Here is a 69127-nt window from a genome sequence, read left to right on the forward strand (position 1 = left end):
AATTGTAAGATACATACCGTGGTTTGCAGACCCCTTGGTTTTGCAATATATACAAACGAAGTTTTTATTATACTTATATTCAGTTTTTTTATTACAGCCAACACATGACATGTAATAAAATATTTGGTCCAAGTTAATCATATAGGAATAGTAATTAATTTTTTTTTAAAAAAACTTAATCATTAAGTAAAAAAAAAAATTTAAAAATATAATTCAATACAAATTTTTGATAAGAAATTCATGTAAGAATAGTAATTAAAATTAATCATTAAGTAAACATTTACTTAAATTATTAAGTAAAAGAAAAATTAAAAAAAATATAATTTTGGAGAAATTTTTGATAAGAAAATTATTTTTTAATATTGTTAAAAAATTATTTTTTAATATTATTAATATTTTAAAATTTAAAAATATTTCATTTGTTTATTATATTTTGTTTTAAAATTTAAAAAAATTATAATGATGAGTTATAATGATGCATTTATTATCACAATTCGCGTCACCCTCTACAATCTCATCCTGGCCGTCCACTTCAACCAAGAAAACACCAACTTAGAAGTGCATCCACCGTTCGCTTTCACACAGAAAAGCACAACACACGGATACTGCATCCACTTTATCAACCCTCTCTCTCTCTCTTTCTATCTTACGGAAGAAGCTCCATTGTTTTCGGCTCAACAGAGCCTCTGTCTCTCTGTCTCCCTCTCTAGATTTCTCATCCCTCCCGATCACACCGTCGGCATCTACTCTCTCTCTCTCTGTCTGTCTGTCTCTCTCTCTCTCTCTCTAGATTTCTATTTTCGTTTGCTGTGTTAATTTGTAGTACGTAAAATCCATGCACCATGAAGATCGTGTACTTGTGGCTTCTGGGAATGATTTTCTACAATGGGCGTTTTATTAGCACCGGTACGGCTGCTTCTCCAAGACCGGATGTCGTTAACATTGGGGCCATTTTGTCCTTCAATACTTCCGTTGGGAAAGTTGCAAAACTAGCAATAGAACTTGCAGTCGATGAAGTGAATTCCAGAACAGATGTTCTCAATGGAACTAAGCTAAAACTTGCGATGCAGGATACAAAATTATCTAGCGGATTTCTGGGAATTGTTGAGGGTACGTCCTCTGCAACAATATCCTACGTCTTCTATTCTTAAGTTCACAGTTTTTCATTACTAGTACTTCCTTAATAATTTATTTCCGGTTATTTCTTTTCCAGCTCTGCGGTTTATGGAGGACGATACAGTGGCCATAATTGGTCCCCAGCAATCAGTTATGGCTCATATAATTTCACATATTGCGAATGAGCTCCAAGTCCCTCTATTATCCTTTGCCGCAACAGACCCTACCTTGAATTCACTTCAGTTCCCTTACTTTGTTCGAACAACGCAAAGTGATGACTTCCAGATGGCAGCCGTGGCAGATATTGTTGGCTACTACGAATGGCGAGATGTAATAGCAATCTATATTGATGATGATCATGGCAGAAATGGGGTTTCTGCATTAGGGGACAAGCTAGCCGAGAAGCGTTGTAAAATCTCTTACAGAGCACCTATGAGCCCCAAATTAAGTAGTGTTGAAATCAAAAATGCACTTTTTAAGGTTGCTTTAATGGAGTCTCGGGTCATTATCCTCCACATTTATGCTACCTGGGGTCTAGATGTACTTAATGTGGCCCGGGAACTGGGAATGATGCGAAGTGGATATGTGTGGATAGCCACCGATTGGCTCTCCACAGTACTTGACACGGAATCTTCCCTGACTTCAGCGGCAGTGGACAGTATTCAAGGGGTTCTTACGTTGCGCATGCATATGCCGGATTCAGAACCCAAAAGAGAACTTTTTAAAAGGTGGAACAATTTGACTGCATCAAATACAGAAAACAGTCGTTTTGGACTAAATACTTATGGTATGTACGCCTATGACACTGTTTGGCTTCTTGCTCATTCACTTGATAAATTTCTAAATCAGGGGGGGAACATATCCTTTTCAAATGATACAAGTTTGACCGAGTTTCACGGAGGAAGATTGCAGTTTGATGCTATGAGTATCTTTGATGGAGGGAACCTGTTGCTTAGTAGCATTTTAAAGGTTAATATAACAGGTGTAACTGGCAAACTAGAGTTCACTTCAGAGGGGGACCTCTTTCACCCTGCATACGAAGTCATCAATGTCATTGGCACAGGAATTAGGACAATTGGTTATTGGTCCAATTCTTCAGGCTTATCAGTTTCGTCTCCAGACAAATACAATGCACATGAGCCCAATACTTCCAGCTCAAAACAGAAACTATATGGCGTAATCTGGCCTGGCCAAACCACTCAAAAGCCTCGTGGGTGGGTTTTCTCAAGCAGCGGAAGGCAACTTCGCGTTGGAGTGCCAAACCGTGTTAGTTATCATGAGTTTGTCTCGCGGATAGAGAACTCTGATTCGTATGGTGGCTTTTGCATTGATGTATTTAATGCTGCAAAGGACGAATTGCCATATGCAGTCCCATATAAGTTCGTTCCATTTGGGGATGGACATAAGAATCCGGTAACCTCAGATCTTTTGCACCTGATCACAACTGGTGTAAGTAGAAATTAATTAATATATTAAAAGAAGTTTCTTTAGCTTAATTTGTTATATAGCTAGGTATAGATATATATAGATATAGATGTGTACGTATGAAGCTCTAGCTGTGTTGCTATTTCACTGGTTTAATTTCCTGATCTTTTTAATGAACTCCATATATTTAGGCCTTGGATGCTGTGGTTGGCGACATTACAATTACCACAAACCGGACAAGGATGGTGGATTTTACGCAGCCATATATTGAGTCTGGGCTAGTAGTAGTGGCCCCAGTTTCGAAGTTGAACTCTAGCGCTTGGGCTTTTCTGAGACCATTTACTCCAATGATGTGGTGTGCCACAGGTGTATTTTTCCTTGTTGTGGGAGCAGTTGTATGGATCTTGGAGCGCAGGACGAATGATGAGTTTAGGGGTCCTCCCAGAAGACAATTTGTCACCATCATATGGTGAGTCCATATGTGTATATATATATATATATATATTTCCACTTATATATCATGCATGATCTTGATCACCATGGATAGATATTGTGAAGCTGTATATATAAAATGAAAGCTTGGTCAAGAAATTAAAAGTCCTTCATTAATTGGTGATGCTAGTGTGGAAACAAATTAGAGTACTCAAATATATAGTCTTCATGAATCTTGATCTAATATATATATATATATATATATATATATGATCCCCCGGCCAAATGCTAATCTGGTGCATGGTGTAACTTAATTTGCAGGTTTAGCTTTTCAACATTGTTTTTCTCTCACAGTAAGTAGTGATTATTAATTAAAATGCTCTAGCTAGCTGATCATCTAGCTATTATATATAATTAATTAATATATTATATATACATGTACGTTCATAGGAGAGAGGATCGCAAGCACTCTGGGTCGGTTTGTGCTGATAATATGGCTGTTTGTAGTTCTAATACTGAACTCGAGTTACACAGCAAGCATGACATCAATCCTGACAGTGGAACAGCTATCATCCCCAGTGAAAGGGATCGGAAGTTTAGTAACAAGCAGTGACCCAATCGGCTTCCAGAGAGGTTCATTTGCTGAAAATTATTTAACAGACGAGCTCAACATACACAGGTCCAGACTAGTTCCTCTGAATTCGATTGGAGAATTTGAGAAAGCATTGAGGGACGGTCCCAGTAAGGGTGGAGTTGCTGCAGTGGTTGACGAGCGTGCATATATGGAGCTCTTCCTTTCCACCAGATGTGAATTTGGTATAGTTGGTCAAGAATTCACCAAAATGGGCTGGGGTTTTGTAAGTATATATTATATCTATATATATATATATATATATTAATCTAGCTAGTAATTAAATACCTATATATATATATATATATATATATAGCTTTGTGCTGCGCGCATGCATGCACTACTCTTGATCTGCATCATTAATTCGTTGTTACTAACAAGCGCGGCAGAAAACATTGATCATGAAGTGCAGGAATTAATTAATCATGCGCATGCATTTTTAAACCTGCACACAAGTGCATGGAAGGGTTAATTAATAATTTGCAACATGTTCAGCACAATACATGAATTTCGATCCACATATTAATTATTTTTTTCTCTCTGCATTATATATATATATATATATATATATATATATATATATAAGGCCATGCATGCATGCATGCATTCTTATAATTAAGAATATAATATGCCATGCATTAATTCTAAGTTATTTATAGAATTTATTGGCATGATCAGTAATAAATTCTGGTAGATTAATTACTGTATTGCTTTAGTTTAAATTGATTGGGCATATTATATAAAATATTGTACTGTACTACTTATATATTGAGTAGTACTCGTGTCATTTACTGATAATTATACAATTTTAGGGCTAAAAAACATAAATCGTCTTCAAACTACCCTGTAATTTGTAATAATCACCCCCAAGCAGCCATATATGATCAGTTTTGACATTAATTACCCTTTCAAACTATATATATATCAAGAAATTGCAATATATGCACCCTAGCTACTAATTAATTTCCTCTCCGGGAGATAAGACTAATTAATTATATATACGTGCGTACCCGTTACAAATGAGAAAACAATAAATATTAAAAAAATATTTATATCAAATTATTTAAAAAAAATTTAAATACATACTCTAAAACATAAAACATATATATATTCATAATTAAATAGTTTTAATATTTTCAAATATTATTCAAATATTGTTTAATATTATTCCCTTTTTTATTTTTAAAACTTTTTTTCCTAAAAAAAATAACTTTCAGTTTTTATTTTTTAGTTTTTAGTTTTTAATCTTTTTATAAATATACTTAATTTTTTAAATGTTTTTATAATTTTTTAAATATTATCAGGGTTATTATGTTAATTAAAATAGAGTGGGTACGTACATTGTTGCAATAATTTAGTAGTAGTACTAGTACTTTGAGGGCCGGGGTGATTATATTTTATCAAGGGTTATATATTTAATTCCCCCTACAATTATTTAAAGAAGTAATTAGAGAGCTAGCAAGGCCGGCTGGGCGTTAAAGAAGTCGAGCTAGCTTGGAACGTCTCAAAATGGATCATGATCAATTTCATTAGGTACGTACTAGTAATTATAATTAATAACATTAGGTACGTACTAATTAATTATAATAATAAAATTAATTATGTTAATATAATATATATATATATATAATATTAAATAATTCGATGATCTGATCATCATCATCATGATGTGGTTAATTAATAGGCATTTCCACGAGACTCGCCACTAGCAATTGACATGTCAACAGCGATCCTAACACTGTCAGAGAACGGGGGTCTACAAAGGCTTCACGACAAATGGCTCACAAGAAGTGCATGCAGCTCTGAAGGTACAAAGCAGGACGTCGTTCGCCTACAAGTCCGAAGCTTCTGGGGACTCTTCTTACTCTGTGGCTCCGTTTGTCTTCTTGCTCTCCTTTTTTATCTCATCAAGATGATACGTCAGTACAGGAGGCATTATTCCGGGCAGATCATCAGCCCCCAATCTGGACTTCTCCGATCCTTCCTTTCATTTGTTAAAGAAAAGGAAGATCATCATCATCATCATGAGGAAGCTGCAGCATGAAAAAGCGAGTCCAAAAGTTCAAGGCCGGCCAATTAGGGATCGATCAGAGGGTCTCGGCCAGTACTAATGGAAGAGTGCATGGAGATGACTCTGTAGTAAACGGTTCGCATGCATGTTAGTTTTTATATATATATAAGCTGGATGTAACATAATTTACTTCCAGCAATATCCTTTTACTACTTCTGGATCAAGCTCTAGCTAGTTAATAAACTTTTTAACTTTCCCTTATATATCTGCGTGATGTGATAAGGACGTTGGGCCTCCACAAAGCTCTAGCTACAAACCATGACAATCGCCATTTCCATATTTAGAGATTGCCTCACAAACAACTCATAATTACATGGTTTGTAGAAGAAGCTTGCCAACCAAGTCTCCTTCCAGATCCGGCTAGTCACATAGTTGCAATAACGGAAATTGAAGCATAAATAATTAGACTCGATCGTATTAGTGAAATTTCACAAAGTAAAAATAAACTAACAGTCTCCACTAATAAATATTGGTTGACAACATCACTGACCTACATTCTATAGAAAGTTTGTATTTGGCACAAGAATGCAAAAAGAACACCAAATTACAAACACATCATGAAAATATTGCAATACTTCCCTAAATTCTTCTCCCTTATTGGGAACCCATAGCTGCACTCTTCTTCTTATTTTGGTTGTTCTTGTTTTTGATCTTCTATTACAAATCGTGGCTATTGTTGAGTTACTCTCAATGTAATTTTTGTATCTGTTAACGACATGTTTTGCATACCGGTTATTGGGCTCAATATTCCTACAACACAAGAGATGTGAGGGCTCGAGGGTGGTAATATACTTCCGATACCTAAGTCAGTCATTTGATCCTTAGAGATAATTTTTGTATGTGAGAGTACGTGAGAGGGAATTGTAACATGGGATTTGGCTTTTATACCTCATGTTGAGATGGTCCTCCATATCCTGTGTTGAGGGCGCCTGTCCTCCGTACCGGATAGCAAGTCAACATCTTTAATGCGACGTGACTCTCTCGAGTCATGATCCTCCATATCCTGTGTTAGTAGGATCTCAACTTTTTGTTGGAATACAATTCTTCCATCCCATAGCTGCACAACTTCTTGTTCTAGTTGTAATTGTTGCACGTGCAAAGGAGGAGAAAAAGAAATACGAGAGATATGGACACGAGGGTCGGATTCTGTTATGATATAAGGAATATGAGAAATAAATTATTTTACTATTGTTAATATTACGGTTAAAATTACATATAACACTGGCAGTTGAAGTTTAATAGGAGACATCCTGGTAAAAAGGTAAAAGGAGGAAAGCCAAGTCTTTTTGTTGAAGTGTCACCTATTTTTTTTTTTTAAAAAAAGAAAATTATGCTCATCATCCTATGTATAATACATTAACATGTAATTTATTATTTTTATTTAAATACATACATATTAATATATATACATGCATATGTTTAAATAGAAAAATAAAAATGACAAATCATATATTAATATGTGATGCGAGAATGATAAGTAATATTTCTTGTAAAAATTAAACATTTTAAAACCGTACAAATCTTTTTTCTTTATACCATAAAAGTTGATAGAAGCCCATGGCCAATTGGCCCATAGAATGTACTCGGGAGGGGGAATAATAACTAATAAGAACATGAAGAAACAAGGATTTCACTGGCTAATAGCCATGCCCATGTACATGGTCCAGGCGCTCCCCAATTTTAATCGGGTATTTAACTTTCGGATAAAAAAGTATTGAGCGCTCGAAGGAGTCGGACTGCCAAAACCGAACCATACTGTGTATTTGGGCGATTCCGTTTACTCCGTAGTAAGTCAGCTAGTATTGCTCTGTAGTCCCACGGTTCTGTCCAAGATGGACGGAACGAGGAAATTGGATTCTGGGTTTCTGATTTGGCTGCTCTTTGTCAATATTTTCCTGCCCTTTTCCTTTGGTAATCTTCTCTTTCTTTTGTTAGGGTTCTTTCTTTTTACATATTTTCAGCTTAGTGGCTCTTACTGAATCCCTTTTCTTGATATCCATTTGGGTATCAAAAAGTACAGTTCTGGGTATACCAATCTATCTTTGTCTTTGTTTTCTCTATGAGCATTTTTTCCCTTTGTTTGTTTCACGTATCTTGAATTTGGGTAAGTTATAAGTAATTTATTCTTTATTGTGAAATTAGCAACGAGCTTGTTGTCTGTGGTATTAGTTTTATGAAGGCTGTCTTTATTAGCGATGGATTTTCATTCTTGAAGTTCGAAGCATTGGTTTGTTGATCTTTTTCATTGGACTAATGCTCTGGTGAAATGGGGTCCTCGCTAAATTCTTTTAGAGAATGGGGGGTTGTAATTGATTTTGAGTCTGTGCTTCAAACGTCTTACTAACTTTTGCAATTCTGAAGTTTAAAGATTTATAATAGTATCCATGCAAAAGAGAATAAATAACAAGAAGTAAAAGAAAAGAAGTAGAAGTTTTCTGATATTAAAAGTTCCTCTATGGAATTAAAGGATGAGAATTCATGGAATCTATTCCAATGTAGGTAAACCTGATGGAGTGTGTGTCTCCCAAGGTGGCCGCTTTCCACCTTTCTCATCCGAGGGAAAACCTCCAAGAAAGGTAAGCAAGGGTGCCAAAGATTTGACACTTTGTAGGGTTTTCCGCAGAAAGACTTGCTGTGATGTAGCCCAGACGTATCCTGCATTGCTATCTGTCAGGAGGTTGGCTTCAACAGGAGAAGGCAGCCCAGAGTGCATGCACTTATGGGAACTGTTGGAGTGTTCCATATGTCATCCACGTGTTGGTGTTCAGGCAGGACCTCCTCTGATATGCAGCTCTTTTTGTGCGAGAGTCTATGAGGCTTGCTCCAATGCTTACTTCTCTATGGATGCAAAGGCACAGGTGTGTGGATAACTCTTAAACTTCTCCACTGAAAAGCTCATCAAAAGATCAGGATAGTAGATTCAGTTGGTGAATATGCATGCAGAAAAAGGTTTATGTTGGATAAGGTGTATAAATGCGTTTTTTTAAAGAAAAAAGACAAGTCTTTCATCCATATGCAAAAGTCACGACTATATAAAAAAGTCACATATTTATGAACTCATCCCAGTTTCTCTTCTCTCAATATGGAAGTTTTCTAATTTTGAATTACTTTTTTCCTTTCGAATACAGATTTTTCTAAGTTTTCCATATCAAGTTGTTCGGCTTGTTTCATGAAGTATTGCAGATGTGTTAGAACTTCGAATAGATCTATTACTAACAAACCCTAATTATAAAGCAAGAGAAGAGAATGTTAGTAGGATAGAAGGGAGTTGTATAGTGTTTTTTTGTAGTATTGGTTTCATTAACACCCCGGATTGTGTATGGGAAGATAGTGAATGAGATCCCACATTACTTATGGGGGAAAAGTTCAAGCCTTTTATAATGATTCCAAGGCTCCAATTATAACATTGACTAGTCATTTTAGAGTATGGGCTCAAATGTGGCTTGAGCCTTCCTTGCGTAGTTACAAGTGTATTGTAATACCCCATATTGTGTGATTGTGCATAGAAAGGCCTTGGTCTTGGTGGTATGATTCCTCCAAGATCCAAGGTTTGAATCCCAGTGGGTGCAAACAATTTCTAGGGGTCATCGGACTGGGGATTTTTCCCTTGAATTACCCGAGGTGCATTTGCGGGAAACTCCTTACCGAGGGCCTGTGCACTATTGGGATTAGTCGGGAGGCGGTTCTCGAACACCCAGTGCCAATAAAAAAAAGTTAAAAAAAGCCCTTTATAATGATTTCTAGAGGTTCTAGTTGTAACTTTGACTAGTCCTACTGGAGTATGAGCTCAGATGTGATTTGGGCCTTTATTGGGCAGTTACAGTTTTGCACAGATGTACACACTTGGGCCTTTATATGAGAGAACTTTGGGGAGCCCATATTGTTTTTTTGATAGCACGAAGTCCAATTAAGAAGCCTAATCGCATACAACTCAAAACTTAATTTTGTTTTTTTTTTTTTTATCCGATTCAATGGGTCAAAACTCAAAAGCAATTATCTTGGAGATGCAAAAACTAATTTCAGGGGCACTTGTACATAATACTGATATAGGAATTTGAAAAAACTTAGGTGGGCATGCCCCCAAAGGTCCTATGTGGGTCTGCCTCTGCACTATATAGCGATCTGAGAACTTATGGCGCACCGTTATTTTTAGGTTATTTGCTTGAAATGATACTGTTTGATGGTGTGAAGAATGCTTACTGTAATAATGCTCAAAATAGGAGTTGAGAGCTGTTGGCTTGTATTTATGATTTATTGTGCCAAAGCCATCGCATATATTGTTTGTGAGGAGTGGCTGATTTGTTAGGGGAGCATTTGTAACAATAAAAAGTGCCATTTAAAATTTCTTTTGGTGTTAATTTTTGCCATTTGAAATCTTCTTCTTATGAATGCCAAAAAAAATACCAGTTCTGATTAAAATTTACCTGCCAGGTTCTAGCACCATGTGGACTTAAAGACTTCATCTGTGGCAGGGCTTCTAAATGGGTATCAAATGGCACTGAGCTTTGCCTTGCTGCAGGTTTTTCTGTTAACCCAACCGATGAAATGTACATGAGCACGGAGGACACATCTTGCTATGGAGGAAAAGCAAGTCTAGATTCCATTGCTGATTCATGGAGTGCTTCGCATTCTAAGGTGCCCAAGGGAACTGCTAATTCTGGGGTGTTCGAAGATTTCCAGCAATGGGTGAGAGAGATGCCATTTAGGGAAAGGGTTTCTTGGGCAGTAGGAGGGATGGCTCTGACTGCAGGATTGCTATTTATAAGGTCAGACCACTCTTTCTGCTGTATATCTGAGATCAATTTTCCATTATAATTTCTTTACAGAGTGCTGAGCTTTTTGAGGTTACTGGTTGCTTCCCCCTTTTTTTGTTCGTCAGATTAACTCCTGTTCTTGTCCTATTTATTTTTCTTTTTATTATGCTCTTCTTGATTATAAAAGTAGCACGTAGATGAGATTGACAGTTCTTTTCCTTCAGTTTATTAGCTATGAGATGACACTGAATTGTAGCATATATGCCATTTAAAATGGTTATTTCTTTTGTATAGAAAACAGTAGGGCTGTACAAAAACCGACAGCACCGGCCGCCACCGACGCGAACCGACCGGCCGCGTCAGGAACCGGCCGGAAAAGGTGGAGAACCGGTCGGCGTGCGGTGGAAATTTCAAGAAACCGATGTTCAGCGGTTCGGTCTCGGTTTGAAGCTGGACCGGACCGCTGAACCGACCGATATAATAAAATCTTTTTTTTTTTTAATATACCCTTATCAAAACGGCGTCGTTCCACTTAAGTTTAAGTTGAACGGCGCCGTTTTAGTTAAGAAGTACTGCAACTGATACGGGAAACGACGCCGTTTGGCATTAAACCAAACGTCGTCGTTTTATTAAGGACGTAAGCAAAAAATAATAAGTCTGAAACGACGCCGTTCCACTTAAACTTAAGTGAAACGGCGTCGTTTCGTTAAGAGTATTCTTCTTCTTCCTGATCTTCTTCTTCCCGAACTCGCCTCTGTAACCCTCTCTCTCTCTCTCTTCTGTAAGTCTCTCTCTCTCCTATGCATCTCTCCCTCTCTCATTCTCTCTCATAATTATCTCACTAGAACCGCCAAAGAACCGACGCCGACCGAGAACCGGCAGAGAACTGCCTCGATCGGTGTCCTCCTCGCCATCGACCGGTTACGGTCGGCACCTCATCCATTTTTCTAGACGTCGGTCGGCGTCGGTTTTGCCCAAAAACCGCGCCGACGACGTCGGTTTTCACCCCTAGAAAACAGTAATCCTTCCCAATTATGAAATTCTGGAAAGGACTTATCATTAGTCTTTCTTTTTTCTTATGATTGTTTTGATCATGCAGCAAAAGGAAGAGTCATAGCCATCGCCAAAAGCTTGCAGTTATTCAACGCAACGCAAGGAAACTGGAAGCCAAGAGGGATGTCAGCAATCAAGGAAGCAGAAGGGGAATTGGAAGATGACTCTCGTTGTAGGTGAACATAAATAGTTGCTTGTCAAATCATGTCTCAACTTTTGTTATAATACCATAAATGAATGCCTCTTGATATTTTTGTTCTGTTATTCAGAAAAGTAAATTTTGGTTCATGAAGATTGTTTAACCTAGATCTGAAAAATCCTCAACAACTCTTTTTGTGAAAAATGATTTGTATTTTTTCAAGTTTGCTTCTTGTTGTCTAGATGTCACATATCCTCAACTCTTGTTTTCATTTTTTTTCGGTTCTCCCTTCCTTTTCTGTCTCAGAAATGATAGTTGCAATCGTGAGACTGCAAGCGCGTGTAATCATGTTGAAAAAAATGAATAAATACAGGATTCACATAAAAAAAAATTAATTTTTTAATAGTAGATCTCACTCTTTCAAAACGATTGCACGGCACTTGCGCACTCTACGACTGTTTGTAGTATTACTCTAACCCATACCTCCTTTTTGCAAGCTAATGTTATATCAATCATCCAGACATCTCAATGGCATTGATTGCTCAACGAGGCCTATGATAAGGGTGCTCTACATTTCAAATGAATAGATGGTTCCATTTGGTATAAAACGTAAGGTATTTCGATAATTTCATTTGTCAATATAATGTAAAAAATGATCAGAACATCTTTTGTCAACGCAATTTCTAATATGTTGTTATGTAATCTGTTTGTTATTATACAAACTGTTCATCTAACTGCTTTCCGTCGTCGCCGATATGTTCAATGACAGAATCCAAAGGAAAAGTTCGATTAGAATTCATTCATGTAATCGGCCATTTTAATTTTTAAGAGGTGGTGATCAAAACAAATTACATCTACTACATATACAAAGATGCTCAACGAAAATCCAGGCATGCCGTTTGATACTTGAGTGCAAATACTCTTAGTTATAACGTACAATGAGTGTTCAAAGCAAAAATCTCTGCATCTGCACGGAAGAGAGTTATCAATTTACACTTCTTAAAATAATTTCCATCATATCATGAAGGTTAAGGCTTCTCTTTTGCAAAGCCTGTCGATTAACCAATAATTCAAACCCTAACATGAACTGAGCTTGCTGTATCTTTTAGTTGTATCTCCTATTTGAACAGAAGGAATCTCTGAACAATCAAATGATTCCAGCCTACTGGGGCTGTCAAACAAAGATGAGAAAAAGAAGCTAGCCAAAAGTACTTCAGGTAGATAACAAAGTTAAGTCGTGGTAAACATGAAAAAGAGCAAAAAATAAATAAAATAATAAAGAGAAATTATAGTTACAGTTGTGAGTGTGCAAGCGTCGGTCAATCATTTTGAAAAATGTGAATAAACACGGGACTCACATGAAAAGAAAATTAATTTTTTAATAGTAGAACCTATTTTTTTTTTCAAAGTGACTGCACGGTACTTGCGCACTCCACGACTGTATGTAGCATTACTAAAAAAGAATTAATGTGGTTGAGCACATACCTTTCCAAGTTTCATCCGGGATGTATTAGACCCGCTTGCTGATGCTAATTTACTCTCGAGTGGTTTTAATATTTCAAAAGAACACACTAAAGATTCATCAACACTTAATAGAGCACCGACATTGTCAAACTCTCCACCATAGTTTGGAGCTGAAAATATTGTGACTAATCTTCTTTTAGCGAAAAATTCATATCCATCCTCCACAACCTGCAATGAGTTCAAAAAAGTCTTAACATAGACAGGTTGAAAGAAGATCTAGCTCCTACCTAGCAGTTATTTCGCTGGAATGACCAGGATGCATGCTGCAAAAGGATGCTAGGAAGGCTTTTATTGCCTGTACATCAGGGCTTGCTCAAAATAAGATTGCTTTACCTGATGACCTCGGCAAATGAGATCAAGGTCATTCTCATCCAAAAATGCAGCAACCCTATCAGGTCCAAAAGTACATGAGACACCTCGATCACTCTCTGCCCAGCCCTCAACATTAGGATCGGGATCAGCCCAAAGCAGATCGCAGAGGAGACCACTATCCGGTACATCAGTAGGCCTGGGAAGTTCCTTTATTTGATCCAAATTTTGCAACTCCTGAGAGAGTCCTCCATGCATACAAAGTATCTTTCCATCAATGAGTGCAGCCACAGGCAAACAATTAAAGCAGTCGGTAAATAGTTTCCATAACCTAACATTGAACCTCCTTTTACACTCGTCATAAAATCCATAAATCCGATTGATCTTTGCATCTTCATGGTTTCCTCTCAACAGGAAGAAATTTTCAGGATATCTAATTTTGTAGGCTAGAAGCAGACATATCGTCTCCAAACTTTGCTTGCCTCGATCTACATAATCACCGAGAAAGAGGTAGTTTGCAGTAGGAGGGTAGCCACCGTATTCAAAAACCCGCAGTAGATCTCGGAATTGTCCATGTATGTCACCTGTAAGAGGCCTGCAATATTAGAACCAAGGATAACAAGGAAGATACCCCGTGCTTAATACGTAGAATGGGTTCTCCTTTGGGTTCAAGATCATAATCTACAGCAAGTGGCAATTTGTATAGAATTCAAATAGCATAAAACCAATGTCAAGCATGATTAAATTGGACACAAATAGCGTACCGATATGCTAATCAACATAGTAGAAACAAACGCAATACAATTTCTCTACCCTCAGAAAGCTTAACATTCATTTTAAGCTACCAACCTTTCAAGTCATTTCATCCACAATGCCTTAAGATAGTAAATTTATATAGCCACACATCCTTTAGTTCAACAGAAAGACCGAAAATTGCCGCACCTTGACATTAACAAAGTGTATGAATAAAAGCCCATATAATTAGATTCTTCAAGACAATTTATATAACCAACTTAATTACCAGAAACCTATAATTTATAACCGAAACTTTCATCGATAATCTCCTTTCAAGTATGTCCAAGATAATTTGTATTCATCCACGAACAGGCACAGTATGCATAACTTCTTGTAATTACATAATTCAAAATCATCATCACCATCTTCTGAGAGAGAGAGAGAGAGAGAGAGAGAGATGACCGCATATGCGAACGGGAGCACGAATCTCAAGGAGATTGGGCTGAGAGAGGAAGATTTGTCTGGCGTTGATGCAGAGTTGACGGAGCTCCCCTTCAGATAGCTGCACCTGCTTCCCTCCTTTCCCTTCCAGAAGCCTCCTTATTATATCATCCAGTCCCCCCTTACCCATCATCCCCTCCATTGTCATCATCATCATCCTCTCCTCCAAATCACACCCAAAAAGAGGCTAGAGAGAAAAATGTAAGTAGCTATCAAATTGGAGATAATATATCAAAAGCTTAAATTTTCTGGAGACAGCTGGGAGAAGAATGTAAACTCGATAATTGCCACGTACGAGGGATAGAAAGCAGAAGGAGGGCAGAGAGGAAACGGGTATATGACAAACTGAAAAAAATAAAACAAAATATCAACTTTCTTGATAGAGCAAGAAGAAAGAGAACGAAAAACTTACAAGTTGGAATGAGAGGAAGTTATCAAATGGAAAACTTGGAAAGAGAGAGAGAGAAAAAGGGGATAAATGAGAAGGGCATGTGCTAGATTTAACCGAAATGAATCCAAAAGCTATATTTTCAGCTAACAATTTAGACAGGCCGAAGAAGAAAGAGAGAGGGCTCAACGCTCTCAAATGCAAGACAGGAAAGGCTTTATGTTTGGATAAGGATAAATGATAAACTAGGCTACATTGGTACGTACGTACCAATCAAGAACAAAACAAAAGCCAACTCCAAGGAAGATACGTGTGGGTTTAACGTATCAAGAGGATTTTAAGAAGATTAGTAATTTAGTATTGGATTCTTTATTTTTATTTTTAAAATTTGATAAAAAGTATATATTTTTTATAAATTTAAAATCTCTTTATCTATAACTATATATTAGATTAATTATTAAATTTATCAAAATAATAATATAATATTATTTTATTAATAATAATATTTTTAATTTATTTTTTTCATATTTTATAATTACATTAATTATATATTAATTAATAATTTAATTTAATATTTAAATTATTATTATTCTAATTTAAATATATTATAGTTTAAAATTAAAAAATAATAACTTAAATAAATAAAATAATAATTATAAAATGTGAATAATGAATTTTCACGTACCATTTGTTTTATAGTTGACGTGCGAACGTTGTTATATATGCCTAACTCGTCGACGTGCCATGAAACATTTAAGACACTGTCTTGCAATATTCATGAAACTTCAATGCCTGATGGACACGAAAGCAACATAATATTTATATATATATATAATTGTAGAATTGACTTGATAGTTCAAAATTAATGTCATTTGACGATATTAAATTATTTTATCTAATCTTATCATTATAATTTTTTTAAATTCTTACATAAAATATAATAAATAATTTATTTTTTTTAAATCTCAAATTTCTATTCATATATATCGTTATTGAGTAATGTACATACAATTATGAAATATATAAGTTATTGTACAGTCATTTTAAAAAAGAATAAAGTCTATTATTAAAAAATTAATTTTTTTTATATAAATTTTAAATTATTTTTTTTTTCAAAATAATTATATGATGTTTACGTATTCACGATATCATTTCTCATCTATATTAGATGATTTTTTTTATCATTCATGCATCTTATGTATCTGAATAAGATGTGACCGTTAGATCACTGTTTCAACTGACCAAAAAATAAGTTTGTTTCCACAATTCTCGATTTCAAGCGTTGCCTCTACTTTTTATGTTACCTGTAATTCTAAAGTTGTCGCTGTGTTATGTTGCCTTGGTTACATAGTAAGATTGTCGGTATTTTTTTGGAACCCAGACATATGAGATAAAGCAAGTGCAAACAAAGGGAAATCGAGAGAGAGAAAATGTGCCTTATGTGACTATCGATCTACATAATTTTCGGTTCTCACAGTGTTACGTTGCCTTTATCCTTATATAATAATGCTAGACTTTCCTAAACTTTTAAACAAAAAATAAATCAATGCAAGTATGCAACTATTGGAGCCAGCTGAACCTGACCCTAGACAGTCACAGCATACGCACTCTATACAAGTCATAGATCAATGTTCTGTACTAAGAACCTAGCCGGGACAGTGGACCTTGTGAACCATACAGACGATGAAGATAATGGCTAAAACCTATGTATAAAACCCTTTGAATGCATGTTAACAAGACCTTTATATGTGTAACCAAGCTGATAAACACATGTAAGATCCATTCAGTGAATTTATGGTAAAAATAATGAATAAAAATTTCAAAAACCAAAAAGAAAAGTTTAAGCTGTTTCTGTCTTGTTTACGCAATTGATGACAGGTTTTGTAGCACCTGGACAACGATATGAAGATGTTTTCCTGTTTATGCTCAGAAGCCACTTTGTAAAGAAGTAAGCTAGTTTTCTGTGCATTTCGCATAACAGACTCAGTGCTTCAAATGTAGTATACCAGTGAACCTTTTATCTGCAAATTAAATTCTACCAACCAGAATCCTAACAGAGCTCCTAGATGATAGAAGCCGACGTAAATTGGGATCAATGGAAGCGATCATATTCAAGAATTTGACCGAACCGGAAAATTTTATACCTATCACCATCCTCTTTTATTCCCAATTTTCGCATACAAATTCAGGGAAAAAGAGGTGAAAGGAAAGAAAGATTTCCTTCTGAAGCTTTTATGTAGTCTATGCAATTTGTTTGTGATCAGAAGAAAATGATTTTCAATGGCTATAGTACGCAACACAAAACTACTGAAGCCAACCAACAGGTCATCAACAATAATCAGAAAATTGAACCGGTAAAATTTAGAATAAGCACAAATAATATTGAGTTGACAATATCACAGATTCCAAAATATTCAAGCACACCATCTGAAATGAATGCATTTGTTCTAAAGTTCTTTACTTGCCCATTTTCACAATTCAATCTCACCTCCTAATCAAAGTCGAATGGTTGGATTGAGGAAAACGGAGCGTAGGTTTTTGTTTTAATGGGTCCTAACTATCAAAGAAACATCAATCCAATCATTTTATGTATTTGCTCAACCATTAGAAGCAAGCCCAGTAGATTTTCATTCACATATCTAAAAGCATAGAAAGAAAAAAACTGCACGACTATGCAGTTGGAGATCCAATCAAGCTGCATTTTAAATGTCATGGCTCTTTTCCTCTCTCGGCTGACCGCAAGCAATTATTTCATTTGGCATAAGAAGAAACAATCGGGATTGATCTGACCTCCTCTAGTTGCCCATCATTGCAATTCAATCCGCAACCACACTGAGGGCACTCCTCAAAGTTATCAATAGGAAAATCAGCACCAGCTATCCCGACCGAGAATCCGAGACTATCCCCTTTCCTCTGTACCTCAACAATGTCAACCCAGAAGAAGAAGAGCTTCACACTAACGCCCTCCAAGCTCGAGAGCTTGCCTTGCGAAATATAACCTCTGATAGTTGATTTGTACTTCAACTGGTACGACCCTTCGAGCGAGAAGCTGCAGCTACCGCCCAAGTAGGCAGAAAATTCTCCCGTGGAGGGATCAAGATTATAGCCTCGCACACCTTTGGGGAGGATGCCAATAGGGAAGTTGTAGTCCTCAAGAACTTCATAGGCTGAGCTCTTGGTGGTTGTAGGGTTGGTTTCTGACGCTAAAGATGGTGAAATGAACAGAAGGAGGCATAGGATCGTTGGTGAAAGTATGTAACTTTCGGCGAAGAAGAAGAAGAAGCCCATCTTCTCTCTCTTTCCTTCTTTCTTGCTCTTTCGTGCTGTCTCTTCTCGATCTGTCTGTACTTCTATCAAAGAGGAAATGGAATTGAATGGTAGCTGGGCCATACATGGATACGGCCTCCATCAATAGCTACTTCTGTCCCCAAGGACGGCACCACCAACTAGCAAACTGTCCCTCCATTTCCTCATTTCAATTCAAACCAACCATTTCAGCTGAAAATATTTCAATTTAATCATCCTTCAAAACATTATATTATTTTTTCCCTAATCCACACACACATATATGTAACAAGCAAGTGGTGCGGAAGCTTAACAAACAAACACCCAACATATTTAATGCAGCATATAAAGAAAAATAAATAAAAAATGGGATATGAGAGAAGTTTGTATTTAAAATCCACTTCAACTCATATCATCTCATCATTATAATTTTATTAAATTCCTGTACAAAATATAATAAATAATTCAACTTTTTCAAATCTCAAAACAATTTTTTTAAATTCTCACATCAAATATAATAAATAATTCAACTTTTATTTAATTATTCACAAACTATTTCAACTCAACTCTAAATCTAAACCTCTTCATGCCTATTCTCACCAAGGGGAGGCCGTCATTTGCGATTTTTGAGCAATCCAACTTGTGGATTGTGTTAACATGGCCAAAAGTCATGACGGGAAGGAGTTTGCTACATATTGTTCTTTTGAATTTTGGTTAATTGAGAAATTCACTTCCTTAGATTGATAACTTTTTGTTAGGGGAAGTGAAAATAATAATGGATAGGATGCTATGAACGGTCCGAGTGAACAAAAACACTTGTGAGAAACTATGCCATTGCCTGGTCTCCACTTGTTGGTAGGATGAGCTTAATAGGAGTCAAATCTAGAAAATCTAACGTTGTTGAGCCTTGAGGAGGGTGTTAGAGTTCTGCTATATATAATTATTTTTGCATACTCATTTTGTACTTTACTGATATAACGGCTAGTGAGTGCAATGGGACGGTGAGTGTAGAGTTCTAAACACCGAAAGGTAGAAATTCAGCCATTTTCGAGCATTCGAATAAAAATCAAGAAAATTAAAAAAAAAATCCACTATCTTTCTAGAACAATTACCTTGATAGATCGGACCAAACCGGACCATTAGTTGTAAAATAGATCAAACATATAAAAAATCCAATAACTTTTAATGTGTATTTTAACTATTTTCGGTCCATCAATAAAAGCTCACAATATTTATACTTTTGAATATCAATTATTTATCTTTATTTAAACATTTGTACTTGAAAATAACTTAAAATTTTTTGAAAAAATTATCAAAACTATCCATATCCATCCATGAGAATTAGCAATCATGGTAACAAAGTTAAAAAAAAATAGAGAAAATGAAATTAAACAAACACAATATCACCCAAACTCCAAATACATATGATCAATAGTGATAGGTTAGATGAAAAATATATAATTTATATAACTACTATATAAAATAATATATATTAAAGATATTTTAAAAAACTATATATATACTTTGGTCGGTCGGGTCCAAAAACACTATACCCATGGATCGGACCGAAAGCCAAAATTCTAAGGTAATATGATCCGGACCGGTGGAATTTTCCAATCTAAACCGAATAACTTAAATTGTGTTTGGATGTTAAAGTGAGTTGAGTTGAGTTGAATTAAGATAATAAAATATTATTAGAATATTATTTTTTAATATTATTATTATTTTGAGATTTGAAAAAATTAAATTGTTTATTATATTTTGTGTTGGGATTTGAAAAAATTGTAATGATGAGTTGAGATGAGTTGAGGAACCAAACAACACCTAATATAGAGCTTCTCTCTAGCCAGTGGTCGCCGATGGTGGGAAACTTGGTGGGTTGATGCGTTGGGAGCTTTCGGTTGCGAGAACGTTTTCTTTTAAAACATTATATTCAAGTTAAAATTTCTTAGATTTTTTTATTAAATAATTACTGTCCCTTTTTTGGTAAATTAAACCCATGAATTAAAAAGTAAAATAATAAGGATTGTGACACTTTTCATTTAAACATTATTACCTAATTATTATAATTTTTTTAAATCTTAAAATAAAATATAAAAAATAATTTAATTTTTTTAAATCTTAAAATAAAAAATAATATTAAAAAATAATAATATAACAATATTTTAAAATTATGATATTTTTATTTAACTTTTTTTTATTTTTTAAAATTATATATATTTAATATATTTTATTGTTATTCACAAATCGTTTCATTTTAACTTGGGTGCTGTAGTTTCAGAGCAATTAGGCGACAACCTTCAGCCGAACCTCATTATTTGCAAAACCCAAAAGCTATAATCCACAGTATCACAGCCCAAATATTTGGGTAATTAGAAAAGTCTAATCTTCTGATCCAGCAATTGTACGAAATTTATTTATGTAAAGACTGAAGGCCTTTGTGAAATACCTTGTTATGGTTTATGAGAATTTAAGCACAAAAATTGAAACCTAAATGTTTCTTTTTCTTTCATATGGTAATATTTTCCTGCACACAAGTACTGCTAGAGGGAAGAAGGTGTTCGTGCTGGGACTCATGATCCTCCGAATCCTCAGGCATTTTCTTGGATGATGACTTGGGGTTCCTCATGTATATTGCATATAAAACCAGTTGGGCTGTTCCCAGAATAAATCCAGCCCCATTTGATACCTGCAACAACTCCCTCCATGATCAACTTGTTTCAACCACACTTTTTTCATCACAGTTTTACATTTTTTTTTTATCACAAAATGAATAACAAAAATATACTGCATGCAAACATGTTCCTGTCTCTTCAGATACACAGTTCACAAATCTAAGGATGTCACGCATATATACAGTAGTTATCCTGAATGGAGCAGCAATCATATGCAATTTGATCTAAGCCAGTGTCACCTCTACATTGTGTAGAAAAATTTTTAGACCCGTCTTTAGCTCTTGAGTCGATCCGACTCCATCGCTAATTAGGATTTATTATATAAATATATATATATATATTGTATAATTTTCGTACTGCTACCATATTGTCACACTGTATATTAAACTATCACATAAAATAAAATATTTTGTAACTCCGTGAATTATGCACGTTGTCGAACTAAGTAAATCATCATGTGTATCGTGTATGACTGATTTCATTTTTATTCAACTTTTTCTCCTATCATTCTTAACACATTGTGTCGAATTTTAAAAGTCAAAATGCATACTCTTTTAAAGCATCTATTCAATGTATAATGGCTTAAGATATGCTAACTTAGTTAAGTAGATCTGTAATATTATATTTAATAAATTTTGCTATAGATGCTTGCGTAGCATGCGGGTTTACTAGCTAGGATCTATTAGAAGAATCCGCTCTAGTGATGGAGCTAGCTAGCAATATATAATTAGGAGATGCATGGCGGTGGCATGGATTAAGCCTAAAGACTATGAGTCGATTCATTATCAAATTCATGCTTAATTGGTTTGAAATAATTTTCTAATTAATTATGTATAGATCTATAATAAATCCTAATCAAAAGATTTTACAACCCAATATATATATATATATATTTATATAGTATAATTTGATTTAAAAGATATTATATAATACGTATTTAAATCATGATCAACATCATGGTTTGAATAATTGAGCATGAGCTAGCGAGGAGAACTTACTCCGAGAAAGACATCCTTCACAAGGACGGCATAGAAGGTCCAAATCCCTCCATTCAAGAAAACGAAAAAGGAGAGAAGGAAAGGCATGTACTCCACGCTTTTCGTTGACACCACCCTTTTCTACACATTTCAATGCATGTAAAAAAATAAATAAATAATTACTGGAAATTAAAGCATTTATATATTTTGGTTATGGAGGGCTAATCCTTCCATCATTTTAGGGTTGCCCACATGATATATAATTAAATGAAAATAAATCCAACTCCACGAAATCCCTTTGACAAATTAATTAAGCAGAAAAAGACAATTAAATTAGAAGAAGATCAAGAAGACTAGAAGCTGCTAGCTAGCTAGATCACCATTAATGGCTTCTACGTACGCAGTACTTGATAGATATTGCTCGCTCGAGCTAAGCCCTTACCATGGCTGCCAGAGGTGAAGCGTACATAACTATATTCAAGCCTGCTGCCAAGAATCCTATGACATCGATCTTTGTATCTCCGTGCAACAAAAAACCAGTAATCAACATCACTCCTGCGAGGAATCCCACATTCAAAACCGCAACTAATGTTGCAGTCTTCGCCTGATTAAAAGAACATTAATAATTATAGCTAAGGAGGTTGATGATGATGATATTTCTGATCATGATGATAACAGACGTTAGGACGATGATGATTATGGTGGCCGGGAGCAACGACTTACCCTAATCCTTGGAGGTGCAAATACAAGGAACAAGGAAATGAAAACAATCTCCACAACAACACCAAAACTGTTGACAGTAGCCACAAGCAGGCTTCCAGGCTTTGTAACTCCATAGTAAGTCCATAATGATGAATTCAGTAATGTGCAAATGTAAGGAAAGCTCTCAAACTCCTCTGTTGTTCGATGCTTAACAATTCGACAAAATGTTCCTCTGCAAAAAATGACAATATTATTAAGTAATAATTGATCTCTGATCATCATTTGATGTGGAAATTAAAAAAGATGGATGTAATTTGGAGGAGCTTATATATAATAACTTACAAGGGAGAAAGAAAGAGTAGCACTGAGATGATGTTGCCTGTGAAAACCAAGTGATCAAAGAGATTATTGTTAGCTAGTTGCCTGCATGTTTGCAACCTGAATCGAGAATTACCTTGAATTAAACATGCCGGCCAGTACCGCTAAAAACACATGCATGTATGTGGAGAATGAAAGTGTTTATTACCTATAACTCCAACAAAGAAACTTAGAGTAGCCATGTTTACAGAAAAAGAAACGAAAAGAAAAGAAGAATTCTGAAAGAAAAAATGGGAAGTAATGGGAAGTACTGGCTGGCTAGCTAGAGGGACGTTTGCGTATGGTTTGAACAAAGAAGCTGCTTTTCTAAATTTGGGATTTCAATTTGAAGTACCTTCCTGATCAATGGTTTGAGTCATTCAACATCAAGCTGGTTATCGTTGTTTTTGTACGTACTAATTTAAGACACCTCTTACTTAATAATTATTACGCTCGCTAGCCCTTGTTAACTAATCATATATAAATATATATATATATATATATATATATATTTATATTGTGAGGGAGGTCGTTCCTAGTGTCAGATTGAACCACACGGGCCTAGCCCACGAGGCAACAATGGATTTTTGAGATAGCCTAGTAGTAGAGAATTGGTATGAAATGATAGGACGAGCCGGGCCCGAGGGGCGAGGTCAACCCAGAAATAAGTGATAATGTATCACACACGAAATGTGAACCGTTCAGTCAGAAGGCTCGACATCTCTACTGGCCAACAAGCCATATATGCAGGGACATGAATGGTCACTGCCCCAAGTTACCGACGATTGGGCTGGCATGAGGAGTGGGCGCACCAGATCAAGACCACCCGCATTTAATAAAGGACAAGGTGAACACACCACGACTTGGGGACAAATCCGTCGGAGTGCCATGATCAGGCATTGCAAGCCTATTGCATGGCAGGAAGCTAGTAGACAACACGACTTGAGTACAGTGTGACAGAGCCATGATCGATCCCGCAAGGGCCACCACCACTAGGTATATATATCCTTCAGGGATTTGGGGCTCTCAGATTTTTTTCCTTCTAAATTTTCTAAAAAAGGGTATTGACTTAAGCGTTGAAGGTGTTTCTTATCATCAGCCCTCACTTCTTGCGTTCTTGTAGGTCCCGAATGGAAGGAAACTATGGAGTTGCTCGAGTTGCGAAACACGACATTACCATATATGATTATGATCAGCATATTATCATATTTAATTTATGAATTGCTAGTTGCGAAGATGGGCAAGAGGGTGATGCTAGCTTGCTTGCCGGCTGTTCATCTTATCAATCTGAAATAAAAATGCCCATAGCTACCCAAACATTACCTTATAATATATATTATATAAGACATTAAAACTCAGTAAGAAAGATTTGGAGACCTTCCAAACACACACACACATTATATATATATATATATTTATTTAAAAGAAAAACAAACTATTATATATGGTTCAACTACAAAGTTTGGGCTTTGGATTGCCAATGGTTGGGTCTGTACTTCAAACTTTGACACCTATTATAAGAAATATAATTATTAATTTTTTAAGTTTTGACATTCACAATTTCATGAATTGCTATTAAGACAACTGTAAATATATACTACTCAGCATGAGCAGATGCAGGTGCATGCAGCCCGAGCACGTCTACAAATAACAGAATGGCTGAGTGGTCCCGTGTGGTCCCCAAAATCTGTTTCTGTAAATTCAAATGAAATTCCTTTAAATGTAATTTACATTTCATTGAAGCTCCTGTGTATAAATATGGCCCACGGGTCAATGTAAATAGGCAAGGAAGATATACAAAACTTTCATAGAATTCAGAATCCCACTGAGGAATTTTCTCAAGCAACTGTTGTCCTTTGATCCTTTCTTCTTTAATTGCTAATTCTGAATATTTCAAGCATAAAAAAGTTATTTATTTAAGTGATATATATATAATTCAATTTTTAATTAAAATTCGTGGATCATCTGGGAATTAATTTATAATTAATTAAGCAATTCTAGGCGCTATATATATATATATATGTGACTTCTGCTAGCTTGAAATTAAGCAATCTTTTTTGTTGAATGGCGCACTGATCATAAATTAGAATCATCATCATGCATGCGTAGTACTCGATCATATAAGCTAGATCGACCACACGTTTAGCTAACCAGTTTTTTTATTTTAAATTTTCTTTCTAATTAGTACGTAGTAGTAGTTAATTCAGGATAATAATATATTCAATATTATTGCAATGATATATTTCATATTTGTAACTTTATTTATTTTTATAACATGCATGCCCAACACATTTTATAAACATAACTAGTATTAATATAGTAAGCAGAGATGATCAATAATACACGTCAGACTTATAAATATAGCATAACTAATTTATTATATATATATATGACAAGAACCATATATACTATTAAAGTATTAATTAAACATGTGAATGAAATACAAAATGGTTGAAATATCACATCAAGACTAGCGTATAATATTAATAATTGTTCAGTATTTGAAGAAAAAATATTGAATAATGATCACGCGCGTATGTACGTGCTTCACTTGCTTAATTATTTTGCTAATGATCTAATTATATATTAATTCCTATATTTTACATTAATATAAAACAAACCAAAGTCTATTTAGCTTGATATGGTGCCCCATGCATATCTTTTGAGCAGAAAAATAAATTGATGACAGCCACTTTCATATAAAAAAAATATTTGATGTCACTTGAGATATATGATAGATACTACGAGAATGATTATCGAAAATTAGTCGAAAAAAAAAAAAAAAACATGGATATTAATTGAAGATTATCCGGCAAACTAACCCTCATTTTTAGGAGTCCTGACTCCTGTGCTCAGATTGCAATGGCCTATAATTATTAAAAATAAAAGAGAGAGAAGAGTAAACATGGAGTGTGTAACGATTGTAGCATTATCACTCGAGTTACTGCACGACATGTGGTAGCCCAGAACATTTATGCTTTGATGGGCCTGCAGGCCTATAATTATTGAACAAGCCTGCACAACCCAAAGATTTTAGGGCCCATTTTGATAGAGGTAAGACCTCATTTCTTTTCATTTTAATTAATAATTTTATTATGTGAAATATTCTAGTCATAAAATAATTATATAAAAATAATCTCATAAATTGACATGTCTTGATGTGATTTATCAGATTATACAGTTACTTTTATTGTATTACAAATCTGACGGTTCACATGAAACCACATCAATTTGTGAAATTATTTTTGTGTAATCTCTTTGTGAATGTAACACTCATTTTTTATTATTATTTACAAATTATCCTAACTCATATCACTATTCAAACGAATCTTTAATCTTTTTATTTTTTCTCTTCCACGCCAAATGTTGAACTTATTATTATTATTATTAATTTTTCTTTTTATGGGAAAATGAATACAACAAACATGCCAAAGAATTGTAGCTGAAGATCAGCGAAGTTAGGTGATTTTGGGACTGCTCTTCCAAAAATGTTGTTGCATGTGACCTTCAGTCGTGAAATGCGTAAATATCGTGTAGTTATTTTAAAAAAAAGTGGAGTACACTATTAAAAAATTAATTTATTTTTATATAAATCTTATATACATTTATTTTTTTTAAAATGACAACACGGCACAGCATTTTCCAATTTCCCAAAGGTCGAGTTTTTTTGCTTCATATGCTGATCTTAGAACATCATTTTTTTTTGTCATTATTACTTTAATTATTGCTATCATCATCGAGCTTATCTTCAAGTTGCTTTTTTATGATGTACTTATCTTTATTGTCTCTGATCCTTTCGAGCTCATCTTTATTCAAGAAAAATATTATTAAGGTTTATATTTTTCTTAAAGTTGTTTTTCGAATTTTAAAAGTTAAAGTAAAGAGGGAGTACTGATGGCTAATCGAAATTTATAATATTTAATATTGAGTATTTAATATTATTAAAAAAATTTATTAAGCTAATTATAAATATTTTAATTATCATTTTATGTGTATATATATCTCACTTTATACCCTAAATTTTAGATAAAAGTTTTAGATAATCTTATTTTGTGTCTTCAAAAAGTGGATAATTGGTTCTTATATTCATTTAAGCCATGTGTTTAATAGTATTTATATGGAGTTAAAAGGTAAAGGAAGGAAAAATACTGGGAATAATGATTTATATAAACTTTAGTACTATAAGAAGATTACTTATTTATAGTCGGTTAATTTCAGTAAAATAATTAATTATAATTAAAATAAATATATTTTGATCACAAATAATCTTTTCATCGTAAATAAATAACCACAAATATATATTTTTTTTATATCAGCTCCTTCCAATATAATTCCTTAATTTTCTGCTGACTCTCCAAAACTGAGATTTTCTGCAGGCAGCATGAGTTTTTGTTTTTGTTTTTTAACTAAACAAAACATTTCCTTTTATATATATATATATATATATATATATAGAGAAATATAATTAATGTTGATAACTTGGTATTCGTATTGAGTGGCACACAAATCGAAGGTTGTCTCTATGATGATCTGTCTACCAGTCGTAGGCTGCTCGTAGGTCAACAACAACCACTGAAAGTAAATAATTTCCCATGTCTTCTAAACTAAAATAAATATAATTAATTGATAGCAAAGAGTACGTACGTAGCCTCTCTTCTCCATAACTTACCATTATCAGCCTCTAATTATGATCTATATATATAAGAGAAATGTTAGAATGACGTGTGAGTTTGTCTCTTCCTTTTAACTGCTCATGCTCTTATTTAATTTATCGAATTTTAACTACTAAAGGACGTACAAATCTCACAAAATTACATGATGATGATGAGGAGTACTCCTAATTAGCAACCTCTAAATAAACTCAAATCTCTACTGAAATTGCTAGCTCCTCCGGCTGGCCTTCGATCGATCTGATTCTTGGCAGCTAGCAGTAACAAAATCCTTCTCTCGGCCAAGTTTTCTTCATCAGCTAGTCCTCATGATCGTCATGCACCAGTGGGATTTATCAACTTGGGTAACTTAATTCTATCAGGTCACGTTTCGGCCTCTGCATTAACGGATTGGGAGCCGGCCGCCGGGATGATGAGCGGCTCACGTTGCCTAGTGTCATTATCCTGATCTAAATCCTCGTTAATGTTCAAGACTTGCTGCTTGGATGGCTTAGGTTTCCAATAAATTGCATAGAGAATCAGCTGAGCTGTTCCAAGAAGAAATCCAGTCCCATTTGGCGTCTACAAGATTAAACCATCCCTTTCAATTATGAGAACCGATCTAGCAAGTACTTGCGTGGCATAATTATTTATTAGCTGATCATTTTGTGTTTCCTGCAAGGATTACTTACTCCTACAAACCAGTCTTTCGTGAGAAAAGCATAGAAAGTCCAAACTCCTCCGTTCAAGAAAAGGATGAATGAGAGAAGAAAAGGCATGTACTCCACACTCTTCGTTGTCACCACTGTTTTCTACAAAAAGTTTTTAACAGCTTTGACATAAGATTACATGCAGATAAGTATGAATTATAATCGGCTTTTGTTTTTCATTGACAGATCTATATAATGAACCTGATCATCATGATCTTACCATAGCCGAGAGAGGTGAAGCATATGCAATCATGCTGAAGCCTACACACAGTAAACCTGCAACATCAATCCGCACATCCCCATGTAGCAAGAATTGTGTCAACAAAACTGCTGCTGCTGGAAACCCCACATCCAGAATTGCAACAAGTATGGCGGTTCTAGCCTGAATTAAAATACATATACAGCAACACTCATGATCATCATGTGATGATATATATAATTCAATGGAAACTAATTAAACTCATTTTGCAGAAAGCTGAGATCGAGAAACAAAAATCATATATATATATATATATATACCTTCATTCCAGGAGGGGCGTAAAGCAGAAATATGAAAAGAAAAATGATCTCTACAACAGCACCGAACATATTAACTGTGGCAACGAGCAAGCTATCAGGCTTAATAAGTCCATAGTAAACCCAAAAATATGCATTCAACAACTTGCAAATGTATGGAAGGCTCTCAAACTCCTCGGTTGATCTACGCTTCACAATTCTCCAAAATGTTGGTCTACGTACAATTAATTTGTAAGTGCCATTAGAAAGAAAAAGAAAAAAACAAAATATTAACAAGAAAATAAATAAAAACTAGATCTAGATGATCAGCATACTTACGTGGGTGAGAGGTAGACAAGCCCCGACATAATATTGCCTGAAACATATACAAGCAGGAAAATCAATCGAAACAAACTGAAAAATAACCAAAGTAATTTAATTATAAAGGCTGTATAAATTAAGAAAAGAGATGGGACGTTGTTACCAAGCACTCCAGTAAAGTAAACTGAGCTTATCATGCTGAGAAATATTAGTTTCAGTACTCCAACAAAGAAAAGCAAAGATCGGATCTGATCTTCATGTAGAGTGGATCGAGACTTACAGACTAGTACTTAATTCAAGTATATATGTTTGGATCTGTAACAGAAGTACTGCCACTACGCTTTAAGTCTAAGCCGTCAAAAACCAAGGTTTTCGCTAGTTTGTCCTTATTCTCACTATGTTTTAGTTTTGAGTAATGCTATAAAGGGTGTAATGCGTAGTTGTCATCTAATCATTTAAAAAAAAAAAAAAATTATTATTAAAATATAATTTTTTTTATATAAATTTTATATTTATTATTTTTTTAAATAATTACATATCATTTACGTATTCACGACTGTATTTATCATTTTATTTTACTTTTTTATCTTTATTTTTTTTTTCTTTTAAAACAAGCAAATGATTTTACAGAACAGCGGGGAACCATTCAATCATGTATGAAATGAAACAAGCCCCCCACCTGATCTCCTCCAGAAATTAAAAAATTAAACCGAAAAGGAAAGATGGTATAGCATCAAAACCTGTGGATCACATTCGACGTCGACGACGTTAGTTTTGGTCCTTGACTTTGCATCATTGAGTTTGTGTTTTCATGATTAGAAGCATTCTCATACTTCTATATTCTAAATTGATATTAATATACCGATCGAACTATATATCATTTGGAATTTTCATGATTTGGATGATTATATCATGTGTTAAAAAACGTCTAATTCTATAAAGCAGAATTGTGTGTATTAATTCCAGCATTAATCATGCATAATGATTGTAATACTGAGTTAATTCGATGGTGGCCGTGACATTTACAATGATGTGTGACAGTACTGATATATATAGTAATTAGAGAAATGATATTTACAGTCACTTCAAGAAATCAGACATTTTCCAGCGATTTTTAGATTGTTGCAAAAAAAATCGCCGCAAATAGTCATTTTTTGCAACGATTATTAATTCGCCGCTGAATTCCAACTTAACTCATAAGACATTTTGAAGTGGAATTCATGGTTCATTTATTGCGGCGACTTTTTTCGTTGCAAATTTTTTTTACTGTAGCTGCGAATTAAACATCGCCGTAAAATTTGTAATTCTTGTACCAATTTTACGAGGATATTTGCGGCGAAGTTTAGTCGCCGCAAATTAGAATTTTGCATCCGTTTTTCTTAATCGCCGCATGAGCTTTGTATCTTAGCGGTGAAAGTGAATTTTATGCGGCGATAATAACTCGCCACAATACTCTTCTAAAATTTAAGTCGCCCGCCTTTTGCCATTGTTCATTTCCCTCCATCCGCTCCTCCCTCTCTCCCCAATCCGTATTCGTCTCTCGCACGGTGCGCAAAAAATCTACAGGTATTTCTCTCCATCTCTCTCTCTCTCTCTCTCTCTCTCTCTCTTCATAGTAGACCCTCTCTCTCTCTCTCTTCTCTGCAAATTTTTCGTGGGTTTGCTGCTGTGCATTTGTGTTCATTGTTGGAGTTCTGAGTTGTCAATCGGTGGTAAGGCCCTTCTCCTTCACTGCTTCTCACGAATATACCCACATTCACTTCAAGTTAATTTCCACTCCCATGAAATTTCTGTGAAATGAATTTTAAACCGTGCGTGTCCGTGGGTTTTAGGGATTTTTCCTACATTTTGTACAGGGTATCCTTTATCTTGATATTTCCCATGTTAAATGGCTAGGTACATACGGAAGGGAAAACCAGAATTTGGTTTTGTTCTGTTTGAGTCCGAGTCTCTGAAATGGCTCGAGTTTGATGATGTTAATGGAAATGTGCTAACCTACTCTGCACAAGACAGGTACTTTGTCGTTGTTTATACAGTTTATTTACGGTGCCAAATGCACAATTATTTTGTGGATTCTAACAAGCCCTTAAAATGAATATTGTCAGAATATACAAGCTAAGAATTTGGGTTTTGAGAACTTTTGGTTGAAATTGATTTGAACTTAATAATTCTTTTTGTTATTTGTTTTGCTTGTTGTTTTTATGTTATGTCTACCCATAAATTATGCTTATTTTCAATTTTTAGTTTGAAATGTTTAAGTTTTTCATTTGTATTTATTTGTTTGCTTTTTTGGGTTGATGAGTTTGTGCTTTTTTATTTTTATTTTTTGTAAGTTTGTCATTTATATTTATTTGTTTGTTGTTTCATGTTTCAAGTTTGATGTGAGAAACAGAGTAAATTTGTGAGTCTGTGTTGAACTTGATGTGATGATTGGGAGCACCAAATGTTATGTTGTCATGTGTTGGTATAGCTAAACTCGATAGGATTTTTGTGAGCCTTGCTTTAGCTCTTATATCGTTTCTTAGGTGGCTAGAATGCTAGTAGGTGGAATGAAGGTGGTTGGCATCTATATATGGGTCACCAACGATGTTTTTAAAAATTCAACCATAATGCTTTCTCAGGTAATTTCTTTTATTTTTCTTTTCTTCTTCTCATTCATCAAGATTTAGTTATAACGTGTGGATTTGTCGATCCACTTTATTAGTACTGTAGCTGTGGCCCTGTTATACTGATGATCGTGGCATAGCATGCCTGCAAAGGTGTACAATCAAAATCGGGTTATCATATAAACTGGATAATTATCATGTTGTTGCCTTAATATTTGGAATTCTTTGTTTGTTTCTTAGCTCTAGATACTTATTGAACTTCCATTTAATTCTTGCTACTGGTCTTCTAAGTAGAAGATTTATAATAGGTGTGTACATATAATGTATATAACATTATAACATTATAATTCTTGCTACAAGGTGATTTCCCTTGTAGTGAGTTATGAGCGTGCGAGCATCGTGTACTCGTTTTGAAAAAATTAAATAAATATGGGACCTACATGAAAATAAATTAATTTTTTATGAATGAATCTCACTCTTTTTCAAAACGACTGTACGGTATTTGTGCATTCTACGATTATATGTAATATTACTCTAATAATTATGATGGTGATCCATGTACGTTAACGACGAGTACTGGCTAATGGTCGTAGATAATGTGTTGCAGTACTAGCAATTGATTAATGGACAAGAGCAATATTATTAATGGTTCTTGTAAAAAAAAAAAACAAAAACAAAAAACAAAAAGCTTTAATATTTATTCAAAAGACACATTCATGCATACCTATTTGTACTCATAAAGAATAATAGGGCAAAGAGATTCCAAGCGCATCGTGACCATGGATCACATATAAGGCCAAAAATAAAAGGATAGCCACCGGCCTTATCTGTATTAGATATCGACATGAACCAATTATAACTTGCTAGATTGATACGTTTCAGTCATTTAAAATCATGATTGCCTAGCATATAACATTATTTAACATATACATGCACGACAGGCCAGATTCGAGTTGATCATCTGGCCATGTCTTACTCAGCATTTTCAGCAATGAATCCTTTGATAATTTGTATGACTCTCTCAACCACTTGTGATGATGGATGTTCCGAGAAGAAACCATGTTGCTTTCCTTCAAACTCTACGTACAAAATCTTCTTTCCTAGCTCTTTCAACCTTTTTGCATAGTTCTCCACCCTATCCTTCAAAATTTCGTCGCCGCCTAGCTACAACCACAAAAATCGGATCGAGGGCCACTTCTACTAGGTTGGGACTAGAGAGTCCAAAGGGGTTCGCCAAGGGGTGGTCTATAGTTTCTCCGAGTGGAAGAGACAAAGGCCAAATTCAAAAATAATATATGAAAATAGTTATTCTATTATCAAATCAGTATATCTTTATCTTTATATATAATAAATGGCTATGAGACGGAGTAAACGAAAATTCTTGTTTTCCGTTTACTTTCTGTTAAATGAACGTTAGGTTATTGAAATTCTTTTATCATTCATATTATAATTTTTTTCACTTCACAGATTGTCAGGTTGCTTTTCGAATACTTTTTCTCTTGTCAGATTATGATAATTTTGGGATTTCTGGGGCGCTGACCGACCTCAAACACCAAAAGGCAATTTAGCTCAAAACCCAAATTGTTAGATTATGATACTTTTTGGGATTTCTGGGGGCGCTGACCGACACCAAAGACAAAAGCAAATTTAGCTCGAAACCCAAATTGAAACCTATATATATAAATAAAAATATATATTTATAATCATTTGATCTCGATCCTTTCTTGATTAGGCTGGGTGCTCTCTGATCATGTAAAATATAGTGTTATCCGAAACTCAAATTAATGGGCTCTGACTCGATGCCTATCCTCAGTTGCTTATGTATTGCTCTTCACCATTTTTACGCTCTGTCGGTTTCGATGAGTACGTACTCAGCTGCTTATGTATTGTTCTAAACCATTTTTATGCTCTGTCGGTTTTTTTTGCTTCTGCAGGTTGTCAGCTTGTGATATTATTGGGATTTCTGATACACTGCAGCTGGCCTCTGAAAAACCAATAAGAAAACACAGAAAACAATAAAAAAAGTTGTAAAAAAAAATCAAACAAACTCTAACAAACATATAAAAAAACACAAAAATCATTCAAAAAATATTCTTAATCAGTGTTTTTCCCTATCTGGTTTGGAAAAATAATTCATAAAAAAACCAATAAGAAAGAACACAGAAAATATTTAAAAAGTTGTAAAAAAAAATCAAACAAACATATAAAAAACACAGAAACCATTAAAAAAATATTCTTAATCAGTGTTTTTCCATATCTGGTTTGGGTGTTTTTGAGTTTTTCTTTTTTCATGTTTGTTTTGCTGTTTTTGATATCTAAGAGGTCGCCTCTCCTCCATTACACTTTAAAAGACTGTTTTGAGAGGAGAAACCATAGCGTTTTGAGAGGAGAAACCAAACCACCCGATATTCTGAAATTGAGGATCATAGGTATTCATGTTTGGCAGTATTCAGTGTTCAACCTATTTTGTGTTTTTGACTTCTTATCTATTCTCTTCTCTTCTATTTTTTTCTCTTACTGGTTGTTAATGTTTACTATTAATTTATTTTCAGCTGCTTTCCCAGTTGTCTAAGGTGTTATTGGTTGGAGATTTCTACCACCTGATGTTCCGAAATTGACGATCATAGGTATTCATCATTGGCAGTATTCAATGTTCAACCTATTTTGTGTTTTTGACTTCTCATCTATTCTCTTCTCTTCTATTTTTTTCTCTTGCTGGTTGTTAATGTTTACTATTAATTTTTTTACAGCTGCTTTCCCAGTTGTCTAAGGTGTTCTTGGCTAGAGATTTCTCAAGCTAGAACTTTCTGGAGTTTCATCATTGTGAGTGCATAGTTATTTAGTGTGGTGTTTTCTAATGGTACATGCAGTGCTTTCTGCTTCCTGTTTCCTATAAACCTCAACAGATGTTTAGATGGTGTGCATATATCACATAATCTATTTGCCATTCTACTCAATTTATAAAATAAATATTAGTAAATTGCACTCTCAATCTACATTAAAACCAAAGTACTAATCTGAAACTGAAAACGAAAAAAAAACATTGAAAAACTCATGCAACCGTCAAAACTCACTACCCATTTTTCATTTTTTTTTGTTTGCTGTGTCACCAGATTTGTAGAAGTTTTGATTTTTTTTTTTTTTGCTAAATTTCGGTTGGTTTTTTTTCCCCTTTATAGGTCTCAAGACATATCTTCACCAAAAAAAATGAGGATATACTAACAACCAAATAGGTGACAATCCCAGAAACACTAACTTCATTTTATGAAATGAAAGTTCCACACCCTCAACCATTCTGCTATTCCCTTCCTTCCAAAGCAAAAATAAATATCATTGGGCATCTATTTGCCATCTTAACCAAAAAAATGAGGATATACTAACAACGAAATAGGTGACAATCCTAGAAACATCAACTTCATTTTATAAAATGAAAGTTCCACACCCTCAACCATTCTGCTATTCCCTTCCTTCCAAAGCAAAAATAAATATCATTGGGCATATTTTTTCATTCTCAATCTACATTAAAACCAAAGTACTAATCTGAAACTAGAAAAGAAAAAAAAAAGTTGAAAAACTCATGCTTTTACCTGTCAAAACTCACTACACGTTTTTCATTTTTTTTTTGTTTGCTGTGTCACCAGATTTATTGTTTTTTATTTTTTCCTATTTCATGTTTACTTTGTTTTTTCTATTGTGGATCTGTATTTGAAGAGATGGTGTCTACTCTCAATCTACATTAAAACCAAAGTACTAGAAAGGAAAAAAAAAATAGAAAAACTGATGCTTTTACCCGTCAAAACTCACTACCCATTTTTCATTTGAAGCCCATAAATTCATAAAACTCAAGCACCTTAGATGGTCCAACCAACATCTCAACAGAAAACAAAAACTCGATGTATATTTTCTACATTCTCACATCTGTTATATATGTTTTTACAAAACTCGATCTTAACAGTTCAAATCATCCAATTTTGTCGTGGGAATTAGTTCTAATGCAATCAAACCTAGGTATGTGGAACTAAGAAACGTATAAAAATCCAAATTTTTTTAATTTATTTCATGAACAAACACTTGGATCCGTAAGAGAGGCAAAAGGAAAATCAATTAAATCCAAAACTCAAAACAAGAAAATTTGGGAGAAGGATAACGAGAAATTTTCATACCTTATTTCAATCGAAAATTGAAGTAGCGGCGTCAAAGCGAGGCAGAGGCGGCACGGCGACTCAGAGGCGAGAGAGTGAGACGAGGGGGTTGAGGAAGGGAGTGAAAACAAAAGGAAAATCGATTAAATCCAAAACTCAAAACAAAAAAGCTTAGGAGAAGGATGAGGAGAAATTTTCGTACTTTATTTCAATCGGAAATTGAAGAAGCAGCGGCAAAGCGAGGCAGAGGCGGCAAGGCGACGCAGAGGCGAGAGAGTGAGACGATGGAGCTGAGGAAGGGTTCCAAAAGGGAAGGTGCGGCGCGGGGAGGTGGGAATGGAGAAAAGGCTAGGGTTTTTAACCAAACATGGCAAAACGGCAGTGTTTTGGAATTGGCCTTGGATCCCATCTATACACGGGCTGGGCCCTTCACAGTTCACACACACACTCCGGCCCAATAATAATAAAAATTCATCCAAACACTTCACATAACCTCCCAACAAAGAAAGCCCAATCCGAAAAATAATACACAATACAAAATACAAAACACTTTAATACAAAATACACAACATCTTTTACAATAATAAAATAATATAATGAAAGCGATCATTAATAATAAAAAAAATGAAATTAAAAAGCCAATAATAATATAAAATATTATTAGAAAATTGAAGAAAATACCTTAACACAAAATGCACAACAATTTTTGCAATAGTAAAATAAAATAATGAAAACTATCATAATAATAAAATAAAAAGTTAAAATTAAATAATAATATAAAATACTATTAGAAAATTGAAATTGAAATTATATATTATTGTAATCCAGAAGGCCCAATCTGAAAAATGAAAATAATATATAAGAAAACACCTTAACACAAAATACACAATAGCTTTTGCAATAATAAAATAAAATAATAAAGGCAAAAAATTTGAAATTAAAGAGGCAATAATAATATAAAATATTATTAGAAAACTAAAGTTTATCTAATATATTAAGAAAACACCTCAATACAGAATACACAATAACTTTTGTAATAGTAAAATAAAATAATAAAAATTATCATAATAATAATAATAATATTATTAAATTAAAGAGCGAATAATAATATAAAATATTATTAGAAAATGAAAGTTTATCGAATATATTATTGTGATGCAAGAGGCCGAATCTGAAAAATGAAAATAATATATAAGAAAACACCTTAACACAAAATACACAACAACTTTTGTATTAGTAAAATAAAATAATGAAGACGATCATAATAATAATAGAAAAATGAAATTGAAGAGCCAATACACAAAATGCACAACAACTTTTGCAATAGTAAAATAAAATAATGAAAACTATCATAATAATAAAATAAAAAATTAAAATTAAATAATAATATAAAATACTATTAGAAAATTGAAATTTATATCGTATATTATTGTTATAAAATTTATAACATGCATAGTAATTTAATTAAGAACATTGCATTCAATGATTTGTGTTAATTTACAAGACATCAATTTTTAGCACATCTATTTTTTAAATTTTTATTAATCACGGAAGCCTATTAAAAATTTTCTTTGCAGGAGCATCTGCCATATATAGAAAATCTTGTAGCAGAAGTTTCACAAAAAGAATGGATGATTGAACTTTTGGTAGACCCCAATCGACTCAAACAACAGCAACACAAAAATTTCAACATCGTCTCTATTGATGCAGTACAAGATGACAAAAATGATGCATCGTAAAAAAAATATCAAAAGACTCATATTTTAAACTGATATTTTTGTTTGTTTTGTATTAAACTTATCGGAGACAATTTTGCTAAAACTATCGATATTATAAATATGTGTTGGATTATGTTATATTCTAAACTAATGTATTATAAATATCGATGTCTCACCAAACTAGGCAAACGTGCTTTGCACGTTGTTCCGACCTAGTGTATATATATATATATATATATATATATGTATATACAACATACCATTTACCTCACTTAAATAGTAAGATTTTTCTAAGATTCAAATTCAAAAATGTATATTTTAAATCAAATTATGGTATGTAAGCACTGTACTAGTTATGTGTGCTCTACATACTGACTTGATAATAGAGTTTCTTATATAAAAAAATATTGATAGATTAACATGAAGTTGACCAAAACAAACAGGTCTCGCATGCATACACATTTTATAATTTTGTCTTCATTATTGTGAGATAAATTCAACTACAACTTTCAAAAGATAAAGGCCAAAATAATTGATATTTAATCAGTACTAATGGTAGATGATAGCATAGAGGGTAATAGTTTTTTTCCCCATACAATCACCAACTTGTTTCTCAATATGATAATGTTATTGTATACATAAGAGTTCCTAACACACGTGCTAATTAAACCACACACACACATATATATATACATGTATATATTCTCCATCTATAGGGTTTACTAAATGTTTGACCGGCAGATGCTCACGATCATATACATGTTTACAAATTAATGTAATGATAAAAAATATATTTCCATATCACGTTTTACTAAATTGAGAAAATTAACAATTCTGAAAAATGACAAAACATGAACATATAATATTACCATGTTTGTCTTTGTTAACATATGTCATTGAGATCTAGTTAGTTATGATCTTCACCATGATCAATTAGTAAGATTCACTTAATATGAACTCATGTTTTCACTAATAACCAAGGCCAATTCTCACTAAAACATGGCAGGTGATCTAATCATGAGGATGTTCAGTAGTCATGATCATGTCTCTATACTCCTATATATCATGCTTTTATATATATATATATATGTATGTATGTATGTATGTATAATATGAAAAATTATTTGGGCAAATTTCATGCAAGTTTTTTGAAAAAAAAAATCGATATGTTATGAAAAAACAATTTTTTTTTTTTAATAATGGGTATGTTTTTTTTCAAAAGATTTGTTATACGCACGCTCTGAGCTTGCAATAATTACTAGCATTACTTCATACCAGTACTAGCTAGCATGCATGTCACGCGCCATATCTGTCATACATATCCAAACTCCAGAATGCTTCACATGGCCTCTCTTCCTCGGACCTAGTCCTCACGCTTCCGCCAAAAAATGGAGACAATAGCACATAACCCCGCACCCGAATTGGATGCAACTCGACCGAACCCTTGCCCCCAAGCCTAATTGCTATATGATGCGCTATGTTCCCACCAGACGAGTCACCCAACACAAATACACCTTATCAAAGTCTACTAATATCCGGCCATCACCTAAACACTTTTGATTATCCTTATCATTCCCATGGCTACGCATGGCTAGATTTTGTAGCCATCTTAGAGAGCATATTGCATCATCAATGGTGGCAGGAAGTGATCTATGCTCTGGCGCTAGTCTAAAGTCTGGTGCAACGAAAAGGACCCTGAGCGTAGATGCAAGGCTGTGACATATGTTGTGGAAGATGGCATCAACACGCGAACCGATGCAGAAGCCACCGCCATGAAAGTAGTATAGGACAGGAAGCGCGGCGAAAAAAGGTAGTGCAACTGTAGGCTTGTACATGCGTAGATGAAGGTTGTGGTACGTGTTTGTAAAAAAGATAGTCTTTCCAGTGAACCGAGCCATCATTGATGATGGTGATGTTGGCGTCTATGTTGGTTGAGCTTGAAACGGAGCCATCGCTATAGAGCTTCACGAGACCGAAGCAATCTTCAACAACATGAGGAAGAGAACCCATTGTTCATGTACCTCTGTTTCTACTAAGGTGTCTGATATATTAATGCCTGCATGCAGTTTGGTTGGGGAAATGAGCTCTATGTGGGGAAGAAAGGTATATTAATATAATATATATATACATAGTACGAACTCATAAACTACACTAAATTTATTGAGCATGTTTCCACTTGTTGTTCTTATGATTATTTATCTTGTGGTGAACAGTACTTGCATGCAAGCATGCATGTTTGTTGGTATATGACATATAAGCGAATCATAGCCCACTTAGCAAACTGGAGGGTCATAACATAGAATTTAGTCCGAAAAATGATTTATATGCTAGGGGTTTGTGGAGTCTTAGGCCCGTATAAGCGAATCATAGCCCACTTTGCAAAGCCCAACAAAAGGTGTCCCATTTCAAACCGCCGAACCCATATTACCCAAACGAATCGGTGCAGGCTACACCGATCGAGTTGCTTAATTACCACGCGGGCTTAAAGCACCTCAAAACCCTAGCTTTTTTTTTACCTGTACCAGTTCCTCGTATCAGTCGCGAAGCAAGCTCTAATGCTTGCTCTAATGGTTCTCTCTCTCTCTCTCTATATCCGCATAGATAGATATATAGAGACACGCGGATATATATTTTGCTCTACTTCATATATAATACTTTTGTGGTTCTTTTCCTTTTCCTTTTTTTTTAGGGCTTGAATTTTTAAATCTTTCCCCAAATACTCCGGGCTTTTGAATCTAACGTTAGCTTCATTATCCTTAACATGATCACCTCCACCAATTCGATTTTGCAAATTTATTATTAATTTCGTCCTTGGTGATTTTATTGCATTATTTCGACGGTATGTCGTAACAGTCAATGGAAATTGTTTGAGCGCAATAGACAGTCATATGCTAAGATCTCATTTTGATTTAAAACTTTCATTTCATTGATTTATAGAACTTTTGGCAATCTTTGGATTTAGTCCATTTCTAGAACAAGATTATGGAATAATGGTCACATTTCTAATTAGTTTCTATGGCGTGCCTGCAGCAATCTCAAATCTCTTCTTAAGATCCTTGAGATATTTCACTCTTTCTCCGACGGAAAAATGTTCAAAAAGTAAGCCCTCTCTCCGTTTATACTATTATTCGTGTGCTTTTTTTTATTAGTTTAGCGAGTTGCAATGGGTTTGGTCCAATTTGGTAATGGAGTTCACAAATGAATGTCACAATGATGTAGTGCTTTTGGTTTTGTGCACCATGAAATTGGCCATGTTTGGGAGTGAATGAGAGAAATTGGGGAAGTGGGTTTTACGGACTGTTTTGTTTGGCACGTGAGTGATCAGATGGAGATTGTTTATCTCTGGATTTGGAGGTGCAAACTTTTTATGTTTCTGGAAAAGCATTTGAAGCTCGATTAGCCAGGCCTAACTAATTAAGAACGGTAATAGTAGGGGAAACAAATATGGTCTTGCTACGGGAGATCAAGGATTTGTGGACTTTGGGGATCACCTTGTTGTAGGCTCTTCTGGGATTTCATGACGTGTCTGCACAGGGAATAATGGTGGTAGGAAATCTACATATTAAAAAAGAATAATCCTATTTGAAGGCCTTTACACTATACACCATCCACATAGCATAATTTGATTTGGAAAATAAATTTAAAAATTTAAAAATAGTGTTGGTTGGAAATTTCTAGAATGGGTTGTGTTGTGCAGTTGTGGTATATATTTAATTTTCTTTCAAAGGAATTGGGGAATAATTATTGGAGTGAATGGATCTTTGGCTTGCTAGTGTACTATTAAGGGTTATTGTATTGGCTTTTGGGGTGGGCTATGCGTTAATCTTCTTGCACCACAACTCTATGGTTTTTAGCCTTTGGCACCCAATACCTGTTACGCCGTGCATTTAATTTTGATAGGCAGGCATTATTGCATTTATTAATAAATGCAAAATTTTCTCCATGATCCATGCATGTTTTGTTTTCTACTAGGTTTTCCTCTGAAGAAGTCTCTGCACAAAATCAAGTCAAGGCATCCGTGCAACGCAAAATTCGACAAAGTATTGCAGAGGAGGTGCAGCTACTAGTGGATTTTTTTATATTCTTTGCTTTTAAACAAATGTTTGAAGAATTATTTAGAAATTTAGATAAGAATCTCCTATCTTTTGCAGTATCCAGGGCTTGAACCAGTGCTGGATGACTTGCTTCCGAAGAAGTCCCCTCTCATTGTTGCTAAATGGTTTGTGATTTGCTTGAGATATTTTCCATGCACATATTGTTTTCATGGAAACTGTATTACCCAGTATATCCAACTCCTATTTCTGAAAAATTGTTTTTCCTTATCTTCTCCTTATAGTCAAAACCACTTAAATCTGGTTTTGGTGAACAATGTGCCTCTATTCTTCAACATTCGTGATGGACCATACATGCCTACCTTACGACTCCTCCATCAGTGTAATGTATCTCCTTCCTTTTTTTCTTTTCCCATTTAAAGTTGTTTTGCATCTAATTATTTTATCTACTTTAACAGTGAAAATGTTTCTGCTGCAATGTCTGTGTTTTTCCTGGATTTTCTTAATTTGATTTGCTTGTCTTGAAGTTGTATCTTCTATTTGATTTATATGTATTTGAAAATTTTTGTTTACCGATCAACAAAAAAAGTGTATTTGAAAATAGACAGACGATTTCTTAGAAAATTGGGTGCATAGCTCTTGGATAACAAAAAAAGTTCATAAATTTCCTCTCATGAGCTCTAACTCAAATAGCATCTTCGAATAGGATGGGAGGTGTGATTGTTGTGGTTCAAGACCCACCTGTATGTGTTATCAATCAGAGGAAAATAAAAGATTCAGTTGGTTTCGCATCCATACACCATATAAGCAATTATAAAAAACCATTTGGTGAATGGAATGACAAGGGTTCATGGGTAGTTACCAACTGTCTTAGATTCTTCACTTTCTAGGAATCTTGTCTTAAAGTGCCATATGAACGAGGCTTTCAATGCGGGGTTGAATTGCATTCTAGTTGGGAGCCAAGAGAGACACTATTTTCATAGAAACATTCATTTTTTTAGCTATTTAGAGGCTCATTTATAGCGGACTATACCTTGCCCTTTATCATTAGATTACTGTCTCTTCAATTTTTGTATCCACCAATTTAGAGGCTGAAATCAACAGAGCGCTGGTTTTGTTGTTTTTCCCCTTTAATATTAGATTTCTGAGACTCTTTTACTTATCAAAAAGATTTCTTCATCTTTTTTTTTAAATTTTCTTTGAACCTTTTTAATCTTCTTCTATATATAATTGGATGGGAAGTATGCATTGTCTATCACTCATGTAATCATCACTCTATGTTTTTGTTTTCAATTGAAATATTATGCCTAAAACTCAAGCCCCTTGATATGGTTTTCTTTTATTGGTTTTACAGATCCAAATATAATGAAAAAATTACAAGTTGACAGAGGTGCAATAAAATTTGTCCTTGCTGGTGCCAACATAATGTGTCCTGGTCTTACATCTCCTGGTGGCGCTTTGGATATAGATGTGGAGTCAGAGACTCCAGTGGTATGAATTCTACACTTTTTTCAATGGCTGCGATCATACATGTTGTACTCGGCATATATGTTTTTTGGTGCGTACTGATCATATCATGTGAAAGTGTTGAAGTTTTGTTTTTGCTATATATATATTTCTGATTTGTAGAACTGAATGCTCTCAGGCCATTATGGCTGAAGGAAAGGAACATGCCCTTGCAATTGGATTTACAAAAATGTCAGCAAAGGACATGTAAGTTAGTGTGGCATATTGCAATTTCTATTAATTGAAGTGCTAATCTGGAAGTAGAGGGTAGCTAAGTTCCTAGGTTTTCTCTCTCCCTCGTCTTCTTCCCAGAAGGGTAGTGGAGCAATATGCGACCATGACAAATGTTAGAAGCACAGGCCTAAAAGATTTGGTTTACATCGCACTGAGCCAAAATTAGGGCTTCAGTATTGCTGATTCTTACCTAACAAAAGCAAAAGAGAAAAAATCAGCATATCCCTATTAGTATATTAAGTTCACGCGTTCAATTATTTATATATCACATGCACGATGTCACTAGTCAGAATAGAGGTTCTTCCTTTGCTCGTTGGCATATTTATTAAGTTGATGTATTTGCTTGTCTTACAGAAAAGCAATCAACAAGGGCATTGGAGTGGACAATATGCATTATCTTAATGATGGTCTTTGGAAGGTATGCCATGGTTAAATCCTTACCTCTTTGTTTGTACACACTTTATTGTTATAGCCCCAATTGCCATTCTCGTGTTAAAAACCATGTGACTGTTTCTATAATATGGCTGTCACAGACATTAAAAAAAAAAAAAATTGACTCTATATGATATATTAAGTTCCAACAATGCGATCATCTTGATTTTCTTACTTACTCTGCAGATGGAGCGGCTTGATTGAGGTGGTGTTCAAAAGCCACAACATTAACATCCTTGGGATAAAGAAATAACTTTTGAGTTATCTCTTTGTCTATGAAAAATGATAGTGACCCGTTGAAGGGATGATGATGTGTACCATTTCCCATGTAGTTTCTTCATTTGTCACTGTATACAGTGAAGAAACTAGTTTTAATATATATGATCAATCATTTTATTAATGGGTTTTGTTTTGGTGGTCGCTAGAAATATTACATTTTGAATTCCTTGCTGCTTCCTTTTCTGCCCCCTCAGGTTTGCTGCTTTTTTGTAATTAAATTCTGAACTTGTTGAGTTTGAATAACATCTTGTTTGAAGGATTCACTTTGACTTCCTTTTTTTTTGTGGTAAATATCCATAAACACAAAATGGGTTAATTGAGAAACAAGGTAGAGCTATATATCTTTATCTGCTGCCAGAATTACCCTTGCAGAGAACCAGTCATATATGTTTAACCAAATTAAGTCATGAAACCTTTGGAATTAAAATGGCAAGGAATTGAGTGAACAGTGTGGTGTTGCTTTTAAGATGATGATACTTCTGAGGGTGCAATGTAATTACAGTTTTGAAATTTTAGTATCTACATTTGTAAAAACACGTGTAAGAAAGTGGAAAATGTATTTCTCCTCTTCCTAGTAAAATCTTCTTGCTATAAATACTTTCCAAAAAATAATAGAAATTAATTTGTTCATGTTATTAGGATCCTAAAAGTTTATTAATGCTTACTTGTAGCATCATGGAAATGACAATAAAATTATTTATTCAATATTCTCTCTCTCTATCTCTCTCTCTCTTCTAAAACCCAATAAACAATAAAATTTTCCATAACAAACATAATCACGTTTGATTTGCATAAAACATCTTCCCGAAACCAACGTAATGAGACAAAAAAAATCCAGTCGTATGTATATCTGTAGTGACATATATTTGCTTGGTCTTAGAACCTTAAAGAGGTTATGTTTTAGGAGAGCATTAGTTGGTTTCAATCTTGTTCTGGAAATTTTCGTTGATTATTAAAAGCTTTTCTCTATTGATATAAAGAAACAAAAAACATATATAAAAAAAAAAAATCTTCTAAATTGGAATAAACGTAATCGTTCTGTTCATGCTTAGTATGGCAAAGCCAATCATGCCTAAACGTTGAAGCACGTATTGCTTATACAATCAACTTAAAGAGGGTAAAAAAAGAAAAAAAACATAATCTTCTCAAGTATTAATTTCCTCTATTTTTTCAGCTTTTCAAAGGTCCTAATTTTTAAGATTTACTTAAAATAATAAGAGATCATATTTACAGTCGTGAAGTGCGTAAATGTCGCGTAATTTATTTAAAAAAATAAATAAATATAAAATTTACATAAATTAAAAAAATAATTTTTTAATAATGAATCTTATTTTTTTTAAATAATTATATAATCTTTATATATCCTACAATTTTATATAACATCATTCAAGCTCTAAAAAAAAATTACTTTCTTTTTTTGGGGAGTAAAATAAGAACTCGCAAGTAAAACTGGGCCAGTTTAAAGTCTGCTAGACTAATTCCCAGGGTTGGACTCTTTGTAAAGCCCCAGACACTGTCTTTTCTTAATTTTCTCCACAGACACGTGTCGTTCAAAGATCTGATGCTCTAGGAGGACCAATACTGCTCCCCAGTCCGATAACACGCCATAAAAAGCCTCTCAAAACCCTAGCTTTCATTTTTTGAGTTCCTCGCATCAGTAGCGGCGTCGCCCAAGAGAGACACCACACCATCGTCTGCCGAAGCAAGCTCTAATGGTAATCTCTCTCTCTCTCTCTCTCTGATTCTAATTCTTATAATACTAATCTGACTGCGTTGGTGTTTCATTTCCGGTTAGGGTATCGATCTAGTCGCAGGAGGTAAGAGCAAGAAATCCAAGCGTACCGCTCCGAAATCCGATGATATATACCTTAAACTCCTCGTCAAGGTCTCTCCGAACCCTACGTATACGCTCGCACACACATGCTCACGTGTTGATTTCAGTATGAGTGTGCATATGCTCTTCTGTATCAGTGTGTGTGTGTGTTTTAGTTTCTTACGAACGGATGATGTCCCATGATGTAATTTTGGTGTGTTCGGAAAACATTAAAGCAGACCCAATGTTGTTTGCGTTCGGAGAGCAAACTCTGGCATTGACATCATAATTTGAGTTCTTTTTTAGTTTTGTGCACTTTTAACAACGCCTAAGGCCGAGCGCTTCCCTCTTGAGGAAGGGGTGGCGTGGTATTCCACGGGAGAGGTTTCTGTTACAAATCGTGGCGCACAATAGTGCGATAGGCGCACATTAGCAATTATGGGGGCTGCTATGGCCGCTTTGCTGCTCTAGTTTTGTGCAGCTTAAGCGATAGGATTGCCCTACATTTACTTGTAAAAAAAAGTCATAATTATTCTCTTTCAAACTTCTCTTACCCAATATGGGACTCTTAAGAGTGAGGCATCGCAGTGGGCGCGTTCGTCTTTTCGACTTATAATTTTCCGAGCTAAGAGTTGGAATATTGTCAAATCCGTGGATTTGACTCGGCCGTTTTTTTTTTACTTCTCAGAAAAAATTATGTTTCCTTATAAAGTTGTTCTCATGAAATGTTCTTAAAATGACCTCCAAGCCAAATGCTTGCGCCTGTAATGTTCCTGTATGAATTGTGTATCTTTTTGCATAAGTTTATAGTCTGTCTGACTTGATGCCACATGATTAGCTTTACCGGTTCCTTGTTCGGAGAACCGGCAGCAAGTTCAATGCAGTGATTCTCAAGCGGTTGTTCATGAGCAAAGTCAACAAGCCACCACTTTCTCTGTCTAGGTTGATCCGTTTCATGAAGGGAAAGGTTTGTACTTTTTTGATCCACTTTAGATAGAATTCATGATCATGGGTTTTAATCTTGTTGCATCTGTGGTTTGCCTTATAGGAGGGTAAGATTGCTGTGGTCGTGGGGACTGTGACAGATGATATTCGGGTTTATGAAGTTCCTTGCTTGAAGGTTACAGCACTGAGATTTACTGAGACGGCTAGGGCAAGAATTGAGAAGGCTGGTGGTGAGTGCTTGACGTTTGACCAATTGGCTCTGAGGGCTCCACTGGGCCAGAACACGGTATTGACTTTGATGCCTTTATTAGTTGCTACACTTTTGAATTAGTTTAGGCTGTTGCTGCTCCTTTGTGCTTGGATATAGCTTAGAATCTTGTTATTAAAGCTCAAGGATTAACAAATGTTCTAAAAGTTTGCTGAGACAATTTGAAATTGTGAATTGCCCCATTTACATTGATTTCGTTTTGGTTAAAGAGAGCTGGAAACACTGTCTTCTTTCTATATTGTGTATATGATGATTCTCTAGTCATGCCGTTTAACAATCACAATTTGATTTCCCATCCATTATTTTGGAAAATTGTGGAGTCTTAACAAAAGAAGGCTTTATGACTTTCAACCCATATATGCATACATACATATATACAAGAGTCTATTGTTCAAGGTAGTCATCATTTACATAATGGGAAAATAAATGATGAGTATTGCCCACTTACAGAGGGGGGTGTACATGAGAAACACATTATTCTTTGTAGGGAGATTATGTGATTACTTGTAAGTTCTTCCAAGTCAATCAGAATAATGTTTTGAGAGGTCCACTCCTATTGTATTTAATCATAATCTTTGATGCAGGTTCTTCTCAGAGGTCCAAAGAATGCACGTGAAGCAGTGAAACACTTTGGTCCCGCTCCTGGTGTGCCACACAGCCACTCCAAGCCCTATGTCCGATCAAAGGGGAGGAAGTTTGAGAGGGCCAGAGGAAGGAGGAACAGCAAGGGATTTAGAGTTTGAGTTAATTTTTTTATGGGTAAGGTTTGAGTTAATTTTAGTAGTTGGTGGGGAAGAAATGTTATTTCTTACCATGGTAATTTAAATTTTTGCTAGACTATTAGGTACCTGTGTTGTGGAGGTTGTTTGGCATCGTTATTGTGACTATGGACATGATTTTTCAATGCTTGTTACTTGAAGACTTATTCTTTTTTACACTGTCTGGTATCAAATGTATCAAGATAGGGCATCTTGGATATTACGTTTTTTTTTAATAGTAAGAAAGACAGTTTTATCTTGGATATTCACGTTTGGTTCAATACATTTCAAAAATAATGATTGATCACAGTCGGGATGCACCTTGCAGTTCATCATCAATCCCGACCGTATTTGGTGCAGATTAGTTAATTATTATTGGATATTTTTGTTTGGTTACTTGAGCTACCACCTGATTTTGAGCCCTCTTTACTTCAGGTAACTAGAGTGGCATTGACGAGGCAAGTATGTGCTTCTCAATAATGGTCGTTACAAGCATACCCAAAAAAATATTGGGCTTAGAATTATATGTAGAGAAATTATTTGCAGTCCCATTATGAATTAGGATAAAAAGAAAAAAAAAATCATTTTCAAAAGAAAATAATTATAATTTTAAATTTTTTTAAACATTACTGTATTGGCTTGCATGAGTAATTTCTATTTGGAAACTGACTGTAGACTAACTCTTGTATTTAATGGTTCATATTGGATGAGCTCCCGAATTATAAATTATTGTGGTTGACTTTGAGTTTTAATTAGACATAATAATTAGGTTAAATTGTATTTATTATTTATTAAATGAGTTAGACTCTTTTTAGAATTTAAAGATAGGTTATTAAAAATTTATTTTAACTTAAAAATCATTATTTATTGAAGTTTCATACGCAATCTCAGTCACTGTCAATTCTATGTTGAATGAATTCTTAGATCATGTTTTTAAATTTCAATTTCTTTTCTTAGATGATCACGATCAAGTTTTCAGCAGATTAGTATTACTACATGTATTAACCGTATCCAACTTGAGCTTGTCGGCATTCTTTTTCAAATTTCTTTATAAATATTTTCCCTTTCTTTTGTTATTTCAAAAAGATCATTAAATCCTCGTCTAATCTTGAGGACATCTAGAAACAACCGGCTAGTCACCACCCATATTGGTTGCCTTCTATCCCGACCAATAAGCTGCTGCCCCACTATTGCACAGTTTCATTCTCTCGATGAGCTCTCTATTCTAGGGGTGCTATCTGCGCCATACGGTGCAGGGGCACTCCCTCCCCAACCCCCCTCCCCACACTATGCTGGGAGGGTTTCCAACCTTGCCCCGGTATTGGGGGTGGGGTTGAAACCGCACCTCGCCCCACTCAACTTAATGACCTATTGAGGGTCTATAAATTTTTTTGGGTCTAAAACAAATTATAATATAATTTAAATTATAAATTAAAATTTACATAATAAAAAATAATATAAACTCATTAGAGTTGTATTTTGGATTACTTTGGCATTCCTACGCCAATCTTTATATAGAAGGTCAATACAATACAATAGTCATACTTAAGCAATGTGAAACTTACTGTTAACTTGAATTAAACTTCAACTTTTTAACAAATTGTATATCTATAAACAATATATTTATATAAATATTTAAAATACATTTTTTTTATATTAAATATGGGAGGGGTGCAGAGCGGGGTGTGGGATCGGGCCTCGTTGGGGTCAGCCCGCCCCCAACCCCAACATCGGCGGTGTGGGGTAGCCCGCCCGCCCTCCCATGTAGGTGGCAGGGTGGACGAGGGCGGAATAGCAAGAGACAGGCCCCAGCTGCCCACTCCTACTCTATTCTTAGTTGTTCTCTTTCTCTCTCGTCTTTCTTTTTTTAATACATGGGAGATGTGAGATTTGATCCTTGATTCTCTTAACGAGAAATCAAGGTGCTACCAATTGATCTTTTCTCTCACCTTTCTCTCTCATTGAATTGCACTAGTTTCAAATGCTTTATTTCTAAGCTTTGACACGTGACTTTTAGCTCATTTAGATTTTGTGCAAGTACACTACGGCTCCTTTTATTTTCTCGAGTGCATATTTATTTTAGGGGTATGGTCTCCTAGGTCTAATGTTCAAATCTTCTTAAGTGTAAATAATCTCTAGGAACCATTAGACTGGATAATTTTTCTTTTAAATTATCTGAAGTGTACTTGCGAAAAACTTCTTATCGACGACTTATACACCCTCGAGATTAGTCAGTAAGCTATTTCAAACATCCTGTGCCAATCAAAATTCTCTCAACACCAATCTTAGCTATTTAAAAAACTCGAGAAAGGGCCAGCTTTCAGCTTTTAGAGAGAGAACGTCTCCTTTCTTTCTAGAAAACTCAATCCTCCGGAGTATTTCTGCCAGAGAGGAAGGTGAAGTTCTGTCTCACCCTCCACTCCATTCCTTTTCCGAAATTGCTTTGTGTGTATGCTTTTGTGGTAGTATTTTTTTTCCCTCTCCATTCCACCAGTTTGGTTTTAGTTAGATCTATTGCTCTCCGGTGATCATCTGTCGACAAGCGCCCCACCACGCTGCCGATCTATTGGAACGACTTGGAACCGCTACGAAAATGTTGGCGCATGACCTGCAAGTGAGGCTTACTTCCGCGAGTGGCCTTCACGCGCCGCCGCACCCTGACGAGCCCACTAGTTACACGCGCCACACTAGCAGATTCCCCACCTCGAGATCTTTCAAATTTGCTCCACCTCACATTTCAACCATCGATGTGTGGCCTCCACGCGCCACTACAGTTGTGCGGGAAGACAGATGATCCGCCGATGGTCAGCGTATATGATATTGTGCTTTATACTATCTTAACGCTTTCCCTAATCGATGATCTTGAAAAAATAAATACGGATCCTCCAAGAAATATTTCAAGACAACGAACTGCAATGCACCTACTTCCAACACCTCCAACGGTGTTGCCACAGTTTGCATAGTCATGCGAACTGTAAAATATTGTCTTTTAAGACGGCGCTCTTTTTATAGTGCAAGGGTGGGGACCAAGAAATTAATACCAAAATCCGTTTGTTTTTTTTTTCCTCCACTTTTACACTGTGGTTATTATACTAAGACATTTGTTGGAGAACCACACTCACTCCTCATATATCATCTTTTTCATATCTAAATGAAAATTTGCCTTAGGAAAAAAAAAAAAAAACTCATCTATTTAAATTCTTGCCCTATCAACTTGTAATTGCTTTTCTGTCAAGAAAGAAACCTTTCAAGTAATAAGTAGAACATGCTTGTTTGATGGGAAAGAAATTACTATAGCCCTATAAATCATAAACATGTTCAGACTTTCCATAAAATTACCATAATACCATAAAGACTTATAATACGCTTTGCTTTGTACATAACCAAAGGAGACTGGGTTTAAATTCTTTACGGAAACTAACCCCAGAAATATTGGATTGACACTGTGAGATAAATAGCTTGATCATAAATTAGGATTAACATATGTTAATTAGTTATATTATTATTATTAATTAAAGCCAATTCTTTAGAAGCTAATGTTTATGTACCATGCATATTATGATATATGCAAATACGTTATTCATAATAATTTATGATCATATTTTATTTCTTATATTATAGTTATATATGTATTATGCATCTCACATGTATAAGACATGTAAGTTTTTATAAGATCAAGTATAAGATAAAGATCAGATTAATCAGATCGACATTCGAATGCATGGTACAAATGCAGTTAGGGTGGACGTGCAAGTCACGAACTCAAGAGTGGTCCACCCAAGTATTTTATCAGATCATATCAGTGGTCCCCCTTGTGGCTATAAGATGTGGGACCTGTGCAAAACCTAGGGAGTTAGAGTGCTACTACTGATTCCTTATAATAAAGAGTCGTTTTGTATTAAAATACTAAAATCATAAATGAGAGTGTGTGGAATCATTTATTAAAATTTCTCAAAGTCTATGCCATAAAAATTATAACTTAAAATCTCTGTACATGATCTATGCTACTGTCACGCCTTCCTGGACTAACTCCTATCTTGCAGCTCTGCCTTCATAATATTCTGACCTGGGGTGGTTTGAAAAAAAAAAAAAAAAAACAAAATGAGTCGAAGACTCAGTAAGAAACCTATCATAATGTAAACATACTTAACACAAATTTTTTCATAAAAATATTTTATGCTGAAAATTAAAATCATGACCATTCATACGTATACTTATGGCGTACATGACGTATTTTGGCTTATTTGACTTATTTGACTTATCATACTGGCACGCATACTTAACCTTGTGTGTAAGATTGTGCACCAGCTCCACATCCCGCGACCATGAGGGGAATCGTTGATTTGATCTGATAAAATACTATGATGGACCACGCTTGAATTGTGGCTTGCACATCTACACTATTTACCTTGGTACCATGCATATGAATGACCATCTGATTTATCTAATCTTTATCTTATACTTTATTTTATGAAAGTTTACGTGTCTTATACAACGTGTGACGCATAATACATAAATAATTATAATATGTAGAATGAAACATGATCATGAATTATGATAATCATGACATGCTTGGTACATAAATATTAGCTTCTAAAGAACTGTCTTTAATAATAATAATAATAATAATATAATAATAATAATATAATTAGTTAACATATGCTAATCCTAATTATGATCAAGCTACTTATCTCGTAGTGCTAATCCAATACTTTCATCACATAATCGACCACCTATAAATAGACACATAATTTGCATAAATTTCTACTTAAATACATACTTTGTAATTAAAATTTAAAATAGTAAAGTAACCTATTTTTTTCTAAAAATCTTAAACCCTAATATTTCGAGATTTATTGTCTATTTTCTCTTTCCTTTTATTATTGTAAATGATAAGCACTAAAAAAGCAGTGCAAGGGGTTTTTGTAATACAGAGGCTTCGTTTTTCTCTTGAGAGTTTTCTCTCTACCCACAGCCCGCCATCACAGCGTCGCTGCCCAAGGGGGGGTGGAGCTTCATCTCCTCCCCCCCTCCGCTCGCCCAACCCTTATTCTTAGATTTATTTCTAGTTTTTCTATAAATTTTCCAGCAATGGTAACAAGTTGTTCTGATCTGCTGCTTGCCGGCAATATTCGATCGCCACACGCCCCTCCAACGGTCACCCCAGACGCCGATCTATCGGATGGAGGAAGAAATCTGTCCAAGCGAGTGGCGCGTGTGGCTCATGTGCGGCTTATAGTACGCATGGGCCTCACGTGCCGCCGCACCAGAGGGGTTTCATGCCACCACACGCGGCACCATCGGGGGCCAGCGGCTTCAGATCTTTTAGATTCGTGTGCTCCTTTCTTCAGTCCGTGCATGGTTTTAACTGGGTACCAGGTTGAAGCTTCATGTGGGTGGTGTGGGTCGGGCGGTTGCTTCCTGTACTAGCTTGCAATTGTGTGGTTTTGGGTTTGCCCATGGGCTGGTGATGCTTGTGATTATGATCTTCTGGAGTTGTTGTGCAATCGGTGACATGAAGGGCTAGTGCTTATGGGATTGATTCTCAAGGTGTTCTCCTCAAGGTGTTCTCCTTGGCTGTTTAAGGTGGTTGGTCGCTATGAAAGAAGAAAATCAGAGGGTAGGAAGACTGGGTTGTGTGCGTGAGTTTGATGTTGCGGCTTGGGGATTTAACAGAGAAGGGAATAGGTATATAAAGAAATTGGGAGATGGTGACGTTGATTTAAATTTGGACTGTGTTAGTAATCAACGAGAGTTTGATTTTTTTTAAAAAAACATTATGTAATAATTTATTCAATTAAGATTGGCAATGTAGGATTGGTAGTGTCTGAGATTACGTAAGGTACTTCTATCAGTGAAAATTTTAAATGAATTAGATTTTTAATAGAAAATCTTTAAATTCTAGAAGGATTTTAACTCGTTTAATAAATAATAAATTGAATTCAACCAAGTTATTGAGTCTAATTAAAACTCTTAATTAACCTCAGTAATTTATAACTGGTGGGCTTATCTAATATGATCCATTAAATAATATTCAAGCCCAATAAAAATGATCAATATTAGAATTATTGGATCGGGTAGTTACAGTTGGCCAATCAGATAAGTCAGTTAATTCAGATATGCCAAATAATTTAGATCAATCAATATACCAGAAATATTTTCAAGTCATGCATGTCATCAGCATATTTATAAACAGTCATGATTTTAATTTCTCAGCATGAAATATTTTATGAAAATTTATATTAAGTATATTTACAATATGATGTGTTTTTTATTGAATTTTGACTCATTTTAGTTTGTTTTATGCTTTTAAACCACTCCAGATCAGAATATTTATAAAGGTAGGGATGTAGGACGATATTTGATCCAGAGAGGTGTGATAGTGGCCTAGATCATATACTGAGATTTTAAGTTATGATTTTTATAGTACATACTTCGATTTTAATAAATACTTCCACGCACTCTCTTATAATCTTAGTGTTTTTAATAAAGAATGATGTTATGGAATCTTTGTATCTGACGCAATTATAAGAAAATATTTTAAAGTCAAATTCAATAGTAGTACATAGACTTCTCGGAATTTTTAAAAAATGACTTTATTTGTAACAATGGGGAGCTGAGTGTTACAAAATATCTGCAACATGGATCATATTACAACATAGCTGCGTCATAGATTATATTTGTAGGATTACTCAACCATTAAGCTTACTTCAATTGGAGGTGACAGACTGAATTTCAAATAAACTAACAGGAACAAAGCTCAATATAAATAATAAAGCAGCTCAGAACTTTGTGATGAAGTCATAGATGTGAGAATTGGTTTCCTCTGCTCTTTCTTGGTTGATAAAGTGACCTACTCCTTCCATGATAACAATTTCCTCCAGACAGGGCACATCTTTCTTGAAACCACCATTGTTGTGCACGTACTCCTTCACTCCAGGCGTTGTATACACCATGTCTAACTCCCCTGTAATATACTTCACTGGTACCTTTACTTGCGCCCCATTCCATGGCGCCGTGAGCTCCCAGTTTCTGCAAGATAAATAAGGAATGCCAACATTTAAATTTTCATGCTTATATTTGATAGTTAGACCAAGAACTCAAGATTTCTTGTTCTACCTATCAAAAGAGAATTTTTTATAGTTAGACCAAGAAACATTTTCCCAGAATTTCAAAGTACGTACAGGTCCAAGGCTCGGTAGTAGTTCAATCCTCCAGTGAAGCCATTCTGGTCAAATTTGGTGGCGTAATAACTAAACTCCTCTTCTGAAAGCCAAGAGGGCAAGGTAGCTGAAGTGTCGGGACCGATCCCGAAGGCATTTCCTTTAGGTAAGCAGGGTGGACCCGGTCTGCGAGTTGAGAAAATGCCTTTGAGTACAGTTGCCGTGCCCAATTGACCAAACTCAGCCTCAATCTCTCCTTGTGCCTGCAACATGTATGTATGGCAATATCAAAGTATCATTGGTTGTGGTTACACTCGATTTCTTACCATTATGAATGCCATCTGTATCAAACGCTATGCTTTACCTAAAAACCTCGTGCAATAAATCCTAGCAAACCAGATCATGGGACATACATGAAAGCTTTCACTTGAAACAAAAAAAGAAATGTTCTTGGATGGAGTTTTAATGGTGATACTCTCTATTTTTTGTAGAAGATTTCGGGACATGTTTTTCAAATAGATTGTGGAAGATATATTTACAGAATGCCTTTGTAAGAGAACAGTTGGAGATTGGGATATGAAATTACAATGAGCTATCAATAGCTCGAGGGGCAGAAGTTTCCATGCTACTTAATTGATGTATAATAGCTTGGGCTGCCCTGATTTACCATGCATGGCTGGAAGGAAGTGCTAGCATTCATGGGGGAGAATATGATGATAGGATTCACTCTTAATGTTGTTGGCACCAATGTTAAAGTCTCAATCGAGATCATCTTCAATTCTCTCTTAATACAAAGAGACAAACACAACATTAAAAATACTACGTGGGATCCATCCAGTTAAAAAATATTATTCTGGCAATGCTAAATGCTGTATAGCCCACATAATATGGATATATTTATAGAATTTGACCGTCTAATACGCCAACCTAATATACTTCACCACTAAGAGGAGACACTTATTATTTGTTCAGACGGGATAAACTTGTGGAGCAACTCAATAAGTCGAGTTCTCTAACAGTTTGATACCAAGAAGGGGGAAAAATTACTAAAATCACAATACAAGCCATATCCGGTTAAGTTGGTTAGGCAAGTAAAATAATTAAGAACCTGAAATCTGCATATATAGTAGTCATCTCCAAAGAAAGCTCGCATGCTCTCCACCGGCATCATCTGTGGGTTTCTCGGCCTGAAAGGAACACTAAGACACACGAATGCCTTCACTTTTTCCGGCCGAAACATGCACAAGTACCAACCTATAATGGCTCCCCAGTCGTGGCCCACAAGAAAAACCTGAGTCACACCGAGAGAATCAATGAGCTCAACAAGGTCTCCGACGATGTGAAAACAGGTGTAGTCGGATATGGAGGTCGGAGTTTCAGTGTCGCCGAAGCCACGAAGGTCTGGTGCTACAGCATGGTATCCAAGTGAAGCTAAAGCCAGAATCTGGTGGCGCCAGGAGTACCAAAGCTCAGGGAAGCCATGGAGGAACAGAACGATGGGGCCTTGCCCTTTTTCTGCTATGTGCATTCTAATGCCATTGACGCTTACAGTTCTGTGCTCTATCCCCTCCTCCATGTCTAATCCCTATAAACTTTTTTTTCCTTCTTGCTTTCCCTTTTGAGCTGAAGTTGCTAGAAGTTTTAAAGAGATCAGGAGGTGTATACGAACATCTTTAATGGAGTTAATGCAATGCTTTGGAAGATTTCACGGATCTGTTTTTAGGTAAGGAAAACACCATGTCCACAGAAAAAATCTACCGAAATTTTTTTTAAACCTTTTCCGTCTTTCCAAGGCAAAGGGCCTTTGGGAAACACGAGAATATAATGCTACGTTACAAACGAGATTATGCAGTGCACTGAAAGTCTGAAAGGGCTGCTGAGAGACAAATAACTTCTTTTCCGTACCTGTTTTGGTAATGTAATTCAATGTATAATTGTCAACTATATTAAATACCACGTAATGGTTTTAAAAAAAATTAAGATTTATTATTAAAAAATTAATTTTTTTTATGTAAATATTTTATTTATTTTTTTAAAGTAATTACGTGACAGTTATACAATTCATAATTATAAATATATTTTCTCTTTTCATAATTATTTTTAACTTATTTCATCTAATCATTATAATTTTTTTTAAATTTTTACACAAAATAAAATAAACAATTCAAAATTTTCAAATCCAAAAATGAAAATAATATTAAAAAAATATATTTTAATAATATTTTATTTAACTTTTAACTTTCACCTCATTTCATCTCTTCTGTAAAAATAAACGAGGCTATAGCACAAACACAACAATTAGGTTTGGAGTTTTTATGCTTAACAATTTCGTGATAAACATGTCGATGTTTACGTTAAAGGGTTGCTTGGATGTTGAGATGTTTTCCCCTCATTCCATCTTATATTATTTTATTATATTTTAATAGAGAAAACCTTAGCACCGGTCCATCTAATTTTACCCAATTAACATCCCACTAATAGTTAAGTGACACATAGACTTCTCACCACAACTATCATAGAAATGATGTGCATCTCAGGCCCCACTCGTTTCTCCCTTCAAACTCATTTGTCTCCTTACAGATGAAAAGCTCGCTGCACCTCCCTTTCATCTGCTTTCATCTCTTTGCACTGTTGCCCAAGAGCAAAGTCAACAACACCGGCTGCCCCTTCGCACGGCTTCAGCCCTTCATCCATGGGGTTAAAAGATACTCCATGGACGAAACTGCTTCGTCCCCTTCACACGGCTTCAGCCCCTCCGTCCATGGGGGCTAAAAGATACTCCAGTTTTTCTTTTTGTTTAATTAAGTTCATTAAATCGAGGAGTGATTTTCATTCTCTTTGTTCTCATGATCATACGTTTGAAGTCAACAACACTTTGAGGCAAATTACTAGTAAAACAAGTAGGAACGAGATTTTGTACCGTACTAGTGCTTGCACGTCTTCCTCCACCAATTAACTTGCGTCGCAAATTAGTAGCTTTCGTCGTGAGCTCATCCAAAATATCCTCCATGTCGTATGCAAGTCTTCGACATCCTCAAGCCATTTTTTCACTTCTCTTTTAGTGTATTGCTTTTCATGTGCATCTCCAAGCACCTTTTGAATTTCTAACAATTTTTTCTCCCACTTGTCAAACCGTTTTTGAAGTCCCCCTCAGGCAGCAAAGTCCAGGAACTTGCAAGACACCAACCGTTCGAACAGAGTACCAAAAGGGATGCAGCAAGAAAGACCTTTGCCAGTACCATTGTTCTCTTCGAAAAAAAGGAATGAAACAAGAAAATGAGCAGAGATTGCTTGGCTTTGACAAGAATCCCCAAATTGTTTAGAGCAACTAGCTGGGAGTTACTTCCTAACATTTGCTGGCTTCTTTCCCTATGCATCTACTGTTTTTTTTTTTTTTGTCATATTTGTTGTGAAAAATGATGATAATAATTGAAACTAAACGTGAAAAGAACAATCAAGCAATCACACGACATAAGATTTACGTGATTCGGCAACTTGCCTATGTCCACAGGAGCTGCAGAGGATTTTTATTACTTGAGGAATCACAATACACTAATGGTCAACTATTGTGCACTCACTGTATGACCATAGTGACAGAAAAAAACATATAAATAGAGTACACTACAAAAACTCTAAAATATCAACAAAAGCGATGTTTGCTCAAGCGGCATGTCGAATGTGCATCGAGTGAACCTGTTTTTCGTCAATTGCTCGAGCCATATGTCGAGCGGCTCTCGAGTGAACTCTTTGACTTGAACTCCTCTTGAGAGATGTGTCGAGCGAGTGTTGAGCGAACTCTCTATATCGCCTTCGCTCGAGCTCACTGTCGATTAGGCCTTGCACGAAGTCTTTGTGATGCCTCCGCTCGAGCGGCTAAAGACTTTGCTAGAGTGGTGTGGACTAGACTCCACAGTACTCAACAATTCTCCCACTTGGAGACTGGTATACCCATTGTATCACCCTTTGCCTCAAAACCTGATATCCCCCACCTCTGCAACTCATTGCCCTTGTCTTCATGCTAGAAAAACAACTGAAGTTGTGCACAATTTCAGTTTCTCAAGTGTAACACTCTTTGTCAACATATAAGTAGGGTTCTTACTTCCACATATTTTCTTAAGTAATAACTGCCCATCATCTAGCAATGATCGAATAAAGTGATACCTGATCTGAATGTGCTTGGTCTTGAAATGAAATGCTAGATTCTTGGTAAGGAATATGACACTCTGACTGTCACTGTAGAGAGTGCCATTCTGATTCCTTTTACCCAATTCCTTCAAAAAGTCTTGTAACCAAATCATCTCCTTTGACACTTCTGACACTGCAATATACTTAGCTTCTGTAGTAGACAAAGAAATTATTTTCCGCAAATTAGAATCCCATGACACAGCAGTACCACCCAAAGTGTAAACAAAGCTTGTGGTACTCTTTCTACAATCAGTATCTTTAGCTAAATCAGCATCAACATAGTCTTGTACCTCTAAGCTCTATCCTGAGAAACATAAGCATGTTTCTAATGAGCCATTTAGATACTTCAGAATCCACCTCACAGCTTCCCAATGTTGTTTTCCTGGGATACTCATGTATCTGCTCAGAACTCCCACTGCATGGGCAATATTTGGTCTTATGCAAACCATAACATACATAAGTGAACCGATAGTTGAGGCATAAGAACCTTACTCATGTAGTCTAGTTCCTCTTCTGACTTTGGTGATTGATCCTTGTTGAGTCTGAAGTGACTGCCCAAGGGTGTGCCAACTAGTTTGGCTTGGTCCATATTGAACCTGCTGAGTACCTTTTTCACATTCTCAGCCCGCGAGAGTCTCAACGTGTCTTTGACTCTATCTCTAATAATTTTCAAACCAATGATTTGTTTTGCAGCTCCCAAATCCTTCATTGCAAAGTGCTCTGACATCTGCTTCTTTAGATCATTGATCTCATCAATACTAACCCCTACAATAAACATGTCATCCACATACAGTAATAAAATATTGTAAAATTGTCAAAATGCCTGAACTAGCAGCAGTGATCTGTCTGACATCTGATGTACTTTGAACTGTACATAAAACTGTCAAGCTTCTTATACCATTGTCTGAGATCTTGCTTTAGGCCATACAAGCTCTTCTTCAGTCTACAAACTGAACCTTCATTTCCTTGTACTACGAACCCCTTAGGTTGATGCATGTAAATATCTTTTTCTAGGTCTCTGTGAAGGAAATATGTTTTGACATCTAACTGCTCAAGAAATAAATCTTCAGTGGCAACCATAGCCAACACTAACCTCATGGTTGTGATCTTCACAACAGGAGAAAAGATCTCAGAGTCATCAATACCCTTTTCTGCTGAAACCCTTTTACAACAAGTCTGGTATTGTACCTCTTACTGCCATCATGCTCAGTCTTCACCTGGTACATCCACTTATTGTGCAATGCCTTTTTCTCTGATGGAAGTTCTATCAATTCCCATGTCTGATTTCCTAACAAAAAATCCATCTCATCCTTCATGGCGAGCTCCCACTTACTTGAATTTTCATCCTACAAAGTTTTCTCATAGCTCTGCAATTCTCCGCCATCTATTAATAGAATGTAATTCAAAGTAGGTGAGAAATGATGTGGGGGGGACGAATAGTCCTAACTGACCTACGAACTGCAATCGTAGGAGTGGACGACTCTGGATCTAACTGCGGAATAATAGGAATGGGTGCACTAGACCCACTCTCCCCGTCACTCACATCTCTACACTGCACTGCGATCTTGGTATCACAAACTTAGACTCTTGAGGAATTGTTTCAGCAACTGTACTAGACTTGTGCTTGTAGATAATCTTCTCATTGAATATCATATTCCTACTTTTTATGATCTTCCGACCCTGCTCATCCTCAAAACAATAGCCAAATGCATCGTCTCCATAGCCAATAAAATAACATTTCTTTGACTTAGCCTCAAGCTTACTACGAGCAGAATCAACATGAACATAAGAAAGACGCCAAAAGTTTGAAGGTGAGAAAATTTGACATCTTTCCCACTCCAAGCCTCCTCAGGCAGTTCACACTCCAACAGAACTGATGGCCCTCAATTTATCACGTAGACAGTAGTGTTGACTGCGTTTGCCCATAATGTATGTGGTAATCCAGCATGCAGCCTCATACTTCTAGCACTCTCATTAATGGTTCTGTTCATACGTTCAACAACTCCATTTTGTTGTGGTGTCCCAGGAATGGTCTTCTCCATTTTGATACTTTTAGTTGCACAATACTCCTTAAACCCTCAATCAATGTGCTCACCACCATTGTTAGATATCAAGTATTTCAGCTTTAAGTTTGTCTCTGTCTCAACCAAGACCTTCTCATTTTTGAATACATTAAATACATAAGATTTATACTTAAAAAAATAAACCCATACCTTCCTGCTATGGTTGTCAAAGAACTTGACGTAGTATTGAGAACCTCAAAGAGATGCCACTGGAGAAGGTCCCTATGTGTGCATAAGATCCAATTTTCCTGTTTTCAGTGTTTTGTCACTCTTCATGAAACTGACATTTTTCTATTTCCCCAAAATACAACTCTCACACATACTGAGATCAACTGACTTCAGTTCTGGTAGCTTGCCTTTAGAGAGTAGTTCATTCATGCCCTTTTAATTCATATGGCCAAACCTACAATGCCACAAATCTGATGTGCTTTCTGCAACGGTAGTAGTAATAGTATTATTCAAACCATTAGTCATACAGAGAGTATCAATTTTCTTACCCTGAGCCAGTACCAATGCCCCTTTAGAGATATTTCAGGTGCTATTTGAGAACACTACTGAATGACCACAATCATCGAGCTGCCCAACAGATATGAGGTTCTTCTTCAACTTAGGAATGTGTCTGACCTTCTGCAATGTCCACTTTAGTTTTGCATTATTTTCCGATGGGTAGATGTGTGAAACGAGGCCCCTGAATCCAGTATCCAGCCATCAACTAGATTGTGAATTGCTAGCAGTAGTGCATCATGTATTTCTTCAGTAACCACATTAGCACTATCATTCTCCGTCTTCCTCGAATTTTTGCAGTTTTTCTTTATGTGACCAGTCTTGCCACAATTCCAACAAGTTGCTTGTTGCCTAGGCCTTGACTTGCTCTTGTCCCTATTCTTTGATTTTGATTTGCCTCTATTTGAGTTCCTGTCTTGTGATCTCCCCTGAGAATTAACATCCAGTGTTGAACTCGAACCCGAGGTCTAGCCTGAATCCCTTCTGCGTACCTCCTCAGTCAAAATCAAATCACGTATATTATTGTATTTCAACTTCGTTTTACCATGAGAATTACTAACAACTCATGGCTTCTCAACTGTTTGGCAGTGAAGTCAATAGTATCAGTGCACTTATCTCATCATCAAACTCAATTTTAACAGCTGACAATTGATTTGTGATAGTATTAAAATTATTCAAATGTTGTGCAACATATGTATCTTTTGCCATCTTCAAATTAAATAACTTTTTCATCAAGTGTACCTTGTTATTCCCTGACGACTTTTCATACATACCTGACAAAGCTGCCATGAAATCCGCATTCGTCTTCTCTTTGATGATGTTGTGTGCAACGGATCTCGACAGGGTCAACCAAATAACCCCCAGAACCTGTCGATCTAACATGTTCCAATCAGCTTCTTCCATGCCTTCTGGCTTTTTCCCCAACAACAGAAGATGAAGTCTCTTCCCATAGAGGTAGTCATCTATCTACATCCTCCAATACTTGTAATCTGTGCCATTGAACTTCTCGATCCCGGATACCTTCACTTCTTTTCCAACCATCGTTTTTCTTCAGACCCGAACCTTGGCTTTTGATACCAATTGTTGTGAAAAATGATGACAATAATTGAAAGTAAACTCGAAAAGAACAATCAAACAATCACACGACACAAGATTTACGTGGTTTGGCAACTTGCCTATGTCTACGGGAGCTGCAGAAGATTTTTATCACTTAAGAAATCACAATACACTAATGGCGATTACTGTGCACTTATTGTACGGTCATAGTGATAGAAAAAAAAACATATAAATAGGGTACACGGCAGAAACCCTAAAATCTCAACAAAAGCGATGTTCGTTCGAGCAGTGTGTCGAGTGCGCATCGAGCGAACCTGTTTCCCATGTGTCGAGCGTCACAAGCGAACTCTTTGACTTGAACTCCGCTCGAGCGATATGTCGAGCAAGTGTCAAGTGAACTCTCTGTATCACATCCGCTCGAGTTCACTGTCGATCAGGCCTTGCGCGAAGTCTCTGTGATGCCTCCGCTCAAGCGGCTGAAGACTCCGCTCGAGCGATGTGGACCAGACTCCACAATACTCAACACTATTGTCATGATTATGCTGTCCTCATAATACCATATGTGATGTGATTCTTTTGTGTGATTGAGCATATATAGATTATTATGTGATTTCCAACGTGGCAGCTGATGAAAGGGGGGCTGTTATACTTCTAATATCAGTCTGATGTCTTAGAAGCGGAACTGATTTTAATATTCAAATATCACTTAAACATATATTTTTTAATTTTTAATTTTTAATTTTTTATCTAATCATTAATGCCTAATCATTACAATTTTTTCAAACTTCCAAACAAAATAAAAATAAAAATTCAAAATTTTCAAATCCTAAAACAATATAATATTAAAAAATTACATTCTAACGATATTTTAATTTTATAATATTTTTATTCAAATTTTTTCTCTCTCCTTTCCCAAAATTTCATAAAATATCATAACTCAAATTATTTCACTACTATTCACAAATAATTTCACTACTATTTCTAATTTTCTCATCTTAACTCATTCTCCAAGGATATTCTAAATTTAGCTTTATACCATTCAATAAGATGTCAACACGTCAGCCTTTAATTTTATACCATAATAATATGTAAAGATAAGAGTTATAGTCGCAAAGAGATTTCAAAGAAGTAAATTTACAAATTGATACGATTTCATATAATACGCTAGATCAATTTTATAATAAAAGTAATTTTGTAATCTAATGTAACAAATCAAAACACGGCAATATGTAGGTTTACTTTTATAGATCCTCTTTGTGAGGGTTCGTTTGGTAACACAATTGTTCTCAAGTATTATCAGATATTTTTTTCCTAAACATTACTTAAATACAAAACATTTTTAATTTCAAATTTTTAAATTTTTCATCTAATCATTACTTAATTATTATAACTTTCTTAAATTTCTAAACAAAACACAAAAAAATATTTTTTTTAATTTTAAAATAAAAATTATATTAAAAAATTATGTTCAAACAATTTTTTAATTTTTTAATATTTTTATTCAATTGTTTCTCTTCTTTCATAAAATGAAATGATATTCCCATCAAGGAAAGACTAAACCTATAGATTGTTTTTTTTTTTTAACTTAATAGTTAAGAAAATATTTTTAATATGTTTGTAATTTTTTTTTAAAAAAATGTTTTAAGGGTTTTAAAAAAATATTTGGAAAAAAAACTTTTGCATGTTGGTAGGAACTTTCGCTGGCTTTTCTCGGTAGGTGTAGCGTTACCCTTTCCTAAAACTTAATAAAAATATCTTAATTTAAATTATCTCACTATTGTTCATAAATATAATGAAAGATTCTATGTAACCAAACGCCCTAAATCATTTCTCACATGTAAAACGTACGAGATGATGCTCTAAAGTTTGAAAAAAACATCTCTATGACACTCTCATCTTTATAAGAAATGATATTTACAGTCATGGAGTATCTAAGTATTGTATACTTTAAAAAAAAAAATATATATATAAAATTTATATAAAAAAAATAATTTTTTAATAATATATTTCACTCTTTTTTTTAAAAAAAAAAGACACTACACTTGTTGGATAGTAGAGTATTCTCATAATATTTTACTATTATTTATTATTTTATTATTATTTTATTATTATTATTTATTACTATTTAATATTTTACCATTATTTTTTTACTACTTATCCAAACGCAAACTCAAACGCTACAACATTTCTACTGGCTTTTACATGCCGCCACCTCTTCGTTGATCATTCCGCATTATTTCAGTCACTAATTTCTGACACAGATAAAGGAAGGTACTTCTTTGGTACTCCAAATTAACTCTTTGAAGCCTGAATTACAAGCTGCCGTCGAACCCAGATTCTCTCTGACAAAATATACCACTTGCTAATTTCTACAATATCAAAGTCACAAACTTATCTCACTCGGACGCTATATATAGCGCCGTTCTCACTCGCCATTGTAGAGTCTACACTCGTTTCAAGCTCGAGATTTCGTCTTTTTTGCCGATTTGGGTTTCACATTTGTGGTTTTAATTGGGAGATTCCTTGTTGACATTCTGATTTAAGTAAGAATACGCTTATATATCCATGCATGTTTTGCCATGTCAAAACACGTACCAATAACTTAAAATTTGTTTTTTTCAAACAGCTTGGGAAGTGATCTGATCCAAAACTGACAACTTATAGATGATGATATGATAATTTGAAGACGGTGTGGATATTGTACAAAAGAGCAAATTAAAAAGAATGTTCCAAGGAGTAACTAATGATAAACTGAAGTTGAAAAAGTCTTGGCACATACACGGGAGTGGATGGTTCAAACCCCTAATTTAAGCCAACTCCTACTGTCCACAGGAAGCCCAAACAGACCGCTTAAACAGTACTATTGTTCTTAATATGTGGTCATGCACTGATCTACCTCTTTTCTTCTTTATATATATATCCTTTGACAATAGCTACTAAGAAAGACAATAAAAAGCATAACTCACATTCATTATCCTCTTTTATCTGCAACATAATAAAAAGCATTCTTTCTAGCTAGTGAAAACATGAAAACCATTTCAAAGCTTTTCTTTTTGCTGTTTTTTACTCTCTGGCTACACAAAATTCTAGCTGCTCACGGTGAAATACCAGATTTAATCCCCATAGCTTGTGATCGTACTTTGCACAAAGACCTTTGCAGAAACAACCTTGAATCGGACCCCGAGAGCATCGAGGCTGTTGATGTTCATGGCCTTACCGTTGTGGCAATAAAACAGGCAGCAACCAATGCCACCAACATACGTGACTACATCACCAAGCTGGACGAGGGAACATCTGACGAGGTTGTTCACCAATGTCTGTCCGACTGCTTTCAGAACTACGAAGATGCAATTGATCAGCTTGATGATTCCCTCAATGCCTTGGAATCTAAAAGGTATGACGATGTTGTAACATGGGTCACGGCCGCAATGAACGATGCTCTTACGTGTGATGAAGGTTTCAAGGATCAAGGCCGCCAGTCTCCACTCGCTAATTTGAGAAACTTATTCGATCCGCTGTGTAGCATTGTCTTGAGCCTTACCAATCAACTGAAGCAGTGATCTTTCTCTCAAGCTCTTTACCATACCAAGCTTAGCCTTGCGCAATAATAATTAATTATTTGGTTTGTAAATTTTCATTGTTTTCCAAAGCATCAATAACATTTTCTGGTTTGTACGTGTGATTTTACCCGACTCCAAACATCTTTGATCATATCCCATGTCATGCTTTTGTTTGTCTTGGCACAAGCCAATCCCTGGAAATTCAATTGAATCCAGAAATTGATTTAAATTTTGGTTACAAAGATTAACACAGACCTTCAATGAACCTCTTAATTATTGCAAAGAAACTAACACAGACCTATTTGTTTTTATTTCCTTTTCTTGCCTAGCTTCCTAGAGCAAGACCATTGATTCGCATTGATCGCTGAGTAAGCAACTACAGCTTTACAGACAAAAATTCTTTGGATAAGAAGAACAAATTAGACGAAAAGAAAAAGACTTTTTGAAAGGATGAGGACGTTACCTCCAAAAAGAAAAAATTGAAATCGAAGTTCAATATGAAACAGAATGACCATGTGCTGCACAAACCACTTTGATTTTCCTACTGAGAAGAATTTCATGCACAAGCTGAAGTAATTAATGGGCTTAACTCATCTTATAAAATCAATTCTACAAGAGAAGATTATTCATTTCTTATAAATATGTCCAAGACGTTATCCACAAGTAATGTGAGATTATGCCTCAACACCCTCCCTCAAGTATAGGCCATTATTTTTTTTTCTGATCCTTGTCACGAGATAAGTAGTGTTGGCCTCATTCGTCCTGTGATAGGCTCTAATACGTCCATGAAAAAATTCATGGATCTAACTCATCCTATAAAACTGGTTCTACAAAAAAGGATTATTCATTCCTCATATATAAATATGTCTAAAACTTTGTCCACAAACAATATAAAATTATTCCTCACCACAAGCAACCAAACACTGCCGTTAAATGGAAAAATCAATCCTTTCGTGGGTTTGGGAAAAAAGAAAAAGGCTATCCAATAACGCTCCATGTAAAAAGGGAGAATGCTCGAGCAGCAAGGAATTTGATTTTCTGGAAACGAACCATTTCTTTTTCTGCTCTATCGCAGATACTAATGTTCTGGAAACGAACCATTTCCTTTTTCTGCTCTATCGCTATGCGTTCTAATGTGATTGACACTCCTTGTCGTCTGCTCAATCCCCTCCATGTTACCCCCTTCCCCCAAAGAAAGTTTGCTCTGATCCTCGCTCTCTCTTGTGATTGCGTCATGGATACTGGATTGTGAAACTTGGAATGGGACGAGAGGTATCTCTTTTTTAGAGGACTAGGACGAGAGGTATTAAGGGCAGGTGGTGTGAACAGAATTAAGCACTAAATGGTTTATACGAGCACTAAATCAGAGTAAAATATTATGAGAAGTGTGAGAGTTCATAAAACCATCTTACGAAATTAAAACTCATATATAAAGTATATTGATATGTTAGATTTATATTATAGGAAAAAGAACATTACAATCTAATGTACGAAAACAAAGCATTTAAGTTTGTGTGAGCATTTAAATAATGTTGCTCATCATCCCAACTTTCATCATCTTATGATGTGGTATTAGGTGATTGAAAATTATTTATTATTATTTCACTTGTGAACCTATCATTTAATGTCACATCATGAGATGATGAGAGGATGATAAGAGTTGAAATGATGAATAAATTTTTTTATTGTAAAATAATTATAAAGCATGAGTTACGAGTCATGTTTCAATTTCATCTATGAATGAGCATTTACCTGTCGTGTGTTTAACGTTGTTATGGGAATGAATTATGATGAATAATCAATCTTTTACTACCTATTCTTGTATTGCTGCTCTGGAATTGGGATCCCTTTGCCCGGATTGCATGGACAATCTAGAGACAGAAAACTCCATACCCTCTTTCTTTCTCTCTCCGGGTTGCCAATTGGAGCACAGCCAAATTACAGGACAGGATCTAATAATCTGTTATGGTACTTTTAAGCCAGATCAAAACTCAACAAACAACAAAAGTTGAACAAGTCTTGCTACAAACATGGGAATAGATCATGCAGACAACTACAGAAACATTGGAATAGATTGCCGAAACTCCTAATTCAGGTTCAACCAAACTCAAGTTTTCCATTAAAAGAGAAATTATGACCCCAAAGAAATCGCTTAAACAGATACATTTGTGTGGTCATGAGCTTTTCTCCAGCACATACCAAAAAAAACTTCTCCTTATATAATGTACTTCCGCAATGGGTAGTAAATCACAACATTCCAATTCTTCTACTTTCTCCCATTTGTCAGCAGAAAAGATCTTTGTTTTTTGCAGAGAAAAATTTTCTGTCTTGACAACATGAAGCCTATCTTAAAGCTATTCTTTGGGTTGCTTTTCACTCTCTGCCCATACACCATTTTTGCTGACAACAAAGACCTTAATTTGATCAACACAGCTTGTGATCGCACTCTGTACAAAGATCTGTGCAGAGCAGTTTTGTTAAATCACCCCAAGGCCCGTACGGCCACTGAACTTCGCGTCCTAGCCAGAGTTGCCCTGAAGTACGCAGCAATCAGTGCTAAGCAAGTAGAAACCCAAATCAGAAAACTGAAGGAT

At 35.2% G+C, this 69127-nt stretch overlaps 11 protein-coding genes and 1 pseudogene across 17 annotated transcripts in view; 6 read left to right on the forward strand and 6 right to left on the reverse strand.

The window, feature by feature from the left end:
• Positions 1-643: 643 nt before the first annotated feature.
• On the forward strand, positions 644-5867 carry LOC109012739 (glutamate receptor 3.6-like). Of its 2 annotated transcripts, none has more exons than XM_035683108.1 (6): positions 644-1110; positions 1214-2565; positions 2733-3010; positions 3295-3326; positions 3424-3830; positions 5289-5867. In XM_035683108.1, exons 1-6 carry the CDS (start codon positions 843-845, stop codon positions 5646-5648), a joined length of 2697 nt encoding a protein of 898 aa, XP_035539001.1. In that variant the 5' UTR covers positions 644-842; the 3' UTR covers positions 5649-5867. The 2 variants fall into 2 exon arrangements, with proteins under 2 accessions (XP_035539001.1, XP_035539002.1); XM_035683109.1 differs by having other exon boundaries at positions 655-1110; positions 1214-2529.
• Positions 5868-7242: 1375 nt separating this feature from the next.
• LOC109012695 lies at positions 7243-12303 on the forward strand. 3 transcript variants are annotated; one of them, XM_018994472.2, is made up of 5 exons: positions 7324-7586; positions 8175-8533; positions 10107-10441; positions 11529-11654; positions 12142-12303. In XM_018994472.2, the coding sequence occupies exons 1-4, from the start codon at positions 7508-7510 to the stop codon at positions 11644-11646; spliced, it is 891 nt and encodes a 296-aa protein (XP_018850017.1). In that variant the 5' UTR covers positions 7324-7507; the 3' UTR covers positions 11647-11654; positions 12142-12303. The 3 variants fall into 3 exon arrangements, with proteins under 3 accessions (XP_018850016.1, XP_018850017.1, XP_035551598.1); XM_035695705.1 differs by lacking the exon at positions 12142-12303 and adding an exon at positions 12119-12136; XM_018994471.2 differs by lacking the exon at positions 12142-12303 and having other exon boundaries at positions 7243-7586; positions 11529-11863.
• A 190-nt stretch (positions 12304-12493) lies between these two features.
• On the reverse strand, positions 12494-15282 carry LOC109012694 (serine/threonine-protein phosphatase PP1-like). Of its 4 annotated transcripts, XM_018994464.2 has the most exons (6): positions 15103-15282; positions 14986-15035; positions 14652-14877; positions 13479-14038; positions 13107-13313; positions 12494-12819 (listed from the first exon to the last, which is right to left on the reverse strand). In XM_018994464.2, the coding sequence occupies exons 3-6, from the start codon at positions 14845-14847 to the stop codon at positions 12796-12798; spliced, it is 987 nt and encodes a 328-aa protein (XP_018850009.1). In that variant the 5' UTR covers positions 14848-14877; positions 14986-15035; positions 15103-15282; the 3' UTR covers positions 12494-12795. The 4 variants fall into 4 exon arrangements, with proteins under 4 accessions (XP_018850009.1, XP_018850007.1, XP_018850008.1 ...); XM_018994462.2 differs by lacking the exon at positions 14986-15035; XM_018994463.2 differs by having other exon boundaries at positions 14986-15282.
• Positions 15283-17479: 2197 nt separating this feature from the next.
• On the reverse strand, positions 17480-18532 carry LOC109012697. Its single transcript, XM_018994476.2, has one exon. It carries the CDS (start codon positions 18466-18468, stop codon positions 17830-17832), a length of 639 nt encoding a protein of 212 aa, XP_018850021.1. The 5' UTR covers positions 18469-18532; the 3' UTR covers positions 17480-17829.
• Positions 18533-20773: 2241 nt separating this feature from the next.
• Positions 20774-23277, reverse strand: LOC108987468 (bidirectional sugar transporter SWEET17-like). Its single transcript, XM_018960394.2, has 6 exons — positions 23244-23277; positions 23060-23096; positions 22739-22949; positions 22458-22619; positions 22037-22156; positions 20774-21052 (listed from the first exon to the last, which is right to left on the reverse strand). Exons 1-6 carry the CDS (start codon positions 23275-23277, stop codon positions 20873-20875), a joined length of 744 nt encoding a protein of 247 aa, XP_018815939.1. The 3' UTR covers positions 20774-20872.
• Positions 23278-27830: 4553 nt separating this feature from the next.
• On the reverse strand, positions 27831-29627 carry LOC109012696 (bidirectional sugar transporter SWEET17-like). The gene is made up of 6 exons (XM_018994473.2): positions 29413-29627; positions 29268-29304; positions 28953-29163; positions 28654-28815; positions 28416-28535; positions 27831-28305 (listed from the first exon to the last, which is right to left on the reverse strand). The coding sequence occupies exons 1-6, from the start codon at positions 29444-29446 to the stop codon at positions 28108-28110; spliced, it is 762 nt and encodes a 253-aa protein (XP_018850018.1). The 5' UTR covers positions 29447-29627; the 3' UTR covers positions 27831-28107.
• Positions 29628-32827: 3200 nt separating this feature from the next.
• LOC108987466 lies at positions 32828-39725 on the reverse strand (annotated as a pseudogene).
• Positions 39726-40149: 424 nt separating this feature from the next.
• Positions 40150-44487, forward strand: LOC108987470 (malignant T-cell-amplified sequence 1 homolog). Its single transcript, XM_018960396.2, has 9 exons — positions 40150-40285; positions 40746-40814; positions 41688-41769; positions 41867-41934; positions 42052-42149; positions 43122-43258; positions 43413-43480; positions 43862-43925; positions 44126-44487. The coding sequence occupies exons 2-9, from the start codon at positions 40804-40806 to the stop codon at positions 44141-44143; spliced, it is 546 nt and encodes a 181-aa protein (XP_018815941.1). The 5' UTR covers positions 40150-40285; positions 40746-40803; the 3' UTR covers positions 44144-44487.
• Positions 44488-45779: 1292 nt separating this feature from the next.
• On the forward strand, positions 45780-48269 carry LOC108987469 (60S ribosomal protein L18-2). The gene is made up of 5 exons (XM_018960395.2): positions 45780-45933; positions 46014-46103; positions 46870-46998; positions 47080-47262; positions 47829-48269. The coding sequence occupies exons 1-5, from the start codon at positions 45931-45933 to the stop codon at positions 47985-47987; spliced, it is 564 nt and encodes a 187-aa protein (XP_018815940.1). The 5' UTR covers positions 45780-45930; the 3' UTR covers positions 47988-48269.
• A 6381-nt stretch (positions 48270-54650) lies between these two features.
• Positions 54651-56863, reverse strand: LOC108987464 (epoxide hydrolase A-like). Its single transcript, XM_018960391.2, has 3 exons — positions 56274-56863; positions 55187-55428; positions 54651-55034 (listed from the first exon to the last, which is right to left on the reverse strand). Exons 1-3 carry the CDS (start codon positions 56739-56741, stop codon positions 54785-54787), a joined length of 960 nt encoding a protein of 319 aa, XP_018815936.1. The 5' UTR covers positions 56742-56863; the 3' UTR covers positions 54651-54784.
• A 9054-nt stretch (positions 56864-65917) lies between these two features.
• LOC108987467 (putative invertase inhibitor) lies at positions 65918-66788 on the forward strand. Its single transcript, XM_018960393.2, has one exon. It carries the CDS (start codon positions 66000-66002, stop codon positions 66531-66533), a length of 534 nt encoding a protein of 177 aa, XP_018815938.1. The 5' UTR covers positions 65918-65999; the 3' UTR covers positions 66534-66788.
• A 1897-nt stretch (positions 66789-68685) lies between these two features.
• Positions 68686-69127, forward strand: part of LOC108987465 (pectinesterase inhibitor-like) — an 891-nt gene continuing 449 nt past the window's right edge. The window contains exon 1 of the mRNA XM_018960392.2: positions 68686-69127. This exon is cut by the window's right edge and continues 449 nt beyond it. Within this exon, the coding sequence (XP_018815937.1) occupies positions 68870-69127 (258 nt within the window). The 5' untranslated portion in view covers positions 68686-68869.

The sequence above is a fragment of the Juglans regia genome, chromosome 11 (assembly GCF_001411555.2).
Source record: "Juglans regia cultivar Chandler chromosome 11, Walnut 2.0, whole genome shotgun sequence".
Taxonomy (NCBI): domain Eukaryota; kingdom Viridiplantae; phylum Streptophyta; class Magnoliopsida; order Fagales; family Juglandaceae; genus Juglans; species Juglans regia.

Excerpts from the sequence above, each read along its gene's own strand:
- LOC109012695 (XM_018994471.2), top strand. The coding sequence starts at position 7,508 with ATGGACGGAACGAGGAAATTGGATTCTGGGTTTCTGATTTGGCTGCTC. Across the intron at positions 8,534-10,106 it reads CTATGGATGCAAAGGCACAG|GTTCTAGCACCATGTGGACT; the intron begins GTGTGTGGATAA and ends TTTACCTGCCAG. Across the intron at positions 10,442-11,528 it reads GCAGGATTGCTATTTATAAG|CAAAAGGAAGAGTCATAGCC; the intron begins GTCAGACCACTC and ends TTGATCATGCAG.
- LOC109012739 (XM_035683108.1), top strand. The coding sequence starts at position 843 with ATGAAGATCGTGTACTTGTGGCTTCTGGGAATGATTTTCTACAATGGG. Across the intron at positions 1,111-1,213 it reads ATTTCTGGGAATTGTTGAGG|CTCTGCGGTTTATGGAGGAC; the intron begins GTACGTCCTCTG and ends TTTCTTTTCCAG. Across the intron at positions 3,327-3,423 it reads AACATTGTTTTTCTCTCACA|GAGAGAGGATCGCAAGCACT; the intron begins GTAAGTAGTGAT and ends GTACGTTCATAG.
- LOC109012696 (XM_018994473.2), bottom strand. The coding sequence starts at position 29,446 with ATGATAAGCTCAGTTTACTTTACTGGAGTGCTTG. Across the intron at positions 29,305-29,412 it reads TTACTTTACTGGAGTGCTTG|GCAATATTATGTCGGGGCTT; the intron begins GTAACAACGTCC and ends TATATGTTTCAG. Across the intron at positions 28,306-28,415 it reads CGAAAGACTGGTTTGTAGGA|ACGCCAAATGGGACTGGATT; the intron begins GTAAGTAATCCT and ends TTAATCTTGTAG.
- LOC109012694 (XM_018994462.2), bottom strand. The coding sequence starts at position 14,847 with ATGATGATGATGACAATGGAGGGGATGATGGGTAAGGGGGGACTGGAT. Across the intron at positions 13,314-13,478 it reads TCATTTGCCGAGGTCATCAG|GTTGTGGAGGATGGATATGA; the intron begins GTAAAGCAATCT and ends AACTCATTGCAG. Across the intron at positions 12,820-13,106 it reads CCCGGATGAAACTTGGAAAG|CTTCTTTTTCTCATCTTTGT; the intron begins GTATGTGCTCAA and ends ACTTTTGGCTAG.
- LOC108987469 (XM_018960395.2), top strand. Across the intron at positions 46,104-46,869 it reads ACCTTAAACTCCTCGTCAAG|CTTTACCGGTTCCTTGTTCG; the intron begins GTCTCTCCGAAC and ends CCACATGATTAG. Across the intron at positions 47,263-47,828 it reads CTCCACTGGGCCAGAACACG|GTTCTTCTCAGAGGTCCAAA; the intron begins GTATTGACTTTG and ends TCTTTGATGCAG.
- LOC108987464 (XM_018960391.2), bottom strand. The coding sequence starts at position 56,741 with ATGGAGGAGGGGATAGAGCACAGAACTGTAAGCGTCAATGGCATTAGA. Across the intron at positions 55,429-56,273 it reads ACTATATATGCAGATTTCAG|GCACAAGGAGAGATTGAGGC; the intron begins GTTCTTAATTAT and ends TACATGTTGCAG. Across the intron at positions 55,035-55,186 it reads TACTACCGAGCCTTGGACCT|AAACTGGGAGCTCACGGCGC; the intron begins GTACGTACTTTG and ends TTTATCTTGCAG.
- LOC109012697 (XM_018994476.2), bottom strand. The coding sequence starts at position 18,468 with ATGGCCCAGCTACCATTCAATTCCATTTCCTCTTTGATAGAAGTACAG.
- LOC108987468 (XM_018960394.2), bottom strand. The coding sequence starts at position 23,277 with ATGGCTACTCTAAGTTTCTTTGTTGGAGTTATAG. Across the intron at positions 22,950-23,059 it reads CTACTCTTTCTTTCTCCCTT|AGGAACATTTTGTCGAATTG; the intron begins GTAAGTTATTAT and ends CATTTTTTGCAG. Across the intron at positions 21,053-22,036 it reads TGAAGGATGTCTTTCTCGGA|GTATCAAATGGGGCTGGATT; the intron begins GTAAGTTCTCCT and ends GAGTTGTTGCAG.
- LOC108987470 (XM_018960396.2), top strand. Across the intron at positions 41,770-41,866 it reads GACAAAGTATTGCAGAGGAG|TATCCAGGGCTTGAACCAGT; the intron begins GTGCAGCTACTA and ends TATCTTTTGCAG. Across the intron at positions 42,150-43,121 it reads CTTACGACTCCTCCATCAGT|ATCCAAATATAATGAAAAAA; the intron begins GTAATGTATCTC and ends TTGGTTTTACAG.
- LOC108987467 (XM_018960393.2), top strand. The coding sequence starts at position 66,000 with ATGAAAACCATTTCAAAGCTTTTCTTTTTGCTGTTTTTTACTCTCTGG.